Raw genomic sequence first — 72,089 nt, 5'->3', positions numbered from 1 at the left:
TTTCCACTCTCCTGGACTAGAGTTCCCTGGTTTTCTTAGTGCAGCTTGTAAAGCCAACCAGTGAAAAATGACATCTTTTGGAGATAAACACAATGGATGGGGGAAATTGACAAGAGTTTGCCATTTTCCCCTTTCAGCTCAAATGACAGCAAAAGCCATGCAAGGGGATGATGTGGCTTCTTTTCCAATGTGTTCACTGTGAGCGAGGAGGAGGTTGGATTTCCTGATGAGTTCTAAGATCCTTTCAACTACCTGATTCTGATTCTATGCCCACTGGATGTTGTTTGCTCATATAAATGAAAATCACACATCTTCAAAGGCACAGTCAGTGAAAGGAAAGCAGCTGGAGGTTGCTTTCCCAGCCTAAGTGGAATGGATAGAGAAGCAGCAGAATCCACCATCAAGATAGAACATCTGACCTGCACTGATGCCAAAGCTTGAAATCTAGCAATGGTTTCTTAAGCAGGTTTCCAGCAAGTATCAGCTTAAGGCTGTCATGTGGAATTGCTCTTAGATAAATCAAACTTATTGATATGAAGCTATTAGCAGATATTGATGATGGCGTGGGGAGCCTAGGCCTGGATCTATAGGATTTTTCAATTCTAGCATTTGGTTCCTTCATTTACAGTAGATGGGAGAGAGCAACGCACGCCTCTATAGATAAATAAGTCGCACCAAGAGTTGTCTGCACGGTTCCTGTCCCCCAAAAAACTCAACAAACGGTCAGTAGATTTATGATGTTATAAAAGCAACACTCCTCAGGAGTAACATTCCTTTTCCCGATGATTTCATTCATCTAACTACAAAGTGAATTGTGATAAACATGGTATGGAGTAGTGGGGAAGGGGAGAGAGCATTCACTTAGCGGGGATTTAGGCACGTCCCGCAAGCACACTGCCACTGGGGCTCTTCTCCCACATCCTCAGGCTCACACATGCTGCTCCAAACTCTCCACCGTGCTGCTCAGAACAAACACTGGACATGATGGACAAACATGGCAAGGCCAGATGTATCCATTATAACCAGCACGAGGCCCACCCCCCTCAACCCCCCCTCCTCCTCCCTATACGTTTGATCATAAGGAGTGTTGTCGCTTCTGAGAATCCAAGTGTCTCCGACAGAGACACAGCAGTGGGATGCAAGTACAAAAGGAAGAGATGCTGTGAGATGGGCCAGGGCCAAAGGTTCATTAACCATGGCCAAGGCCCTTGCTTGGACTACTTAAAAACTGAGCATATATTTCAGAAATTAGACTGGTTTTGTTCTCCTTTCTTCTGTTTCTCTTTCTCTTCCGACAAAGGCTTCCATTTTCTTTTGTTTCTTTTCACACTCAGAGACAATAAATGGCAACATGGGAATAAGGGGCTGACCTTGGGTTTACACCTTACGACATTCTGCTGCTTCCTCTGTTTTTTAGGAAACATTCTTAAATAGGCAGGGAGTCCATGAAAATCATAAGGTCATTTTACCATTGCTCTTTTTTCCCCTCGTTCACAAACATTCCCTTCGCAAATGGTTTAGAACCTTCCAGAGTATTTACACAGCTTTGGGGAAAATGTTTTATTAATACATTTTTGCAGTCATTGTTGTTTTTAAATTTAGATTGGTAGGTTCATAATCCTACCTTCCAACTGTCCCAGATACCCCAGGCTCTTAGTGACTCTCTGTTGACAATCTGGATCCTTTTCGGGACAACAGAATTCCCTTTTTTTTCTCTCTAATTACTGGACAGAGGAGTAGTAATAATAGTGGAGGCATTGGTCATTGTCATCCTAACGTGACGATGATGATGATGGTTCACTTCAGTTAAACATCAAGCAAAGCCCTCATGAGCTAAAGCAGCTGCTACTTCTAAAAAGTGGAGTACAGCCACCAGCTTGCTTCATTTTGCTCACAGAAATTTGCTTCTATGCATCTTTATTCATAGATAATATATTTTTTTAAAAAACACAACTTTGTTTTAAACAAAATAAAAGGATTATAATAAGACTAAAACTAATAATAGAAAACAAGCACAGAGTAATGCTGCGGTACTTCTTGAAAAGAGGGGAATTAATATATACCTCTATCCATCTCTCTCTCTCTCTTTGTCTCTCTGTATACACTGCATCATTGTCAAATAAAGTTATTTTTAACATTTTCTCAGAGGCAAGGCATGATTATGATTGATTATGATTGGTATTATGATTATTTCCCAACAAGGAAATGAGGAGAGCTCCATGCAATTGTCCCAACCTTTCCAAAGGATTAGATTTATCCTGGAAATCAGTAGAGAGGAAAATAAAGAATTTATTTAAAGGGGGGGGGTCCTTTTAGGAAATCTGTGAAGGGTCCTACTGGGAGCCTACAATGTGGCAGCTGTTCTCAGTTGCTGGGTATTGATGCTAGCCCTCAGAAAGTGGCCTGTACATCTCCCTAGTATTTCATATTTATTGCTCTCGTATTTCATGAAAAAAGTCAAAATTAATAGAGTTTATGTTAGGGGGGGAACGCTATAGGAAAATATGTTTATGTGGTTTGTGGCCCAACCAAAAAATAGAGATAATGATCACATGGCCATGTAAAAAAGAAGGGTAGAAAAGCAGAAATCCCCCAGAAGGATTAAAATAAATGTTGCCGATTTTATGTTTGGCAAATGCTTAGGAAAAATGCTCTCAATGGGAACAATCTTTTTCACGGTTGCCTATTTGCTGTCTCCTTCTGGGACAAGTTCCCCCAGTAGTTGCTTCCAGTCCTTTAGAGCAGTGTTGTCCAAACCTGGCCACTTTAAGATGAGTGGACTTCAACTCCCAGAATTCCCCCGCCAGCCATGCTGGCTGGGGGATTCTGGGAGTTGAAGTCCACTCATCTTAAAGTGGCCAAGTTTGGACAACACTGCTTTAGAGTCAAGAGCACTGTGAAACCAGGGAAAGTGCCAGAAGATGGAAATGGAACCATCCTGGTTGTTGGAACCTACCCATATGTCAGAATAGTACTTGATAATGAAATGAAATGAAATGAAATGAAATGTATTATATTTCATTCATCCCTCAACCATGGCACTAGGGAGGATGTAGGATGCTATGGCTGTTCACCCCTGCCCCCCAAACGGAGAAAGTAAATAAATGAGCAAACATAACTACTGCCTTACAAATACCCATCTGTGGGATCTATACCCTTGGATTACAACTCTCTAGCTGGCACACTGAGAGATGCAATTCCTCATGACTGCAAAGTGATAGGTTGGCGAAGGAGAACTTATGTATGCCATGTGCAATATAATAATGGATGTCCACATATGCCTTTAGAAGTTTGCTGTAGTGAAATCTCATATTATTACAGCAACCACCTTTCATTAGGACAGTAACTGTGAGAGGAAGGGTTTACTTCAGCTGATCAGAATTGATTCTAGCCTTCTCAACTGGAATGATGCAAAGAACAGGTTCTTAATTACCGCATCCAATCATACAAATGGGATGATTTATCCATCCTCCAGGATTCTTAGGGGTTTAGGTGCTGCCAGCTCAGTGGATGAACTGACATGGGAAACTACTGCAGATTCCATTTTCCAGTAGGGCTTATGTATTACCAAAGAGCCATGGGCTGGAAAAATTATAACCTACAAATGGAAAATTGAAAAATATTGAAATCTTACCAAGAGGTTGGAGACTAACATGCCTCTTGGAATGACTCCTGTGCTGGCAGTGGCAGAAGCACCTGGGCAATGCTCCCAGTTGCCTATTAATCTCTAGTCAAGAAGCTCATACCAGAGGGCCATTTCTGTATTGGGAAAATAAAACAGCATTTTATAAACTCAAATTTCATATTAATCCTGAAGGGATTAAGCTCTTATTGGGCTTGTTCAGGACTGTCTATCCAATTTACTACAGAAGGAAAGAAATGAGAAGTGAACCAACAGTCCTACTGGAGAGAATGAAAAGAATATGATACGAGTGTACATCGTTCACTCTTCATAGGGCCAACCTTACTCTTAGTCAGAGTTAGGTATCAATCTGAGGCAGCAGATTTTGGAAGAGCTCAGGAAGCTGAAGGAAAGAATTATGAATGAAATGTGGATTGACTTGTACTCTTTGAACTAGCTTTCCCCCCTCGGCTTTGGTGGAGAAACTGTCTTTGGACTATATTTAAGTACAATTCAACATCCAGTCCAGTCAGCGTTTGTACATGGAATGGGAAATTATCCGCATGCACTCCATCGCAGGGAGTAAAATGACTTTAGGTCATAAACTTTGGTTAAACATTGGCTTTTGATATTGTCAACATGGTATCCTTCTGGACTGTCTGCAAGGGATTGAAGTGGAAGGCACTGTTTTGCAGTGGTTCTCCACCTTCCTGAAAATATAGTTCCCATTGAGGGGGGAGAGAGAATTCTGCCCAAAGGCCCCTACTTATCACTTCTTTTTAACACCTACATGAAACCACAGGGACAGTCTTCTACTGGCACAGAGTCTAATATCATCAGTATTCTGATAGTACTCAGCTATACATCTCAGCCTTGGGCCAAACAGGCAATGTGGTAGAAGTATTGTCCCACTGCCTGGAGAATGTCAGGGTCTGGATGGGGAGGAAAGGACTCAGACTAAATTCCTCCAAGATCCAAGGCTTTGTATTTGTGGACCTAACCCCCTGCTCAGAGAGGGTTTGCAATTTGGGGGTCCTCCTAGATTGAGTTCCTGCTCAGTGAATAGATGGCAGCTGGAGATATCTTCACACTATTGCATTTTTACCAATTGCAGCCATTCCTGGATTAAGAAGCCCTACTCAGTTACTCATGCCCTAGTTACAGTAACCCATCTGGATTACAGTAATGCACTCTACAGGGGGTTGCCCTCGAAGAATATTCAGAAGCCACAGCTGATAAAGAATGTGACTGCCCAGACAGTGATGGGTATATCCTGGTATACAGATGGAGAAAACCCAGTGTTTTCTGCTAGAAAGATCTCATGTGTCCCTATGGTATTATCAGCAATCAGCAGTGGAATTATGCAAATAGGCAAAAAGTCTAGCTACCCTGCAAACACTGGAAACCAGCTTCTTTTCTTCATCTGAGAGACAAATGTGCTTCTTAGCAGACTACTCCACAGCTTTGCTTCTTGATTGGAGAGGCTGACTGCCAACTGTCCCCTAGCCTCCTAGCTTGTTCCTCAGCCAGTAGTCACTTTCTCCTGAAAGCGAAGTTCATGAGACCAACAGGGAGGTAAAGTGGGTTGGGTATATGGCATCTTATAAAGCCGTGCAGATCATGTGAATTGTGGTGTGTCATGGTTCCATTTTAGACTGAATAGCATTGGGTCATGGTTTCACATATCCATGGGTGTGACTTAAGAAAAAGCGAAGGAAGGAAGGAAGGAAGGAAGGAAGGAAGGAAGGAAGGAAGGAAGGAAGGAAGGAAGGAAGGAAGGAAGGAAGGATATTATAAAAAGCTGTTATAGCCTGTTTGCTGGTGCTCCCATTACCTACACTCCATGGTAATAATTTGAGCACCACAGTGAAAACTCTGTAAATAGGCCTGATTGAAAGTTACACTTTCAGACCTCAACTGCCCTGAAGTCCATTCTAAACGTTGTGGGAGGTGGGGGAGGGAAAGAAATCCAGCTTGTCATATAAGGACCATGTTGATGTTGGATTTTTTCCCTTCCTTCTCACTGTGCTGCCATGATCAATTTCATCCTGAGCCAGGAGCGACCACATGCCCAGGTGAGTGTATTTATCCACCTGCTTCACTGGCTTCTTTTCTGCTTTGTTTGCATCCATTGTTGTTTGTGCAGCTGTCCAAATTTGCTGCATGGGTTAGCTTCATTCCTTCCAGATCGAGGCAGTTATTGCAAATCTGCTTTTCTCTGGAAGGTTTTAAAACAAATATGAGAAAAGATCATCTTTGAAAGGGGCAGGCACACAATCGCTCCTCCAGTGAAAAAGAAAAAACCTTCAAACCATGGAGAATACATATCACATTAGGTATACACTCTCTTATAAAAGTAGGTGCCTGTTGCCAATTCAGTAGCTGTTCTAAATGAACATAGAGAAAGTTGCTCAAATCTTACTGGTCAATGCTGCATACTTCTAAGCTATAATAAGCTGTGAAAAGAACAAGCTTTGGTTTTCAGACTGAAAAAAAACTAAGAGGTTTATAGTCACTATCTCAACTAAAGTTCAGAATTGAGCAGGAAGGGGGTGCTGTACAAATTCCTCAGGCTAAGAACCAACTTCTCTGAAGTTTGGGCTCAACTCATAATCAGTTCAGGCCTGATGCCCCCCTGGTTCACAAAATTGCCCACTTTCCACTCTTCTTGAAATTTAACTCACAACGGCTGGAGTCATCAGAGTGACTGTTGCTGCGAACTTCAGTAGATGTGGGTTCTTGTCATACACTTTATTGATAAATAACACATGCTTAGTGAGACTAAATAAACATTTTCCTTGATAGTATCGAACTTTTTGCATACAGAGAGTTTTATTTGGGGCAGTGCATTCAATCAAGCAGCTTCTTCTGAAATCTAAAGTCTTCCATTTCTGAAGAGTTGTATGACATGGTAATGTTCTGAGGAGACCAAGTCAAAGATAAGACTTGGAATGGACAGTGGACTTTTCAGAAGGTAAAACAAAAGCCCTGTTTTTAAAAAGAAAAAAAATGTCCTGTTCTGTAGAACTGGAAATCAATCAATCAATCAATCAATCAGGGGAGTTGGGGGAACAGGCCTGGTACTGAACATTTAATTCCCAATTCTTTTCCCACCTCTTTCTGTGTCAGTTTATTTTTGATTTTGAACAAGCCCCAAGAGGGTTGGATGTAAAGATTAGTCTGGAAAGTGTAACACAGATGAATTTTAAAAAGAACATGCTTGTTCCCTATTGAGTGTGTGTATTTTTAACGCTCTACAGTAAATTAGGTTTGTGTCACTTTCAAATCTCAAGCAGCCTTTGTCAAGAGAATAAAATATCCATTAAAAATGCATTTTTAATGCTTATCAGAGAAACGTTTGTGAGCCAAATACACAATATTCTGCAAAGTACAGAAATGCAATGGTAGTCCTTTGATCTCTTCAGTGTTTTCCAGTTTGGTTGGTAGCCAGAGGTCAATGTATACTGTCTCTTTATAGATTACTAGAGAAAGAAAGAAATGAATGAGTCTGAATATTTTACTTTCACATCTCACTTACACCAGCTCTGCATGTTTGGCTCCAAATACATCAGTGATTTACAACTGTTGTAAGTGACATCCAAAGCAGGCTTTTAGGCAGGAACATAAAAGCAGTAGTAAAAAAGGAAATTAAGCATGTCTGTGCTTTAAAAAGGGAATAGATTTGAAGATTCTAATAGTTAACCTAAAGCTGAGGTTTATTTAATTAAAGCATTATGGAAGACCTCAAACTCCTGATCACATGTTAAGATGCTACTCAAGGTGATCAGGAGCTTGTTATTTATTTCTGAATGTTGCAAGACAACAATCTTGTATTACTCTGGCTGAATTATTGATGGGACAACAAACTCAAACTTATTTGAGCAGACAAATGTTCTAGGCCTATGTCTAGGCCTACCCAGGCATAGGATTAGATGCACAATCTGGAACATGAATGGTTGGGAAATTTTAGTTGAAGTATATATAGTATACTTTACATTCTGCCAAATCAGCTGGCCCAGAACTGGCACACTTTAACTGAAACTTGAAGAAGCCCTGAAACATGAGTATCATTAGGACTATCATCACTAGGGTGCAAAAATACAGACACCCAGTAGATGGCAACAAAGAATTTTTTGTATATTTTTGCTGCCAGCCAGTAGTCATCTGGATTTTTGCAGTCATAGTTTGGTAGCTGTAGTATGATTTGATAAGGATAGTGAGTGGCCACATAAAGTACTTCAAGGTGCATGGACTTTCAAAAGTTGAAGTAACTGAATGAGGAAGTTGATTGGAGTAGACTTTGATTAGAGTAGAACAGGAAGAAAGACCCTCAGGAACTATTTCAGATCTTATGGCTGCTGAAATGGCAGGTAGAACTCCTCCGGTTCATGCTTATAGAGGGATTTCAGTGAAAAACAGCATTTCAGTTTCTTCCTGTGAACATTCAGAAGCGTCAAGAAAGGGAAATCCCAGATGCAATGCAGATGGATTGTTGAGCCTTGCATGTTCTGAGTCAGTAACGCTTCTTTACTAGCACTTTAAAAAAAAAAAGTCTTCTAGACTGTCTTTGGAACACTGAAATAGATCATCATTAAGTTTCCCCTCTCTTGTTGTTTCTGCACTGGTGCCCTTCCTCCTTTCCTTCCTTAAACACAATTGAGCCAACATAGTTTGGCACTGACTTCCTAACCACATGAAACACTTTCCCTGAGCTTTTGTGATTTAGGTCAGATTGAATGGATAGAAAGTCCATGTTCCGTGAGTCCTTTTCTTTTTCTTTTTCTTTTCTTTTTTGCAAAACAGCAAGAACCATGAGTCTTTGTTTCCTTTTCTAGCTTTCTCCGTTCAACAGTATGATTGCTTCCAGATTATTTCAGTTTGCTTCATGAAATCCATAAAAATAATTTTCTTTCTCAACTCCTTTTTTATCCAGGGCTGAGATGAAAAGTTAACCTTTTTGCTTCTTTTCTCTGGTTCGAGTGTCTGCAGGGCCAGGACAGTAGTATCAGGCATCTGATAAGCATCATGTTTTTCATCAACCGTCCAAACCTCCTGGTCTCCTTGCTATCACTCCAAGGAGACTCTGCTCCCTCCAGCCATACAAGCAATCTTCTGCAGGGGGCAGAAGGGCATTTTTCATTTGCCTTAGGGACAGTTTCTCAATGGGAGTTCAAACTAGGAATACCAGATCCAGTCTGTAAAAATCTGGATAACCACAAATTGACCCCAAAGAGGAGATGTTCTGTATCTGTTTGCTTCCACTTAGCAGCTGCCTGGATTTCCACAGGCCAGATCTGATTGTCCTAATGATCAGACTGGGTTCAGACAGAAAGGACAATCAGGACAGAAGTGCAAGAGAGGTTGTCCAGTTTATGGAGGGCTGCTACCAATCATAATCTGCTCAGAATCAAAAATCAACACTGAACATAGAATTAATATTTGGATACTCAGGAAATTTCATTTGGAATAGCAATACTACTTCATTGATTCCTTTCAAACATTTCTATAAGTTATTTCCAGATATTTTGTAAACCATTCTAAGTGGTTTACAATGAAAAGAAAATACTCAAAATTCATAAAGTAAAAAGTAGTAAAAGGGAAAGCTTCTGTAAAAGCTAGATAAAACCAGAAAACTAAATCTTATGGAAACTAAACACTAGAGTAGGAAAAATGAGCTTTACCTGCAAATGAAAAGATCAGAATCAGCAGTACAATGATGAAAAACTTTATTTTAGATCATAGACCTACCAAAGTCAGCAGAATAACAGCCCAAGAATTCATGTTCCACAGCCAAGATTCTATATCAGGTCTCAAATTATTTCAACCAGCACACCTCTGACAAGGATCTTGATACCTGGGCATATCTCTGCAAAATAGAACCCTATGTAGAAGATCTTTAATGCCCTTTACTAGTGATTTCAATCAATTGTTCAATATGCTGAATATGGACCAGTGACCATTTTCAGTGGATGAAAATGGAACCTATGCCAGTAATCCAAGTTCCAGCTTGCAGCAGCTTCAGCAGATGACAGTAGATGACAGTAGCTTCAGTAGATGACATTCCAGTTAAGTATAAAGCCAGAACTGAGTGGCCTCTCCACTAAAGGGACTGTGCCAAGGGAAGCAGGAAAGACACTGAAGGTGACGGCAGCTGAATTGCGTCCTTTGCAGAACATCACTAAAGTATGGAATTGGGTAATGAAAGACAGAGTCATGACTGCCAAATTAGCTTCAGAAAAGGATAGATTTATGAACAGTAGCTCTGGCTACAAGTCATGATGGCTATCTATCACACTTTCTGCCTCTGTACTATACCCCCAGTGCCAGGGGCTGGGAGACATAGACAATCAGGAGCTGTTTTGCTCATGACCTTCCATGGGCTTCCCGGAGGCCCACAGAACTTGGAGAAGATTATGGGACCAATTGTCCTTTGGAACTGATCAGTTGTTCCAGTCCCTTTCCATGGCTTTGTGTGCAGCCATTGCCTGGATGCTGCCCCTTAAACCAGAATGTGAAAGTGGTAGATGTTATATTGGTGTGACTTAGAGATTAGGAGTGCCTGCAGGGAAATTGCACGGTCATGGCTGCCATCTTGATTTTTTACCTCCCCACCCCCACCCCACCCCCTGGATGCCCCTGTTGGAAATTCACAGGATGCCTTTTATACTTTAAGTCTCACCACTATGGACTGCAGGGTTTCTGAAAAATTAGCAATCTTCCAAGCTATTCTGATAAATGGGGTTGTCCTGTCGTGTTTTGTCCTGTCACGACTTTGCATAGTGAGATTTTCTTTCTGTTTTTGGGTGGTGGTGGTGAATGGCTGCTTCAGAACCTATGTCAGCAGCCCTGGATGGTTTCTTAAGAGCCTCCAGCTTGTCATCTACACTTATATTTACTGAGTTTCCAGCAAACAATTGATTGCTCCATGCAGGATGATTTCTATGGAAAAGGAAGCATATTCATATTAAAAATATAATGAGGCCCGTGGAACATTATATTTTCTGGCAGGCAACTGGTTTTAAAATAACCCTAGCATTCATGTCTAAAATACCTGTGATTGCTGCCCTAAATTCTTACCCAACCGTTTGAATCACTGAACACAAGACAGAGATCTGTGGAGATCCTTGGCTTTTCCGGGATGTTTTTAAAAAATAAGTCATTTTAGCAGATTCATAGAAACCGATTCTCCTAGGAATGCAGGGTTACTGTAACAAATAAAATGGGGGGGAGGGGAGATAATGTATGAAGGGCAACTATTTGTGCTTGGAAAAAATAAATTTCATTTCAAGGTATTTATATCAGGAAAACATTTTCAGTCTGAACCACATATAAATCAAAACTGGTTACCTATACTTTACTGGAGCCAAAAGATTAGCTCTCTCCTGATGTGATTCTTCCTGCTTGGAATTAAATAGAAGCACAGGAGTGAGGTTATTGCAAAAACAGCCTAGCCTTGGTATTTTGTACTTAACTCCCAACAGTACTTGAATATTCAGTATTTATTAGCCTTTATAAACAGTAATATTTTATATGCAATCTACATACATACACACATACATACATCAGAGATAAGCAACATTATACGGAATGCAGAAAAGAAATGATACCCAAAGAAATTAAAGGCAGGATACAAGAAAAGAAAATAGAGCTAAAACTAGTTTACACCAACACCATTCATGATATTTCATACCTTTCTACCCCCACAAGCACTTCTGCTTCATCACATCCATACATTGTCTTTCATTCTTTAAACTTCTCATCTTCCTCTTTTTCAGGATCTCCTCAGCTTCATTTTTACTTCTTCAGTGCCTCAATCAGAATTTTGTACCTTCCCAGGCATTCTTAGCAAATTAATCCCCAAAGTTTTGCATTCATTCTTGCTATCTTTCCCTTTGATAGGGTAACAATAGTAGCATTCTTCTGATCATCAGGCACTGGTGTAGTCTTCACACACGTTAGGTCATGCAGTCACTTTATAAACATTTCCAGTTACACAACCTACACATGCAGTCTTATTATTCTCACAGTATTTAGGACTTCTTTTTCATCAGTTTTGTCTCAGACACTAACATTTTATAGCATGTTTCAATGCCATCCTTCAATTTATCACTAGAGTTCCCACACAAATACAGGTGAAACTCGAAAAATTAGAATATTGTGCAAATGTTCATTTATGTCAGTAAGGCAACTCAAAAGGTGAAACCAATATATGAGATAGACGCATTACATGCAAAGCGAGATATGTCAAGCCTTACTTTGGTATAATTGTGATGATTATGGCGTACAGCTTATGAAAACCCCAAATTCACAATCTCAGAAAATTAGAATAGTGTGAAAAGGTTCAATATTCTAGGCTCAAAGTGTCCCACTCTAATCAGCTAATGAAACCATAACACCTGCAAAGGGTTCCTGAGTCTTTAAATGGTCTCTCAGGCTGGTTCAGTAGGAATCACAAGCATGAGAAAGACTGCTGACCTGACAGTTGTGCAGAAAACCATCATTGACACCCTCCGTAAGGAGGGAAAGCCCCAAAAGGTAATTGCAAAAGAAGTTGGATGTTCCCAAAGTGCTGTATCAAAGCACATCAATAGAAGGTTATGTGGAAGGGGAAAGTGTGGTAGAAAAAGGTGCACAAGCAGCAGGGATGACCTCAGCCTGGAGAGGATTGTCAGGAAAAGGCCATTCAAAAGTGTTGGGGACTTTCACAAGGAGTGGACTGAGGCTGGAGTTAGTGCATCAAGAGCCACCACACACAGACGGATCCTGGACATGGGCTTCAAATGTCCTATTCCTCTTGTCAAGCCACTCCTGAACAACAAACAATGTCAAAAGCGTCTTAGCTGGGCTACAGAAAAAAAGAACTGGTCTGTTGCCCAGTGGTCCAGAGTCCTCTTTTCTGATGAGAGCAACGTTTGCATCTCATTTGGGAACCAAGGACCCAGAGTCTGGAGGAAGAATGGAGAGGCACACAATGCACGATGCTTGAAGTCCAGTGTGAAGTTTCCACAGTCTGTGTTGATTTGGGGAGCCATGTCATCTGCTGGTGTTGGTCCACTGTGCTTCATTAAGTCCAGGGTCAACGCAGCTGTCTACCAGGAGATTTTGGAGCACTTCATGCTTCCTTCCGCAGATGAGCTTTATGGGGATGCTGACTTCATTTTCCAGCAGGACTTGGCACCTGCCCACACTGCCAAAAGTACCAAAACCTGGTTCAATGACCATGGGATTACTGTGCTTGATTGGCCAGCAAACTCGCCTGACCTGAACCCCATAGAGAATCTATGGGGCATTGCCAAGAGAAAGATGAGGGACATGAGACTGAACAATGCAGCGGAGCTGAAGGCCGCTATTGAAGCATCCTGGTCTTCCATAACACCTCAGCAGTGCCACAGGCTGATAGCATCCATGCCACGTTGCATTGCGGCAGTCATTGGTGCAAAAGGGGCCCAAACCAAGTACTGAGTACATATGCATGCTTATACTTTGCAGAGGTCCGATATTGTTCTATTTCCAATCTTTGTGTTATTGATGTCATGTAATATTCTAATTTTCTGAGATTGTGAATTTGGGGTTTTCATAAGCTGTACGCCATAATCATCACAATTATACCAAAGTAAGGCTTGACATATCTCGCTTTGCATGTAATGCGTCTATCTCATATATTGGTTTCACCTTTTGAGTTGCCTTACTGACATAAATGAACATTTGCACAATATTCTAATTTTTCGAGTTTCACCTGTATTGAAAATACTTTTAGCATTCCCTTACTTCAGTTTCATCCCAATCCTTTCATTGCATGCCATTCACTCTGCCTCTTTTCATATTAACCATTTCTTACTCTTTTTAACCACATTCTTTGTACTTATCTTTTTCTCTATATATGCATCAGGCAGTAACTTTCATCCTTTTTTGCAATCGTTCTTTTATATGTATTATAGCCTTCACTAATTCTCTCATTCTTTCATAATAAACAATTAAATCCTTCATGCTTTTAGATTTCTATTCCTTTACCATATGTGCCTATGGCCCACATTTTCAACCACATACTTGAAATTACCAGATTTTCTAAAGTAGATACCATTCTCACTCATTCTTGGATCTCTGGATGGACGAATCACTTTTTTCTGTATTCCCTTGTCTCATTCTCACCCATCCATTCATGACACCTAGCAGAGTAATTTTTCTCATGGACCTTGTTCATTCAGAATATTTCATAATTCTTCCGCAAATTCATCTCTGATTCCTCCATTATCACCATGCACTGGACCACAGCATGAAACTGTCATCAACCTACAGATTCCTACTTTCATGTGCACCCATAACAACTTAGATGACATCAAATCATACTTTTTCTAATCTAGATTTTAGCCCTCTTATTCATATTTGAACCCATACTTCCCTCCACATATTCATCAGATCCACTTTACAAGATCAGACTACCTTCATTCAGATCTATTATATACTTCTTTTTCTTTTACTTTCACTGACACACAACATATTTATTTTTGTTTCATGCATTTCATTGGTTAATTCATGCTCTTTACCATTTACTCCTTTTACATTCCAAGTTGCAATCTTCCACCTGCCATGGTGATCAACAGATGGACACATAGATTTTGACTTCTGTCATAGCTTGGGTCATTTGAGGCTTTCACATAATGTTTTTTAGTATGAGAGAAAGATGTAGATTAGGTCATGTTATTTCCATTTTTGGCCTTGGTATGATCCCCGATAAGTTGATGCCCTCTCATATTTGACACCATCCTACCTGATGCATCCAACAGAGGACCAAGAAAAAGAAAACTCCACCATTGTATCATTCTACCTGTCACTTGCCTGTAAAGGGAAACTGGCAGAAGTCTTGCCAATTTCACCTGGTTGTTTTTTTAAAAAAAAAACAAACACCTCCTGTTTTATCCTTGGAGGTCCTTCAGAAGGGAGCAGGCAGCCCGGCAGCCCAGGACAAAATAGCCTTCATCATATCTATCACCTACAGCAATCCCTGCTAACAGTAACAGTAGTATCAGTCAGTTTGGGCATAGTTTGTCCAGTATCCTACAAGTGCAACCAAAGTTCATAATTACCCAAAGTATGTTCAACTATTTTATGCAAACAAAGCCCCTTATCTGGAGACTTACAGTACCTTGCCAGCCAGTGTACCATTGCCTTCATCCCAGCAACTGAGGGATAAGCAATGTACCAACCCACACCCAGAATAGTCTTTACCTTATAAAACACTATTTTATCATTTTTATTAAATAGTTTAAATATTCACTGTTTTAGTGTTTGATATCCCAGGACACATTAGGTAAGAAATTAAAGTGCAAGTAAGTTTAGCCTGATATGTTTATTTCCTGACAAAAGACAGCTGTGAAAGTCCTGAGTGGGAGATCAGCAGGCAGAAGGTGCTTCATCATGGACTTTGGGGGCCATTTAACCAGAACTCTATCCCTATAGAGTTTTTTTTTTTCCTTGTGGGGAGAAAATGAAAAACTCCCCATCTGCTCTGATTTTCCATGACCCACATAAAAGAGGAGTTGAGCTTTCATAGGGGGCCTGAAACTAAACACCCAACTTATTTCAGAAGATTTCTTCCTCCTGCAGAGAAATGTTTGTTGCAGGACTGGCATACGTTATTTTTTTTTCTCCTTTATTTTATTTTTAAACTACAAATATTACCCCAAAGAAGAAATAAATCCTCTGAAACATACGATTTGGCACCTTCTATCTTCTCTTTTTTCACTGGTCCTTTCTGAAGCCTTCCTCTGAGATTTCAGTTTTTTGTAGCCCACTGGGAGAATAAAATATTTTTGTGTCTCAGATACTCAGAAACAATAAACATAATTTAGGATAAATGTGGGAGAAACAAAAAAAAGATTACTTCTAACAAATAAAATTCTCTCTGTGAGATTTGCCCCGTTCGACAGAGAAACTCTCGTGACACGTGTGGTTCACAAAGAAGATTTACTCATGCGTAACGTAGTAGTCACAAGCAAAGCCAGGACTGGCTTGGTACAATTGCATCACTTGTTATATTCCCCCCTTCCCGCGCTTTTTCCCGCCTCGTGATCGCGTTGCGGCTGTGGGCTATTAGGCCCCCCAATGTCCCCCCTGATCGTTCATGATGGCAGGGTCGGTCAGAGTCCATTGTCCTTGATTGCCAGTCCCCCTCCGGCTGGGTTGGTCCCTCCCTGCTACGTGCAGACCCGCGGGTTCTGTGCTGCGTTGCGATCTTGTTTCGCTGCCCTGCGGCCCCGTTCCTTGCTTGCTCGCGCCGTTATCAGTTCATAGTTAAAAGCTTCCGCTGCGGTTTTCCTGTTTAGCTGGCCGCAGGTGGCTCGTTAATTAGCGGCGCTTTCGGTTCCTCTTTTCCCCGCTAGCTACCGCCGGTGGATTCCGCGTGGTCTGGTTGCGAGCTTCCCTGCAACCCCGTGCTTCCCTGAAGCCTCGTGCTGACCGAACCTGACATGCCGCCCCCCTGACGACAACTCCCCCCCCTCGGTCCTATTTCGGCTTCCCGGGGTATTTGCTGTAAAAGTCCCGCACTAGGTCCGGCGCCCTTATGTGGGTTTTACTCACCCATTCGCTGTGGGACTTGGGGAAATGTTTCCATTGCACTAGGAGCTGGGTCTGCCCCTTGTGCCTCCGGGCGTCCAGTATCCGGTTGATTTCGAAATGCTGCTCCCCCCCGACCATGATGGGTGGTGGTACTCCCTCCGCCTTGTGCCAGGCATTCCCCGGCTGGTGCAACTTTAGCAGGCTGCAATGGAACACCGGGTGGATCTTCCCGAGGCTTTTCGGGAGCGTCAGCCTGACGGTCACCGGATTGATGACCTCCGAAATGGGGAACGGCCCCACAAACCTCGGGCTGAGTTTTTTCGATGCCTGGTGCGTCTTTAGGTTTTTGGTTGACAGATACACCTGGTCCCCCACTTTCCACTTTTCCTCGGGGAGCCTCTTGCGGTCCGCGTGCTTCTTGTAGTCGGCTTTGGCTCTTTGCAATGCCGTGTGCGCCGCTCGCCGGGTCTCGTCGATTTGGGCGAACCAGGCGTCCAGGGAGTTGATCTGGGATTCCGGCTGAGGCAGCTCCGGCATGGGGACGAAATCTCTCCCGGTGGCTACTTTGAACGGAGAGAACCCGGTGCTCTTGTGGACGGCGTTGTTGTATGCCACCTCCGCGAATGGTAGTAGCTCCGCCCAATCGTCCTGTTGGTGCCCCACGTAGCAGCGCAGGTACTGTTCGAGACCCCCGTTCAGGCGTTCCGTGGCTCCGTCCGTCTGCGGGTGCGCCGCGGAGGATAGGGCTTGTTTCGTCCCCACCCGCTTCAGGAACTCCCGCCAGAACCGCGCGATGAAGTTGCCGCCCCGATCGCTGACGATACGTCGAGGTGCGCCGTGGAGTCGGTAGACATGTTGCACGAACAGTCTCGCCAGCCCCTCGGCCGTGGGGACTCGCCGGCACGCTACAAAGTGCGCTTGTTTGGAGAATAAGTCCGTGACCACCCAAATGGCGGTCTTCCCCTTACTCTCCGGGAGCTCCACTATGAAGTCCATGGCGACCTCTTGCCAAGGGCCGTCGGGTTCCGCTACCGGCTGGAGTAGGCCTCTAGGTTTGCCTTTGGCTCCTTTCGCTGTTGCGCACACCGGGCAACCCCCCGAGTACGCCTCCACGTCCTTCCGGAGCGTGGGCCACCAAAACTGCCGCCGGATTAAGTGGAGTGTCTTTACGAAGCCGTAATGCCCCGCGCTCCGGCTGTCGTGGGCTCTCTCCATGACCTCCCGTCGGCAACCCTCGGGCACGTACAGCTTTCCTTCGTGCCACCACAACCCCTCTTGGCCGGTTAGCGCCTCTCGGTTCTGCTTGAGCCAATCGTCCCGCTCCGCCGCCTCCGCGAACCCTTGCCTTACTTCAGACGCCGCGTCCCGTCGCTCCCCCTTGGTCTGGCTTCGGGTCACCGCCTTTGCAGCCAGCCTGCTGGCGGGGATGACGGAGTCCACGATCTCCTCCCGTAGGCTGGCGTGTTGGGGCATGCGAGACAGTCCATCCGCTAAGAAGTTGCGCTTCCCGGGGATGTGTTTCAGTGTGAACCTGAACCTCCCGAAGTATTGGGACCACCGTGCCTGTTTGGGGGATAGCTTACGCGGGGTCTTCAGGGCCTCGAGGTTCTTATGGTCCGTCCACACCTCGAACGGTTCAGTTGCCCCCTCCAGTAGATGCCTCCACGTGGCCAGCGCCCACTTGACCGCGTACGCCTCTTTCTCCCACACCATCCACCTCCTCTCCGTCTCGGTGAATTTGCGGGAGGCGTAGGCGCACGGGTGGATGGCCCCCTCCGGGCTGGGTTGGAGCAGGACTGCTCCCGTTGCCACGTCTGATGCATCCACTTGGATTAAAAACCGCCGGTCTGGGTCGGGATGGCGCAGGATCGGCTCCGCGGTGAACCGCTGTTTTAGTTCCTCAAACGCCCCCTGGCATTCTGCAGTCCACGCGAGTGCCATGCTGGGCTTGGGGGTTTCCCAGTGCCCTTGGTTTTTAGCAGGTCGGTTAGGGGAAGGGCGATTTGGGCGAAGTTCGGGATGAACTGACGATAGAAGTTCGCAAACCCTAGGAAGCTTTGGAGTTGCCTCCGGGTTCGCGGCGCTTCCCAGCCCAGGACATCCCTTACTTTCGCCGGGTCCATCTCAATTCCCCGGCTGGATATTCGGTAGCCGAGGTAGTCTAGTTGCTCTCGATGGAACTCGCATTTCGAGAGCTTTGCGTACAGCTGTGCCTTCAGCAGTCTCTGGAGCACCGTGCGCACCAGGCTCACGTGCTCCGCCAGGGTCTCGGTGTAGATGAGGATGTCGTCCAGGTAGACCAGGACGCCCCGGTAGAGTAGGTCGTGCAGCACCTCATTTATTAGCTGCATAAATACCCCCGGGGCCCCTTTTAATCCGAACGGCATCACGGAAAACTGGTAGCTTCCGAGCGGGGTGTTGAACGCCGTCTTCCACTCATCTTTTGCGCGGATCCTAACTCTGAAGTAGGCTTCGCGCAAGTCCAGTTTTGTGAACACCCTCCCCTTCGACAGATGCGACATCAAGTCCTTCATCAGGGGGAGGGGGTATTTGTACTCCGTGCTGATTGCGTTCAGCCCCCGGTAGTCTACGCACATACGGAGCGAGCCGTCCTTCTTCTCCCGGAATAACACCGGGGCCGCTAATGGTGACTTCGCGGGTTGGATGAATCCCCGCGCTAGGTTCTTGTCTATGAACTCGTGCAGGGCCCCCATCTCCCTCCTCGACAGGGAGTACATTTTCGGCTTAGGCAGGGTCGCTCCTGGCTCTAGCTCGATGGCGCAATCACTGGGCCGGTGTGGTGGGAGCTGGTCGGACTCCTTCTCCCCGAACGCTGCCGCCAGGTCTCGATACTGCCTCGGGATTCCGCCGCCCGCCGGGGGTTCCCCGGGTCTGGCCCCTCGCTTTGTAGTCGCCTCGCCAGTCGCCGCTGCCTCCCCTCGCCTCGGGATCGTGGCGGGTCTCCGGGGTCCCGGCGCTGCTGCTGCTGTTGCCGCCCGGGTCTCGGGCCCCATCTGCTCTCGCCCCGTCTCCCGGTGTCCCGGACCCTCCGCTTGTCCGCCGGTGGTTGCGGCTGCCTCCGTCTCCACGGCTCGGTCCCCTCTGCTCTCGCCCCTCGCCGGTCTGTCGACCCCGAACCGCACTGCCTCCGCCGTCCAGTCGACTCGTGGGTTCCGCCGCCGCAGCCACGCCAAGCCGAGTACCACCGCGTAGTCGGCCACCGGGACCACCACGAACCTCAGTTCTTCCCGGTGACTCCCGATCGTCATCTGGACCGGCTCGGTGTAATACTGAGCTGGCCCCCCCCCTGCCAGCGTGCCATCTAACTGGCTGAATGAAATGGGCTCCCGGAGGCGCCTCAGCTGTAGCCCGAGCCCCGAGACCACCGCTGGGTGCATCAAGCAGTGGGTGCAGCCCGAGTCCAGTAGCGCCCGTAGCTGCGCCTCCCCTCCGGATCTCACCCCCCGGACGTGTATCCTCACCCGGAACGGTGGGCAGTCCTCGTCTCCTATTGGGTCCGCGCGCCTCGACTCCCCTGCTCGCACTGGGACGCCGTTCAGTGCGAGCGCGCCTCGTTTCCCGCCGGCTCCGAGTCCTCTCCGGAGGATGCTGTCTCCGGGGTCGACCACCCCCCGCGTCCTTTCTCGGTCACCGCCGCCACTGCCCCCTTCCGCGGTCGGTCACCGGTCCTTTTCCCGTTCGCACGCGGGGTTTTGACTTCGGGCCGTGGTGGGGCGCCTTCCTGCTCCGTCGGGCACTGCGCCGCTCGGTGGCCTCTGCCTCCGCATCGGAAGCACAGATTCGGGGCTCTGGTCGCCTCTCGCTTCCCGGTGGACTGCCGTCGACCGCTCCGTCTCTCCTCGGGGGTCCTCTCCCTCGGCCGGTCCCTCGCCTGGTCCCGTCGTCTTGTGCTCTGTTGGATCTGCCGCCACGCCGATTCCGCCGTTCCGGCCAGCCAGATCCAATCCTTCACTGTGGACGGGTCGTCCCGCCCCAGTGCCCGTTCCAGGATCTCTGGGTTGAGTCCCCTCTTAAAATACTTCACCTTCAGGGACTCCGGCCAGTCCGCGAGCTTCTCGGCCAACCTCCGGAACTCCAGGGCATATTCCGATACCGATTTGCCCCGCTGTCTGAACTGTAGGATGTCGTCCTCCGCCCGCTTGGCGCTCAATGTGTCCTCGAATCTGTCCCGGAGCGCCTGCATGAAGTCCGGGAAACTCCGTAGTTCCGCCGCGTTGGCATCGTACAGCCCGATCACCCAGCTGGCTGCTTGGCCATCTAGCAGCTCGGCCACGTAGGATACCCTGTCCTCGTCTCTAGCGAATAGGTGACCACCCCTCTGCATGAACCCCCTGACGTGCGTCAGAAAGTGCGGCAGCTGTTCGGGGTCCCCTGAGAACTTCCCAGTGATACCTCGAAGTCTCAGGGCGTCTGCCACCCGTTGGTCCTCCGACCGGGGCGCCGTGGGTGGTGCCGGCGGGGGTGTCGGACCGCCCCCCCTGTCGCTCGCCTCCTCGTTCACCGCCGGTGGCCCCACTCTCTGTAGTAGGGTCTGGAGCATCGCCTCCACGGCGTCTAGGCGTCGCTCGACTCTCTCCTCTAGTCGGGCGAATTTCTCGCTCCACTCACGGTTCCGGAACCCCGAACCCCGGGTCATCGTAACGCCTGAATCGTCTGGTCCTTGGTTCACGCCCATCGACCACCGCTCGGATGGAGTGCGCCCGGCCCTGGCCGCTGCCCCGTCGCTCCGACCGCCCTTCCGCGAGCCTGGATCCCTCGCGCTCCAGCTGACCCACGGATTCCTCGTCGCTGGTCATGCCTGTATTGAGAAAGAAAACGCTCCTCGGTGGTACCGGGTAGCGCTGGCGGTGAGTCCTGGCTTTATGTGAGATTTGCCCCGTTCGACAGAGAAACTCTCGTGACACGTGTGGTTCACAAAGAAGATTTACTCATGCGTAACGTAGTAGTCACAAGCAAAGCCAGGACTGGCTTGGTACAATTGCATCACTTGTTATATTCCCCCCTTCCCGCGCTTTTTCCCGCCTCGTGATCGCGTTGCGGCTGTGGGCTATTAGGCCCCCCAATGTCCCCCCTGATCGTTCATGATGGCAGGGTCGGTCAGAGTCCATTGTCCTTGATTGCCAGTCCCCCTCCGGCTGGGTTGGTCCCTCCCTGCTACGTGCAGACCCGCGGGTTCTGTGCTGCGTTGCGATCTTGTTTCGCTGCCCTGCGGCCCCGTTCCTTGCTTGCTCGCGCCGTTATCAGTTCATAGTTAAAAGCTTCCGCTGCGGTTTTCCTGTTTAGCTGGCCGCAGGTGGCTCGTTAATTAGCGGCGCTTTCGGTTCCTCTTTTCCCCGCTAGCTACCGCCGGTGGATTCCGCGTGGTCTGGTTGCGAGCTTCCCTGCAACCCCGTGCTTCCCTGAAGCCTCGTGCTGACCGAACCTGACACTCTCTCCCATGCTTCCACTCTGTCTCATGTCACTGATATTAATTATACCCTATTCATACATACAAATTTGGAAAGAAGTTTTGAAACTCGTCCTTGTTTTCCCTTTCATTGGAACAGTGATTAAACATCATTGGAAACAGAATGCCCCATAGAAATGAGTTTAATTTACTTCCATTGGACAGCCTCAAATTAAAAAAGGAAACCTTCAAATGGAAACAACTTTCTACCTGCAAAATTAAAGGGGATTCATATTCGTCCATTTAATTCTCTCTTTGTGCATGTGATCATCATTCCCACATGTGGCTAAAATGTGTTTATGTGTTAGTTGCCCATGACTATAGATATATTAAGGTTATGGCCTTTAAGATTAGGAGATTCTTTTAATTTGATTGATTGACTGATTGCGTGCCATCAACTTGCTTTTGATTCCTAGAAACCACATAGCTAGATGTTTTCCATGACGATCTAACCCTAACCTGCTCTTTCATGTCTCCCAATGGTGCACCAATTGCCATTGTAAAAGAGTCTTCTTTTACACCTTGCTGCTAGTTGTCTTCTTCTTTCCTTTCCTTCTACCTTTCCCAATATTAGAGCCTTTTTCAGAGAGCTGGGTCTTCACACAATGTGTCCGAAGTAGGAATAATTTGAGCCTGATCATTTGTGCCTTGAGTGAGAACTCTGGGTTAAGTTCTTGAATGATCCATTGGTTTGCTTTCTTGGCTGTCCATGGTATTCTGGTTAGCCATAACCTGTCATGGTTAGCCTTCTCCAAAGTTCAAAAGTGTCAATACTCTTCTTATCTTGCTTCTTCAAAGTCCAAATTTCTCTTCCATAGAGTGACACAGGGCATATCATGGCTTGCACGATTCTGATCTTTGTAGGTATAGACACATCATGGCATTTGAATATCTTTTCCAAGGCCTTCATGGCTGCTCTATCAAGTGCTAGTCTGTGGTCTTTTGATTTGCTTTCATGATGTAACATTTGAAATGATAGAATGTGATAACCTAGGGCCTTGGCATATATTGATCCTATGAAATTAGGATGATTGGGCCTCATGGTTTTTACAGTTGGCTTAATAAAGCTCTGTAATAGATTGCAGCATTATTCTGTGATAACAGTGGGATGAATCTTATGCAATATAATTTGTCCTCATAAAATGTGTCCATTATTGCCACAATTATATATCTGCCAAATTGCATCCTATTCAAAGGGTGTTTCCTGTTAAACATGGGAGTTCTCTTTGGTGCCCAAGAAAATAAAATTCTCCAAGGCAAGCTTGTACAGGTAGTCCTTGCCTAACGACCATTCATTTAGTGACCATTTGATGTTATGATGGCACTGAAAAAATGGACTTACAACCCGTGCCCAAAGATATGGCCATTGCAGCACCTCTGCGGTCACCCCCTTTTGGCTGCCCTGCACAGCAGCATTCATTGGTGGCAGCGCCAGGGCTGGGGCTGACATAGAGGGCTGGGGTTGACATAGAGGCCTGAGGCCTTCAGCAATCTCAGTCAGCTGTCACCACTCCCCAGGCCTCGACTTCAGCCCCAGCCCCACCGCTGCCACTGAGAAATGTTCTGCACAGCCCTTTTACTATTAATATACTAGAAGTAAGGAAGAAGGTTCCCTATCAAAGGGTGCCTTTCTTCTCACTGTCTTCTCTCTTCTTGAAGCAGTTGGTGGAGGCCAGTGATGGAATGTTGTGCATACAGATGTGGAACAGCTTAAGCTAAAATTCAGCTTAGCCATGACATCACTTCATCCACAACATGTGTCAATGCTGGCAAATAAGACATGTTCAGCTCTATGCTACTGTATACTGAGTAAGTTCGTGATGAGTTATCAAGTGATACATCTCCCATTTCTTAAATGCCAGGTGAAGAATCAATCATTCCTCCTTCTACCTCTGGCAGATGATAGTTTTCTTTAAAACTTATCCTGGGAAACATCCTGGTATGTTCTGAGGGCACCAAAAATACAGTTAGACTCTAGTGGTCATTTAGTTAAACTTATTTCTGACACTATTACTGAAGATTCCTTTTTAGAAACTTTATATGAAAATTCTTTAGAATATTAACCATATAATCATCACTAGAGATGTCTTTTAGCCAGAAGGTATAAACCTTCAGATTCAAGTTAAAATGTTCCTTCTTGGTTCCATGAAATTAGACCTCAGTCTAAAACAAAACTGAAGAACTAACAGAATATACATGTTGGTTATCCCCAAAAATATTGTATGCAAATAATAGTTTTTACAGATGAATAGATAAATAAAATATGGAATTTTCATCTTATGGTAAAATTAATTTCAGAAAAGAGACAAAAACATTTGCAGAAAACTGGGTATGCTTTGTTGATTTTTGTAGAATTTATATAATAAACCCAAATTGTCCATTCTGTTTGAATTGTTTATAAAGATTGAACAGGGAAGATTTGTAAGGAAGTTGCAATTGTATAAACATATGGGCATGAGTGTACAGATGGAAATGTTTTCAGGCGTGAATGTAAGGCAGGGATGGGCAATGTGTTTCTCTCCAGATGTCTTTGGAACTTCAAATCCCTTATGCCCTAACCAGCATAGCTGATGGTAAATGATGATGATAATTTCAATCCAGCAACACTGAAAGGGCTGCTGATTGCCAATCCCTGAGAAAGGGTGAAACAAAAATGAAAAGGATAAACTATGGAAAGAATGCAATGTAGCAACAAGTTTTACTCTTACCTATTTGTATTCATTAGAATACCTGCAGACAACCCAAAGCATCTTTTTCCAACATGACGGAATGTTGGGGGTTGAGACACTGTCTGTCTGTCTGTCTGTCCGTCAACAGGATGACTCTCTGGAAGCTGAATAGAACTGGATCAAATCTGGTGCTGGAGGGGAGAAATCAACCAAAGAAAGTTTGAGTTCGAAAATGGGCTAGATCTGTCCAGAGGCTGCAAAGAAAAAAAACAACCAGAAAAAATTCCCCCAGTACATCCCTGAGAGGAAATGCTGCTGACTGCTCCATTCCAAGCCGCCTCCTTCCAGAATGGAGCTTTGATTTAGAGATGGGGTGGAGGTGAAATCCTGCAAAGCTCTTAGACTTTTATTGGAAATAAGGTAGCCTTTCCCTACCTTATTTCCAATAAAAGTGTGTAGGCTGGGGTGGTGCGTTTTGCTGTGACCACACTCCTCTTTCCCAATTCCCATCCATTTTACCTACATCGAATTTTGAAAAGAGCCTTGTTTTTGTTGATTCCAGAGACATTCCTTAATAACTGAAAAGCCTGGAGCCTCCTGTCTTGTCTTGTCTTGTCAACAGGTGAAATTAACAAGAGTTCTGCCAGTTTCTCCTGCCAGCTCAAATGACCGGGGGAAGGGGGGAAATGGTAAATTATGGTGCTTTTCTTTTCTTTTCTTTTCTTTTCTTTTCTTTTCTTTTCTTTTCTTTTCTTTTTACTGATGGAACAATGAAAAGTGGATCTTTCTTTCCTTTTAAAACTAACTGAAAATATTTTTTTCCAGTTGCTCCTCACAGTCCAAGAAACAGGAAGAACACTGTTTTCTTCTGTTTTAATCACTGCATCAGCAGACATATCAGATAGGAAAGTACTAAGTACAAAGGAGAGACAAAGAAGGGGATCTCATACAAAACCTCTGTCAGTGGAAAACACATGTCCTTCAAAACCTACCCATGAAAAGGAAGGGAAGTGGTGCTTGCTTTCCTGGCATGGATAGGTGGAGGACAGAAGCAGGAAAATCTACCAATCAGAGGCCATGATAAATGTGATATCTGGACAGAACACCAGGCTTTCATCCTGGACAAAGTGGAGGAAGGGGCTGGAAAGGGATTTCTTCAATTCCAGAAGGTTTATGCCCAAGAGTCAAGCAGCTTAAAGCTGCAGTGTGGAAAAGCCCTAGATAGGGCAATAGTCTGGAAATAATCCTTATTAGAGAAAATGGATAAGAGGCAATTGCAGAAAAGAATTAGAAGTTGCTGAAAGGATGCTGGATGTTTCTTCTCCACATTGCCTTAGTCCATTTGGCTCTCCAGATTTTCAGATCGGTGTTTTTTTCTAGCTCAACTCAGATTTTAACTCTCTGTTACTATCCTTCCCACATTAACTTGCAAGCACAAATTTGGGAAGATACGTTTGCCAACACAATGCATTTCTGATGGCTTGGTGGAAAATGTATTAGCTTCAGTAACTGTAGATAATATTGACTGCTTTTTCTCTTCCCCACTTGTCAGACATGAGAATCAATGGTTCCCAGTTGCGTACAAACATATATTTCATAGCTTACTTGTGGAAGAATGTTCCCAACCACTCAAGGGAAAGGCTTTCTCCCCATCTTTAAATTATACTCATCAAACTTTTAACTGCAGCTCCCCTTGTCCCCTTATTTCCACTTCAGCAGCATTTCATAACCACATTATTAATCTATGGAGGAGAGTAAACAGCTGGAAGTCAACATTCCCCAAATGTTGGACCAAAGCTGCATGCATCCTGCCCCAGATGTCATCTGCACTCAAGCAGAAGGCAAAGCTATTCCTCTGCCTGGGCCTCTGCCTGGGCCATTGCCTGGGCTCATGAAGAGTTCAACAAATGAACCCAGTCTGAATCATCCTCTTCATGCTGTCTGGCCAAATTGATAGCTCAACTAAGACAAACTATCTCGAAGGATGTATGGGCTAAGTGCTTCTGGAGTCCCAGCATTGAGGCAGGAACAGAGCTCCCTTCTGAGCTGAGCCACGGCTGCACTTCCAGCAGGGCAGACAGGAATGCCTGCAAGGAGGCCCTAGACAGGAAGCAAAAAGTGGCCTTGTCTGGTCTCCTCACATCACCCATGGCCTCTGCTCCTCTGGGCGTCTTAAAGCTCACAGGCAGCCAAGCTGGGTGAAATGGTCAGTGTAAATCTGTTCTCTGGATATGGAAAGTGGTTCTTTTCTTAAGCCTTGGCTTGATCTCAGTCTGCCCTTCAGATAAGAAAAAAAAACTTCTTCAGGTGGATGCAAAAAGTGAGGGAAGGCTGAAATCCATGAAGGCATTTTTTGTTAAAAAACTGCTCTAAGTGGCCCAGGGATGGGGACAGTATTTAGATTCTGCTCCAAACAGCCCATGCTAAGGAAAACACAGTCATCTCTAAGCTTTTCAAGAGGCTGTTTTAGTCATGGGGAAGGGATTCATGCTTTAGGGATGTGGCCATAGGCTGCTTACCGAATATCAGTGCCTGCCTGTGTCTTTAGCTTGTTTTCCCCTTGCTTCCAGAGCAAATGCACTTATACTCCAAGAATATCAGATGTCGCCAGTACTCATTCCCCTCCCAAACCTTCTCACCTTGCAGATGGATACAAGAACTAAGACATTTGAGGAAGGGGTGATAAAAAACACTGATATTGGATTTCCCTAGCATTCTCTCCCTTAACCATCTCCAGAGGTTGGTGTGATTAAGACTGCAATTCTCTACGCACTGCCTGGAAATAAACCCCCACTATATCAGTGGGTTTACTTTTGAGTAAGTCTGCCTAAGATTATGTTACCAACTGCACTGGTTTGTTTGGGTCTGAACTTAGCGCTCAGTCATATTTTTATATAACCTTCTGTCTCTGTCTCTGACAAGAGAAATTATCAGCTCAAATAGACTACAGCATATTGGTGCTATAGGACTTCCGATACACCTGTTGAGGAACAAAAGCAGAAGGATGCTAGCGCTGTCATGTCCTGCTTGTAAATATTTAGTAGACATCTGATTGACTACTGGTGAAACATAATGCTGGCCTAGATTATCCTTTTGGTATGAACTAGCAAGGTGCTACTCTCATTCTGACTGCAGGAACTTTAATGTACTATTGTGCATACCTAGGCATTTGTGCCAGGGATACATTGCCTGTTTTGATAATTCAGGATAGCCAGAGAATTCACACATGCAAAAAAACAACAACAAAAAACCCTGTTGCCAATTGTTCATCTGTGTCTAAGAATCTGTAGCTTGCTTGCTTGCTTGCTTCCAAGAAAGAAAGAAAGAAAGAAAGAAAGAAAGAAAGAAAGAAAGAAAGAAAGAAAGAAAGAAAGAAAGAAAGAAAGAAAGAAAGAAAGAAAGAAAGAAAGAAAGAAAGAAAGAAAGAAAGAGTATTTCTTTCCTGAACCATCAAAGATAGGCATGATTGAAGAGGAGACAGTATGAACTGTTCCAAAAGTGTGTATTTTAAAAACTCGGCAGACAAATTTATCTGGTAACTAAATCTGAAACTGGAAGAGAACCTTCTCAAAAATCAAATTAGCAGTTATTTGGGGACAGGATTTGGCCTTTCACTGAAGCTGAACTGGCTTGTTAGAACCTAATATTTCTTTCCATTTGGCATACTGAATCTTGCTTTTTGTAGCACATGAGTAGGGAACATTCCTTCACTTCCACAGGCTCATCTACTAGGAGTATTTATAGAATTTTGCCTCTGGGCCAAACAAGACAATTTGACTTGCTGATGCTCATATACATAAAAGACTGTGAAAGCATTATAATATAGGAAGCATGAGAGAAGAATTAATCAATTCCTTCCCCCCCCTTTTTTTTTGATGAAGAAGGTCTACATCAAGAGTAGGCAACTTCTGACCTTCCAGATGTTGCAGAACTACAACTCCCAGCACCCCTTACCATTGGCCAGGCTGGCTGAGATACTGGGAGTTGAAGTTAGCAATATCTAGAGGGCCACATGGAAGATGTAATACAATTACAATCCTTCACAGGATCAGAAACCTTGATTATGATGGGTTTCCAGTCCCTTGGAGAATTATTACTGCTTTCAAAAGGAACAGCTTGCAGACCTTCACTCATGACATAAGGGAGACTGAGTTAGAGGAGTGAGGCTGGTATGTGCATCCAATGTCCATTCAGGCTGTAAATTCTGGGATTTATATTGTCAGTGTGAGAGATTATGAGATTGAAAAAGAAACAGGAGGAACTTTAAACAATCAACAGACTAGATGAGAAGTTTATCACATAAATGGCACTCAGTCCAGTTTGCAAAAAGCCCAGGAAGAATAAATTCAAAGCATTCAAAGATACTTCACCTTACGGACTTATTCATAAAAGAGGGTTGGAAGTTCCTACTGTGGTTTCTAAGGTACTGTACCTTACCCATAATTCTTGCATTAAAACTCCTTATTCACGCCTGTGAGATTTTTGTTTCCTTGAACATGCCTTATGATATGGGGCATGGTACCCAACCTATCTGGGGAACACCAAGTTGGGGAACCCTAATATGAAATACGATGTACTATTATTCCATCCATAAATATGTCTCTTCTTCTTCTTGTGATTATTATGACATGACATGATGCGTTTAGCATTGCTCTCTGTCTTTGGAAGCATCTCCAATCTCTTATTCCATTTCACTTTTTTCCAACATCTCTCAAGTCTGATTCTTTAGCAACATTTCTCCCAAGTCATCATAATCTTAGTTTACCTGCTCCTTCATCCAATTATCCCATCCCATCAGCACCCTCAGCTTCTCCTGAATCTGGCCTTTCTCTTCACTGTTCTTTGTATAAAGGTCTTCCCCAACCACATGAGGTTACCACACAGAAGGATGGTTCAGATAAAAACCACCACCAAACAAATCTATATATATTAATTAAGTTCTATATACACATGAGGGAAAAGTAAAACTGCAGTTACCTTCCCAGTTTGTATGCACATGAATATAATAAAGACACATGCCTTTATTAGACATGAGGAATTACACACTATAATCCTTTCATTACCAACATGGAAGTGAGTTTCCAAACAATTTTATCTTCTATTCAGAAATTCTCATTTAGAAAGATCTAGGAATATAAGAGCCTCAACTGGTGGCAGCACCTAACAAACTAGGCTGATTTTGAAAAAAACTAAGCAGGGTCAGACTTGGTTAGTACTTGAATGGAAGACTGCTGGAAAGTCCAGGGTTGGAGGCTAGATTGAGAAGTTGGAAAAACATCCTAGAAGAAAGTGTTTCTCTTACCATTGCCAGGAAAACTTTACAGATGTGTTGATGTAGTCAACAGCAGTCAAACTCAACCCGAAAAAATCTTTAGCAATAATAATAGAAGAACAATCACGTTCCTTCTAGAAAGAATAATCACTTCGAAAACCAGTTGATGGAGTCATTAGCAACACAGAGAAAAAGTTAAGGCAGTGTGAATTACGGCTGGGTCAAAATTTTCAAAACTATTTTTTCAGCTGTTCTTTGGATTAGGAATGAAACAAACTCAGGCAACCCAAAGATTGAGGGAGCAAAAAATAATTTTCTCTAAAACTTCACGTGAGGCGTTACCATCACTCTTCTTGAAGCTTCAAATGCAGTGAAAGTTTCTTTTTTTCATTTTCTTTTTTGCTTTTCAGGAAAGCATTCTAGGAAATGAAGCAGGGAAGAGGCTGCAAAGGCAACAGGGGGCATAAGACTTGAAATGAGAAAGCCAGAGAGCAAGATTTTTTAAAGCAAGAAAAGATGGAAATTCCTCAATTACCTTGTAAAATTAAATAAATGGCAACTTCCACCCTCCACCATTCATCCACAGTAATGAGTAAAAATTGTGTTCTTTTCAGAGGGATAATTTGTTCAGGAAATTGAGAAAGCATGCAAAGGATCAGTGATGGAATTGGACCCTTTTCCTTCATGATATTTTAGAACAACCTTCTCCCAATCCTGCGCTGCTAAGATACGTTAAACTCCCACCATCCCCAGCCTTCTGACCAAAGGTTTCTTAAGATAGTCAGAATTTTAATCTAACACATCCAGAAGGCACATCACGATCTTGCACACTGAGGGCACATTCCAAACTCTCCAACATCTCACCATGATTGCAATGGGACAAAATGAAGCAAATGTACAACTTCACTTTTACTACAATTTCAAATGACTTAGTCAGCATGGGCAGGCATGCCAGAGACTTCTTACTTGTCTTTGTGAAGATAACATTGCTAGATTTTTTCAGGAGGAAAAAATTCACAAATGTCCAAAAATTCTCAGCTTGCTATTGTTATTATAGTATATTCCATCACGGGCTCTGGACACTGATAAATCTTGCTCTCCCAAGTGAAATATGTTCTCCTCCATCTAAAACTCAAAGTGCTATGCCTGTAAATTGATAGAACTAAAAGGTAGGTTGGGCTTTTGAAGACTGGGAGGATATGGAGATTGATCTTCCTGTGGAGGAAGCCAAGGGAAAATTTACAAGGCAGGATTGATGAGTGCCGAGTCAGAATATTTCCCCTCTTTTTTACTCTTTCCTCCTCCTCCTCCGTAGGAATGACTTTTAAGACAAAACTGAAATGAAGCCAGACAGAAATTTAAGGCCAAAGAAGTGTTGCTATTTAAAAGCCTGGGAGCAAAGCAAAGCAACAAGGAACACTCACAGATAATGGCTGGGGTCTGAAGTTAGAAAAATTGAAACTGGAAAAGGGACAAAAACTGTCTGGACCGCAAGAATAAGTAACTGCTGGAGCAGCCCACCAAAGGAAATAGTAAATTCATCATTGCTTGCAATCTTGAAATTGAGACTGGATGGCTTTCTGAAAGATACGCTCTACTTCAAGCACCAGCGTTGGAGTCGATAGTATTAATTTGCTTTTGAGAAAGAAGAGTGATTCTTTCCAATGGAAGACTGCCTGGAGAAAATTCAGCCACCTATGTTAAAGACTATGTTAAAGACTAGGCGCCTTTGGTGCTGTGAGATGGCTCAAGAAATTATATAAATGAACCATCATTGTTCATTTGCCTTCAATAACACTTCAGGTATTGAATGTATTATATGTAGGTGCAGGGCCCTTTTCAGAGAGAAACAATGTTCCCAGACCCCACAGATAAGTAGAGCTTCATCTAATGGGCCAAATTTTTTTCATTCAAAGCAGCAAATGGAACACATAGCTCCTGTTACTTTAGCCAAACAGTGGGGGCAAATGACATTGATATAGGGGGCAGTGAAAAGGAAGGGAGGCCAGATGAACATTCTGCCCTGGGTTATCAGAGTCTTTGAAAGAATCAGGGTGGGTGCAGACCATGGGAGTTAAGGACAATTCCCAGGAGAAGAGAGTTCTCTCTTATGAGGATTAGAGAGTTCCTCACATAAACTATGTGCAATCTGGAGCATTTCTATGCAGAAGTAAGCTTTCTTGAATTTCGAGGAAAGTATGTTTAAGATTGTGGCTCTAATCACATACCTTGAAAGGCTGGACCAATTAATGGAAGTAATGGAGATCCATGGCTAATAGCCTTGATGGCAATGAGACTACCTTTGAAGGCCATCTCCTGGGAGAGTAGTGGGCTTCCTTGCACAGTTGGCTGGCCACTGTGAGAACAGACTGCTGGACTTGATGGGCAGGGGTCTGATCCAGCAGGTCACTATTTCCTTTTTTATGTTAGATTCTTACCCCTTTCTTTATCCCTCATTTTGGCAGAGGAGAAGTGGGAGTGCTTTCTGACTGACAGGAGAGGCTATCAAAATACAGAATTGCTGATGTAGATCAGTGATAAACAAACTAATGTCCTGTATAATTAGAACATGAGAAGACTTCAACTGGATCAAGCCAAAGGCTTATCTAGACCAACATTCTATGTCATACAGTGGCCTGTCATGTGCATCTAGGAAGACCACACAAGCAGGACAATAGAAAATACAGATGAACTAAGCAGTGAGCCCTCTCTCTCTCTCTCTCTCTCTGCATCAACATTCGATTCTCAATAATCAGTAGTATAAATGTTCACACATTTTATTTAAAATATCTAAAAACATAATATAAGAGAATGGCTCAAAGTTATAGATTTTCTTCATTTCCTCCACCACCCCAATTCCTAAGATAGCAAAGTTTAAATTCCTGTTCATCCATGAAGCTTGATCCAGTTCCTGGCTCTCACTTAAGTCAATCTTGCAAAGCTGCTGCAAAGATAAAAGAGAAAGGGAGAGAGGATGCCAAACTCCTTACTAGAATGGTAGGATATAAATGATAAGGATCCAGGGCCATGCCTCACTGAGAAATATATTTGCTTTCAAATATCTTGAGAATATCCCTGCTACAAATGAATTAATTAGTCATGACATTTGGATTCAGGCCTATTAATGGCTTGATCAGAAGATTCAATGCTTTGCCAGATGCTATGTTGCACTAGTCTTCCAAAAATATCGGCCCAGATCCATCAGGTCAAATGATTAGAATTGGAATGTAAATCCTGTTGTCAGATTAAATTGGCTGAAACCCAAATCATGTTTAGGTTTAACAGTTTTATGGATCTCAGCCAATGCAAGAAGAAATATCATCCTACAGATGTCAGATATAAGACTCTGGATTCACTTGTGTGTCTTTTATCTGGCCTCACTCTAAAGGAACTTCAACTGGAGAACAGAGAAAACTTTAAAACAATTTTAATCTCTCTTCAAATTGAGGAGTTCTTCCACATCAACCTCACTCAGAGAAATTTTTCATATGAAAAAAGACTATCTTCGTTTTAACAGCAAGCCAAATAAACAAGTGAAAGCAGCAAACATTTGCCTAAAGTGAGCCAATTGACTTCAATACAAAACTTCCTGCAGAAACTATTGAGATGAATCAGGTTTCTCCAGGGGCGAATTTGACCCACAATGCTCAATCCATTTATAACCACAGTACATTTGGTTATGACACAAAAGTATACTATGCTTCAAATCTGAGTTGAATTCCATATTGACCAAGATCTCCTAATACTGACTTAGATTAGAAACCAATGTTATACAGATTTGTATTTCGGATGCTGCTAAACCCTCCAATTTTGAACCTGCTGGCATAATCACTTACCCATACATACTCACTTACACAGATACACACATAGGGAACACCTCTCATAAATCAACAATCCTGATCAAGCAGGATTGTGGAGTTAATGTGTGAGAAGTAAATAAAAGAGAATTCAGATGACTTTAAACTTTAACATCGCTCCTGACTTTCCCCAAGGGACTTTAAAGCCACAGTCCATTTGGACAGATATAGATCACTATAAAGCAAAATCCTTTCTGATTCTGTGTGTGTGCTTGTGCGTACATCCTATGCGAATCTTCAGCAAACAGGAAAACTACTTAAAGATAGAGTTGGAATAAGCAACAGTGCCTTTCAACTCTTTCCTATAATTGAACTCAACCTGGCCAGTGGGAAGGAATTATGGGAAGCAGAATCAAAACATTGAGAGGCCATCAGTTTGCATATATCTGGCATAACAACATCTGGGTCTCTATGGAACAGACTAGTCATAAATGCTATTTTTCTTGTGTCAAAGTAGACTCCATGCTCAACAAGTGAATCTCTTTGTGGAAGGAACAAATGACCTCCCATTCATTACAATGGGCAAGAACAATGCCCAGCTGCAGCCCAAATAATGGGAATCAAAAGGGTGATGATTTAGTGAAGGAGATTAGTCATGCCCTGTAAGACCACAATTTCTTTTCTATTAGAATACCATATAAAAATACAATGCTTGGTCTCTGAAAATTGGTGGTTATTATCCAAAGATAAACTTTTACCATCCCACTGACTATGGCAGGAGAGTGTTAATAGTACATTTATCTCCCCTCTCCCCCCCCCCCACTGCAACAGACACACACTTGACATTATTTGTCCTTACAGTCCTGTTTGATCTAAGCAGGGCCTTTTTTCCTATTACTCACTTCAGGCTCCATTCCTTCCTTTGCCTCTGTGAGTCTGATGGCCTTCAAAATGAGGTTAAAGGCTTTGTTATTTGGCTAGCGGGCTAGTGCTGGAGCTAGTTATCCTGTCCTACTCTCCTAGGTTAATATCTGTTTTCTTTTATTTATTAATGTATGAGCACTCAGTCATATTGCAGGGCATTGTTTTAAATACAAAAGGTTGGGTTGGTTTTCCTTTGTTGCAAATAGCTGTTTACAAGTTTGGCGGTTAAGCTGTGAACTAATTTTATTGGATGGAAGTATGTAATACTGGTCCTGATTTGGACCATACCTTGGTAAAGTCATGTTGTTGTTAAACATAAGTTAAAATAGATTAACTTTAATTGTGTCCCTCAAGAAAGTTACATTTATTAAAAAAAACTCAAAGGAAGGCTACAGGGATGATGGATGATAGATAGATAGACAGACAGACAGACAGATATTTCTTAGTATTTGACTCTGTGCAAAACATCTTGAAGCTGCCTTGGTGGGAACAGAGTTCTATCAAGATATTTCTGAAGCAACATTGAGCTCAGAAAGCAAAACATCTAAAAATAAATGGCTATTATACCATAAATACTCATTTCCCCACAATGAAGATAGATGACTCAAGAAAATGTTCTAGTTCCTGCTATGTTTGTGAAAAATGTTTTGTATTTTAAGGACTTTTACTTTTACATAGTATACTTTCTCCAACCAGGTGTCTCCGGATATGCTACCCATGCTGATTCAGAGAAGCATTTGGGAAATATGTTGACTTGCAATCTTAGGTCTTCTATCCTAACACACAGAGCTGTTAAATGCATACATTCTTCCTTAGGTTCAGTGTCTTGTCTTCTTCATTTTTACCTATCATTGCCAGTTTCTGGCACAAATCCTCAAACTATTCATACCAAAAATGGAGACTCTGCAGACCCCCAAATATTGCTGAATTCCACCTCCCTGCATTCATCATCATTGGCCATGCTAGCAAACGCTCCTGGGAACTGTAATTCAGGAATACCCACAAGGCCACAGGTAACTCAACTCTGAGTTACACATATGGATATTGTGAGAGAACATTGGTCCATCTAACCCCATATTATCTTCTTTGACTAAGAACCACCACCAAGGTACGTCTAGAGATGCCCAAGACTGAATCTAAAACATTCAGACCATGTTCTCTAACTGTGAGCTGTGAGTAACTCAATTAAACCTTGCTTTAAAAGTCCATATAAGAAACTGACTGAACATGGACAGCCCACAAACAAATGAGGAATAGTTCCAAAATGAACAAGTTAGAAATGATTCTCCAGCACTGTTACAGAATCTCTATCATTATATGTTTGTGTGTGTATATATGGGCATGTGCATACGCATGTGTGTGTGTGTGTAGTTATTATCAACTCAAATCAATCCATGGCAGGATGAAGACCTCTTTATGGATGGTTATCTATACAGTATGCTGGGTTGGTTGATAGATGCTTTTTGACTTTCCAATCTCAGGGAAACCCAGGTTCTAGCCCTCCCTTAGGCCTGGAGTGATAGATGATGGTTCATAGCCTTCAATGAAGAGCCTTTATTTTGCCATGGATTGATCTGGGCTGATAGAACTTTAAATAAAAACAAATACTTAATCCTGAAGTTAATTGTTTTTCTTTCGTCATAGCATATAAAAATGCATTCACAGAGAAATTCTTGGCAGCACCAACTGTTCAGTCAAACAATTCAGCTCAGGATTTTCAATTTCTACATTTTGCTTCTGCAAAGTTTATTCTGCTCTGCATTCATTGCCCTCCCCCTCAGTTGCATCATTCCCATCATTTGCCTTGCTCACCCCACCCCCCACAACATCCCTTGGTGGATCCATAAACAACAGATTTCTTAGCTTGCACTGAAATCTGTTTTCAAACTAAGAGTCCTAATCATTGCTGAGAAGACCATGAGGCAGTGATTTTGCAGAAGCTGGATCTGACTGATCACCTCCTTGGACTTGAATCAGAAAAATTTCTTTTATTTATTACTAAGATAAAAAGATGACAGAACACTGGGAGATATCTTGTTTTCTTGTTTGGCCCCCACCAGGTGTGAACTGTAGGGGAGACCTTCCCACTCATATATTTCCCTTTGGTAATGACTAGAAAAAAACCAGAACATAGTTAGGTGTGTATTCCTGTCTTTTCATGACACTTCTGAAATTTGTAACTCTTCCTTCCTTTCATAGAGTTAGATATATAGAACACAGCCCACAGTTTTTGAATGTAATCCACTCCCAGATGCTTGGCATACTTTCTTGAAGGTAGAAATATCTACTTGGTCTCCCTATTTTTAAATGCTTTCAGGCATACAGATAGTTTGTGGGCTTCCTCCCAATTCATATTTTTCCCTTCATAGTTCTATAAGTAGACCCTATAATAAAAAAGTTGCCACATAAATTTCTAGAATTCCACCCCCTGCACCATTTTCCAGGGTTTCTTTCTCCTTCTTTGTTTTGTATTGTACCCAACTATCCGCATTCCACAGCTATCCATCATCCATTGTCCTCATTTGGCCCATCAGTAAAGCAGGCTGAAGTTGTCCTCAGCTGTAGAGTGGCTAGGGTAGTTTTTCACTCTGGTTCTGACATCATTCAATGGCAGCCTCAGCATATATAAAATCTGTTAGGCTTTGCGACTCACCACCTTGGCTAGCAGTGACTGGGAACAGAAACAATGAAGCAAGACAAGGACCAGCAATTTCATGCTTATATACTGTTTTGTTGGGTCAGAGGGCAAAGCTACTTACCCCACCACAAGCTGACTCAAGGGTGGGTGGATAAACTTATACACCTACAACAGAGAAAGGCCCATAATGTGTGGCCAAATAATATTTGTTTCTCTGAATATTTCTCACCTTTTGCATACTATGAAATTCCTCCAAAACTGATGATACCTCCATTTTGAGAATATAAGCAATGGTATTCACAGTCCGACTCTTAGAAGCAGAGAGTATGATAGTCATTTTAGTCTGTTCTTATGACACTTTTGTAGAGGAAGCTATTAAATAGTAATTTTGCAGGCTGGATATGGAGAGGATATGTCAAAATCATCCATGAGTAGAAAGATTAACTCAGTGCCCAGATCCTTCAGTCATCAGTGTTGTAAGACTGGATAACTGAGCATACAAAGAAAATCATAGGATTAGGCCCAGGAAATTTTCAGAGAACCAATTTTCCAAGGGTTGATTTAAGAGTTTGGGATATCTATTTATCAATCCTTTGCAAACGGCTGCAAAGCAACTGCCAGAGAAATTGAGCTCTAAGTTCCATATAAAAAGCAAAGGCTACATTCAAATTATAGAAAAACCACGTGTTAGTTATTTTAGCTGGAAATCCTCAGAATGCTACCTGTGAGCTACAGTTTGTCCACAGTGACTACTTTTGGTGGTTACCAAGCTACCTGACTTAAAAAAAAAAAAGATTAAATTAAAATGTAAAACAAATTAGGAAGCATAGAATTGCAGAATTGTGGTGTTGGAAGGGACCACTAAGATCATGCAGTCCAACCCTCTGCAATATGTAGAGCAGTGTTTCTCAGCCTTGGCAACTTGAAGATGTGCGTACTTCCACTCCCAGAATTCCTGTGTAATAAAAAAGAGAAACCAGAGTATAGTCATATAACTGTATTAGAAATATATACAGTACTGTGCAAAAGTTTTAGGCAGGTGTGAAAAAATGCTGTAAAGTAAGAATGCTTTCAAAAATATATATTGTAATTGTTTATGTTCATCAATTTACAAAATGCAGTGAGTGAACAGAAGAGAAATCCAAACCAAATCAATATTTGGTGTGACCACCCTTTGCCTTCAAAACAGCATCAATTCTTCTAGGTACGCTTGCACTCAGTTTTTGAAGGAACTCGGCAGGTAGGTTGTTCCAAACATCTTGGAGAACTAACCACAGATCTCCTGTGGATGTAGGCTGCCTCAAATCCTTCTGTCTCTTCATGTAATCCCAGACAGACTCGATGATATTGAGATCAGGGCTCTGTGGGGGCCAAACCATCACTTCCAGGACTCCTTGTTCTTCTTTACGCTGAAGATAGTTCTTAATGAACTTGGCTGTATGATTGGGGTCGTTGTCCTGCTGCAGAATAAATTTGGGGCCAATCACACGCCTCCCTGATGGTATGGCACGATGGATAAGGATCTGCCTGTATTTCTCAGCATTGAGGAGACCATTGATCCTGACCAAATCTCCAACTCCATTTGCAGAAATGCAGCCCCAAACTTGCAAGGAACCTCCACCAGGCTTCACTGTTGCCTGCAGACACTCATGTAGTACCACTCTCCAGCCCTTTGGCAAACAAACTGCCTCCTGCTACAGCCAAATATTTCAAATCTGGACTCATCAGTCCAGAGCACTTGCTGCCATTTTTCTGCACCCCAGTTCCTATGTTTTCGTGCATAGTTGAGTCACTTAGCCTTGTTTCCATGTCGGAGGTATGGTTTTTTGGCCACTATTCTTCCATGAAGACCACTTTTGGCCAGACTTCTCTGGACAGTAGATGGGTATACCTGGGTCCCACTGGTTTCTGCCAGTTCTGTGCTGATGGCACTGCTGGACATCTTCCGATGTCAAAGGGGAGTAAGCATGATGTGTCTTTCATCTGCTGCATTAAGTTTCCTTGGCCGACACTGTGTCTACGATCCTCAACGTTGCCCGTTTCTTTGTGCTTCTTCTGACTCTGATCCTACAAGATCCCTGACTTTGTGCAAGTGTACAAAATGTGCAAGTGTAAGAATTGATGCTGGTTTGAAGCCAAAGGGTAGTCACACCAAATATTGATTTGATTTAGATTTTTCTTCTGTTCACTCACTTTGCATTTTGTAAATTGATAAACATAAACAATTACAATATATAGTTTTGAAAGCATTCTTACTTTACAGCATTTTTTCGCACCTGTCTAAAACTTTTGCATAGTACTGTACGTAATTGAATATTTGCATTAGATAAGTATATATAGAATTGTAATTGTTTACTGTTACAATGACATATCAACATTTTTTTCTTTGTTACATTTCTTTCATTTTTTGTTAAAGCACTTCGTGTGTGTGTGTGTGTTTTCTTTCTACTTCTCAATAATAAAAATTAATATTAAAAAAACCCTCCCAGAACTCCCACGCTGGCTGGGGAATTCTGGGAGTTGAAGTCCACACATCTTCAAGTTGCCAAGGTTGAGAAACACGGGTGTAGAGAAACCATTCTCCAGAGTTAGCTGTTCAGCTTCTTCTTAAAAACTTTCAAAGACAGAGAATCTCCAACCTCCTTAAGTAAACTGTTCCACTGTAGTACAGATCTTATTCTCAACATTTTCCTTATATTTAAGCAATATTTTGGTAGCTGCAAATTTGCAGCCATTATTTCTTGTTCTAGTTTCTGTAGCAGGGGAAATAGTTCCTGACCATCTTCTCTATGTCACCCTTTAATGTCCCAGAACACTGATATTATTTCTCCTCTCTTCTTTTTTTCTGATAGAACATCCCAGGTTCTTTCAGCTGTACTCATAGAGCATGTTCTCAAGTCCCTGTATCATCTTTGTTGTCCTCCTATTGACCTGTTCTAACCTATCAAGGTCCTTCTGGAAATGCAGTGCACAGTCAGACACAGTAATTCAGGTGTGGCCTAATCAGTACCTAGTAGCGAGGAATAAGGACTTCACATGTCTTTGATACAATGCTTCTTCTAACACAGTCCAGAATTGTTTTTGCTGTCCTGGCAGTTGTCTCACATTGCTGAATCATGTTCAGCTCATTGCCAGTGGCCATACCCAAGTTCTTCTCCAATAGAATGTTTCCAAGCCATGAATCCCCTATCTTGCACGTATGCCCTATATTTTTCCTCGCTAAATGTAATGTCCTGCTGAACAATATCTTGTTCCTCTCAGCCCAGTCTTCCAATCTGTCTAGATTAGATTGGAATCTCATTCTGTCATCCTGGGTGTTGGCCAGAATTTCCAATGTTGTGTCATTTGATAAGCAGCCCATCAATCCTATTATCCAGCTCATTAATAAAAATGTTGGATAAAGCTGGCCCCAAGACAAATCCCTGGGGGACCTCACTGGTTACTTCTCTCCAACTTTATGTAGAGCCATTAATATTTACTTTCTGGGTGTAGCTAGTTAGTTGAGGACCCACATTACTGTAGTGTCATCCAAACTGTATTTTAACAGCTTATCAGTGAGATTATTAGAATTAACCTTGCCAAAGGTTTTGCTGAAATCAAGGTAGATTATATCCACAGCATTCTCCTTTTCCACTAAAGTAGCTGGCTTGTCAAAAAAGGAAATGAGATTTGTCTCACTATTTTTGACAAAGCCAGTGCTGACTTTTAGCAATCACAGTACTGGATTTAAGATGCTTACACATAGTCTGTTTTAGTATCTGCTCTAGCATCTTTCCAGGTATCGATATTAGGCCCACTGGTTGATCATTACAGTACTGGGATCCTCTGTTTTTCCTTTCTTAAAGAGAGGGACCACATTTGTTCTTCTCCTGTCTTCTAGCACCTCTCAAATTTTCCAGGACTTCTCAAAGATCATTGACAGACATCATTACAACTCTTCAGCCAATTCCTTCAATATTCCAGGGTGTATTTCATCAGGCTCTTGGGATGTGAAGATATACGAATTATCCAGAAGATCCTTTACCACATCCTTACAGACCTGCACCTTCCCCTGTTGTATTCATTCCTAAACAGTGCTACTCAAATCACCCCTTTTCAGGTAAAGACAGAGGCAAAATAGAAGCTGAGTCCTCTGCTTTCTTTTGACCACCTGCTCAGATATCTCACTTTGGAGTAAGTAGTGAGCTCATGACTTCTTTTGTCTTCCTCTTCCTATTGACATATAGAAATAGCCCTCCTTTCAACACTCGTGTTACCAGGAGTTCAATGGACCTTATAAATCCAATCCTGATATGCAACGCTACACCACCTCCTCTCTTGTGGCCTGTTCCTCTGCAAAAAGGCACACTCATCAAGCCCAATGGTCCACTGGTGGGATTCATCCCACCTTGTTCCCATAATCCCTATTATATCAGACTTGCCTTTATGTCACACGAATTCAGCTCATCTTACCTGTTACTCACACTTTGTATATTACCTCTGAGCCTGAGAGGGGCTGAAAAATATTCTCAGAAAAACAAAATGGCAATTTGTTTGGAGGTATGGCCTGAAGTCCAAAAAAAAAAAAAAAAAGTGGGAGAGATAAAGGTAAGCTGAAACAATAGCAAGACCCTGCAGGAGTTCAGGAGAATAAATAGGTGGGTGTGTGGGAATAGACAATGCTATATAAATTGTCCAAATGATAACCATTGATGAGAGCAACCATAATTTGTTTCCAAATTGCCAAAAATTCCCATATAGACGTAAAAATCTATAGTATAAATGAAAAGTGTTATGACAAACAAAAGTTCAGAAAAGATTAGTCAGACCTTCTTATTGAATATACATTTGGAAGGAAACCCCAAACTTCTGCTGACTGGCATATAAACAAGCTGTTTGATTATCATTTCCCTGCATATTAACACAAATATACAAGAAAACCTGGGGGCAGGTATTTATCTAAACAGAATGCACACCTCTAATATCCTTGGGGAGCTGGGTCAATCCAGACTCCAGTGCCCCTCAGTGTGAGGATGAGTCTGTTCCCCTCTTCAATGACATGGGGACACAAATTGGTAAGCTTCTAGAATTGTATCAGTTCATCAGAAGGCTCTCTCTGTAAGAGGGTAACCCCAGCAAATCCAATGCAAAAATAACAAAAAGTGAAAAATCCAAAATGGTGTAAATTAGTATATATTAGGAGAAAACCCTGCTGCATTTAAAGCACAGCGCTCTTGTTTAAAATCATAATGCTTTCTTAACCCTGTCCTGAATGTTCATCTACATACAGCCATCTCTGAACAAGTAACATGCACTGAATGTTGTTATGATCTCTAGAAGCAACACAGCTATTTGAAATGCTTTTCAAAAATATTTGATTACAGGATACCTTAATCTGTTGCTAAAAATGCCCTGAGATTTAGACACATAAGAAACACTGACTTGCACTGTTTAGAGTGACTTACCTCTCTTTCTGTTTGTTGTTGTTGCACTGGGCCAGATGCAGCAGATTTTAATACTGATCTGGTCCAGGGTACGGGAGCAGATAAATGCCATGTTCCTTCACAATGCACTGCTGCTGCCATACCAAATGCAGTGAGCCACATCCGTGAATGTCAATCAGCCTTGCCTTCCAAACCCCAGCTCTACCAACTATTCAGGTAGAAGATTCATATAGCCTTACTTGCCTGTCCTGCCCCCACCCATGAAAGGTGCATGTTACATATCCAGCTGCACAAAACTAGCAAACTTTAGATGGAATTAATTACAATAGTAATAGTAAACCTACTACTAGGGAGCAGTGGCACTGTCAGAGCCAGACCATGCACCCAGGTTTAGAAGCTTGCAATCTTCCAAATTCAGAAATCTAGTAATCAGCAGGTTGGCCTCACTCCTCCTGGGGAAAGAGAGAATGGTGGAATATCAGAAGAATGTGTAAACCGATGGCAATATTTACAGCTACAACATTTGTTAACAACTTTGTTTGGACCAGCAGCATTTTCAGCATTTGAGACACCTGAGATACTGGAACAAATTGTTAAATCCTTTAAAACTAAAAAATCTACTGTTAGTTTTTCTACATATTTGTTATCAATAAATCAATTTGATATGGAGATGTCAAGACTTGAGAGGAATAAAGATTTAGAGGTTCCCATATTGCCTAGACAATGGGAGAGCATCTTAACTTCTATAGCAAGAATGTCAATGAAACTTGAACTACAACTTATACAACAACACCAAAAAAATATTTAGAAGTTATTAGACTCCACTATGTTAGTATAGGAAAGGACTGACTAAGACAGCATTCTGTTGGAGATGTAATAAAGATAATGCTTCCTTAAAACACATATTTTTACAATGTCCTCTACTTACTAACTTTTGGGAGAAAGTAGTGAAGTATATAAATATGACTGTGTGACAAAAGCTAACATTTTCAGAGGATAATATTCTCCTGAATTACGTACTTATTACATGGAATTTGATAACTAGACAATGTAAATGGATTCTCAGTGCCCTTACTATGGCCAAAAGACTAATATTGCAGCATTGGAAAGATAAGTGTATGACCCCATTTACTTAATGGATTGAAGACCTGACTACACTTGCCACCTATGAGTGGATTGCCTATAGAAGTAGATTTTGTATGGACAAGTATAATGAAATATGGAGCTCAGTAGGTAAAAAAGGAATGATAGTTATATAAGTGTATTAGAAATAAATATATATGCATTTGAATAATGTTTACATTAGATAACTATATATAGAATTGTAACTGTTAACTATTATAATCATATATATTCAATTTTTAAAGCACTTTTTATGAATTGTTTAAAGGAAGGAAGGAAGGAAGGAAGGGAGGGAGGGAGGGAAGGGAAGGGAAGGGAAGGGAAAGGAAAAGAAAAGAAAAGAAAAGAAAAGAAAAGAAAAGAAAAGAAAAGAAAAGAAAAGAAAAGAAAAGAAAAGAAAAGAAAAGAAAAGACACTAAGAAAAACTGAAAGCTGAGGGGGAACCTGTCAATGTTTTGCTTTTCACTGTAGGGATTTCTAAAAGTATAATATCAGGGCCAGTTCATTCAGGCCATGTTCAAACAGCCCAACTAATTTATCCATTTTAGAATTTGTGCATCAAAAAAATGTGACTAACGTTTAACATCAACCAGGCTTCTAACAAGCTAGCTAGACAACCACCCTTGGACCTTCTTCCCCAAGTTTGTGTATTGGAGCATTTGCAAATGAGCTTTCCTCTAATCTGTCCCCCCCCCCCCCCCGACAAAGAACTGTAATCTGACCAAACTTTTGTTTTGTTGGGCTGTTTCTGTGAAAATCTAATCCTCATCTTCAAATAAGGGGAAATGTTCCCAGTCTGGGAGCATTCAGAACTTCTGAGCCAAGAACAAACTTCTTGGGGACAAAGTTTGTGTACCAACTTACTCAACAGGTACAGCAAGTGAGGCATTCTTGTTTATATGAATAGTACTTGGTTTGGGTTTAGAAATATTCCTTCTGTGGAAGTTTTTCAAACTTCTGATCAAATAATTCCAGTCATGTATAGATGTCTGTATTTTACTGACAGGTATCTGAATGATACACTACTTAATGTATATAACCAGGCCTTCATTATGGTAAACTAATTGTCCAGCTGTTTTCCCATCTGTCCTCAAGTACCTCCATCCCATATTAAAGGAGGTAGCCTGAAAATGAGTCCTAGAATAATTTAAAGGCTGAACAAAATTATTATTGAATAATGTTTATCTGGAAAACAAAATCAATCCATTGATCTTTAAGGTATTACAAGATTCTTTGCTGTTTATTTCGTTAGTGGTCTTGGAAGTACTTGGTGTGTTGTTTTATTCTTTATTTCACTTCAAAACAAATAAAGCATTATGTGGAAAGAAGGACAATTTGTTACTGCTATTAGACCTATTAATGTTACTTACTAGTTAAAGATGATTACAGCACTATTTTATATATTCATAAGTCTCCGTGGCCTACATCCAAGGTTAAGGCTTGCTAAACAAAAGCTGGCCGTGCCGTCCACGGGCTATCCCATCCGAGGTGGCTAAAAAGCGAGCGGTTTTAGGTATTATTTATTCATGCACTTTAGGAGTTCTCGGGTCAGGGGCAGATTTCTTCCCTCATCCACGCCCGCCACCACTTCCGCCCTTGCCGACTTTTTGAAGAGCTGACTTTTCTCCTCTGCGCACCCCGGGCGCGCGGCGTGCCCGGGACCCTGGCTTCGGGAGATGCTGCTCTCGACAGGCCCCGGCTCCGATGCGGTCCTCTCTATACCTCGGAGCGAAGCTTTCGGAAGGCGGCCAGGTTGGCTTCCTAGTAAGCGAGCACCCGGGCGCGCTGCCACAGCGTCCCTTTTTGCACCCAGGACGGGAGTGGGGGGACGCGTCCCTTCGCAGGCTCAAGCTCTCTCGCTCCTCTCATTCCCTTGCGCTTTGGGAAACTTGCGCTTTCCACCCTTCCTTCACCCGGCGGCCTTTTCCCGCGCCTCTCTCTGAGCGCCAGGCTCGCGTAAATAAGTCCCCCTTGTTAAATTCATTTTCATCGAGGAGGAAATCTTGAATCGCTTTTCTTTTTTAAAAAAGCATTTTTGCTCTGCTCTTGGCTGGGGCACCACAGAGCTGCACAGCAGAGCAGTTTGGTTGCAAAAGGGAGCGCAGATAAAAGGCTAGTCCGGTGCAAGGGCTGGTGTAAGAGTCGCGTCCGCCGAATTCGGTGGGATCGGTTTGGGAGTCAAAGGAGATGCGGGCGGCCACGCTCAGCGGGAAATAAGCGCTATTGAATTATCATTTACTTCCTTCTGAGTAAATAGCAATAGACACTCTGAAATGGCAGGAATTTAAGCATCCCTGCATTACATCAAACATGTATGAATTAGCAACATTGTGGAGAGGAGTGAGAAATGGGGGCCAAGCACGGCAAGCGAGAAGAAGATTTAAACGCGACCTAGAAAGCCGCCCCAGTGGCTCATGGCTTGGGCCCTGTGATCGCTTCCCACGTTGTTGAAATACGTGCCTCAGCCGGCCCAATCAGCGGTGTCCAAGGCGAGGAAGGAATTATGGGACTTGTGGTTCATCTCCATCTGGAGAGTTACAGCTTCCGGACTAACTACTGTCACTCTAAATTAACTTTCCTTTTGTTCAAGGAAGCTAACTCTGAGATATAAAATTTTCAGGAGTGTTGGGGAAGTGGCCTTTTTGGTTTGTTCTGAGAAAAATAAAATGGGGGGAAATTGAAAGCCTTTTTTGTTTAAGAGGCACCTTTTACTAATCTAAATGTCACTTTATTTCTTTAAGAACAACCGAAAAACCTAATACGTAACTTGGTTTGCTTATTAATTATTACATTTTATCATATATTAAATTTAAAAGTATAGTTGATTCTTATAAAAATTTGCTTAAGTAATTGATTTTGTCATAATAGATGAGTAAGAATGTGAAAATATGTACCACTGAGTGTCTTTTTGTTTGTGGTGAGTACAAATCTGACAAATAAATGTAGGTAAAATAAGAGTTTAATATACTGAATTCAGAATTTTCAGTAGAGAATTATGGAATCCTTTCAGTTCCTTTCAGCTGGTCTAGCCTTTTATAGATTTGGAGGCTGGAGGCTGTGGAGACAAGCCTCAACAACAGTCTTGACATTGTCTATCACAAACCACTTCCTTGTTTCTAATCTCTACAGCTATTTTGGCCAAAGCAATCTCAAATTTTGAAAGCATGTTGTGAATGCTTTCAAAAAGTGTAGTCATGATCATTCATCTAGTGCAGTGTTTTTCAGACTTGATAACTTTAAGATGTGTGGACTTCCAACTCCCAGAATTCCCCAGCCAGCATGCTGGCTGGGGAATTCTGGGAGTTGAAGTCCACACATCTTAAAGTTGCCAAGGTTGAAAAAGACTGATCTAGTGGTTGTCTGGGTGGAAAGCCAGTCACAAAATGTCTCTTAGAAGGCAAACAGGCACAAACACCAGTTTGTGGGCAGCTGGCACTTGAGCATAGCAACATTTCTACCTTCCATTTATTTTTAGTTAAAAACATGTAAAAGGGAGCTGGACTGTTGCAGAGCCAAGATCCTGGTAGGCACAAGGGAGATATTGGTGGATACATTGGTGTTGTGAGCTCATGATAGAGACTGGCTGTATAGCATATATATGTGTATTGTACCTACTCCGTTTCCCTCTTGGTCTTTTAATACCTAGTCAGCTGACAAGGAAAAAGGAGGCAGTCCACCGCTCCCTACAAAGGTGAACAAAACAGCCCAGAAACACAGAATCATTTTCTATCTCATGTAAAAATGGCAGTGCCTCTTGGAGACAGAAATACCTATTGTTCTTGCAAGTGTAGCTCGTCCTCTGTGTAGCAGGTATAATAATTATGCATACAAATGACTTCCTCCTGCATATTTTCTAATAATTGTAGGGGGGGGTAACAATTTCAACCTCCTTGTAAATATTTTATTCATTATTCTGAAACAAAATATTTTTCATGGCAATGTTTTAAAAGTCGAGCTGTTCAGGTAAAAGGTACAGAAAGGACTCTCTGGGCAGGCTAGGGGGGATGTTATTTAAACCAAAAAAAAACCCTCCCTTCTCTCCTAGTCTTCACAGCCGTACTTACCAAGTAAAGATATTATCTTTTATTATCTTAATCACTTTCTTCTCACCAATCCACAGCCTGTATAAGAACTAAAATTGTTGTACTCCTACAAATTACATGGAGTTAAACCTAAAAATAGAAGTTGTAGCAACTATTCATATATGTTTACCAGATATTAAAAATAAAGCTGGAATTAAGAATTAATATCTCCCTTGACCATAAGTTGCTTGGAATAAGGTAGGATTTAAGTATTATAAACAACATCATCTCAGTTCTGTAAGATGCCAACCATATCACACTGAGTCTTTTGACATAAATATCCAGTACTTGAAGTTGCAGTCGTATGTACAGTATGCACTGAGAATTAAAGTTAATTAAACACAATGCCCCTGTTTCTACAACACACTTAACCCAGTCTATCACTAACCCATTAAACATAGTACAACAGAGTTATTTGTAGTCCGGCAGCCCACAATCACACTAACTGGGTCAAAAAGTCACAATTCTGGGAATATCCTCTTTTTCCTAGAAGTGCCTGGCATGTTCTGAGTTGTCATGCTAGGTGGACAGCAAAGCTTCATGACATAACTAGTCCCCCTCAGGCAGCCCTGGATCGTTCACCACCATAATCAATTATGTTTGGGAACTGTGTTCTGAACTAGCAACAGTCTTAATATTAATTATTATCTTGGCAATAAGTTTTGTACATTTCACCCATTCTTTCTCTCCATCTCTTTTTCTTGGAGGACTAGGTGGGCAAAATGGCTCAGTTGACTGGGTTTAGTTGGTCCCAAAGCACAACTGACTGGGTGGAATGAGTTTAACTCTGTGCATGAGAGTCTGTTTAAGGCTAAATTTAATTCACTGGGGGCAGGTGATTGGATCAACTGGCACATTCTTGGTGTTCCCACAAACACATTAACTGTCCATTAACCCAGTTAAACATATTGTGAGAACAGGGCCACTGAGTTTTTGTTTTCAAACCAGCCTGCATAGGAAATGCTTCAATGTTCCCTCCTTCCATAAGTCAAATAACCTGAAAGTTCTGGTTTTGAATTGATAAGCTGTGCAATCCAGCCAGTGGACCTACTCACTTCACTGGTGCTTTTAGAGACAAAGCACCTGGTGTTGCTATTCAAAAGACAATGCACCATTTTCCTATCTTCCTTCATCATTATTTTGTGTGAAAAGAGATGGAAGGCCTGGTGGGGAAAAAAAAATTAAACCTAGGACAAGATAGCTGGTCTTCCGGTAAAATTCCTTTAAGGAGACAGAATGATGGCATGACAAATTCCTCATCTGGAAATACCTTTTTCATAGATCAGTGTATATATAATTACAGCCAGAATGCTTAATTTGGTGAGGTGGGAATATTACATATCCTCCAACTGCTAGCTAACAATGTCCGATTTGGCACCAGTTGACTTTGTTTTACCAATTAGTCCACTTAAAATTCTTCTCCAAATGTGTAAAGAAATGTACTCTTTAATTAAATGTGGCTGAAAGGAAAACTAGAGTATATTCGCAAATAATGCATATTTAAAATTGAGGAACTGTCTTAGATTCACTGAGAGTATGATAAAAAACAGGAAAAAAAATCTGGTAGCATCTGTCATAGACTAACATGGTTCTTGGCCTCCAATGAGAATATGATAATAAAAGCAAATATGACTTTCTATCTAATCTTGGGGGGAGGTCTCCCTCCTTCCATGTACATTTTCTTAATTCTTTTTTTTTAAAGGAGTAGGACTGTTATTGTTTCTTTGACGTTATTCACCTGCTGGATGAAATCTGTTTTATATTCAGTAAGGTCTATCTCATTTGGGCTGCTTGATACCTCTTGCATACCATCTTGAGAATCTTCCAAGTACAAGTGTTTGCACGTCAACATCTGGCCCATTTTTTTTTTCCTCTCACCTTTCCTATTTGCTTTCACATTCAGCCTGAAGAATGCAACATTATTTATTTTTATGACATTTTTGTTGGCCCAGTGTCTGTAGCTTCACAAGTACATGTGTGATTCTCCGAAGCATTAAGGGATAGTTGTTCCTATATGAACTCAACACAGTTTTGTTAAAAACCTAAAATGGAAGAATGGGCTTGAACACTTCAGGGCACCATTTTCCAGCTGAGCCCTCTCCATACATACACTGAGATTACAACTCCAAGTGTTCCCAGCCAACATAATCCGGGGGAAGGCAGTCCCAGCCTGTATGGAAAACAACTGGCAAAGGCTGCTTCACACTTTAGGTCAAGAGGGGGAAATCTGCAGCCCAATTTTTCAACACAACGCCTAGCAGCCCCGTCACTCCGGCCATTGGCCAGGGATGCTCCAAGTTGTCCTTCAACGGCCGGTTGTAGGTTACCCACCTCTGCTGAAAGCAAAGATACAGATATTGTAGAAATTTAATCACTTCATATACTAAAACAAACTCACCTAATCCACCCTACTTTTTATGAGACTGGTCCTTATTCCTACTTTATTTAACAATGGAAGTATTTTTTTTTCCTCTCATTTCCTAGATACATTTTCAGAAAAACTTCACTGAGTATTTTTGTGAGTGAGTTCCATCTTGTTCCTGCAGAAGGTGTTTTCAGCACAATCCTATGAGTACTTATTCAAAAGTCAATTCCTTGCATTCACTTTAAAAATTCCAGTCAGGTCTAGAATTATGGACTCGGGCTCCAACCATCAGTTCTAGCCTTGCTGAAATCAGTGAGATTTATACTTCTCAATAGATACACAGGACTGTAGTGGTAATTAATAAATCAATTAATTGTTAAACGACGTTATTTAAAATATTGCTGCATTTTTCTAACTTATCATTGATTATTAATTCATTCTATTTCTGGAAAATAAAACCATCTAGTAATGATATAAGAACATGATCGGTAGCACAGAGTTTTGCTAAAGCAGATTTGACCAAGAGATTTAAATGTCACTCAGGAACATTTGCCTGTAAAATACCAATTTATTTTAATACTTAAAAAAAATAATAAATCCAGTGATAAATGTTCATTATCAAGAATCAGCATAAAGTGCCAAATAGCAATAACTTTAAACCAAAAACATATTGGAATGTCTCGCCTTTTTTTTTTCTTTTTACACTGCTTAGAAAAAAAAAATAAAGATGATTCTAGATAAAATGCTCATGTTGAGATTTGTCAGCAAACTCTCCTGCCCCCCTTTTATAAAACTCAGTTCACTCTCATCTGGACACATGCTAACTTGAAAGTACCACTGAGACCACACTGTGCACAGCAGTCACTTTGATTTATTGTTATCAAGTTTCCCTTTTGTCACCTTGGTTGTTTTTTGCTGGTTGGCTGATTTTGTTTGCTTGGTTTTCCTTCCAATTTTTCTTTCAAATTACAAACTACCTCCTAAGGCACCAGACCACAAATAAACAGAAACTGCAGGATGCTCACCAGAGCATGCAGAAGAGATCCCCACAACCCCCGTCCACCAAAGACAGAAGTGTTAAAATCTGGAGAAGATGGCAGGGCCTCCTTCATGACATGAATCTCCTCAGACTGTTTCCTCTTTTCAACACAGTTTATCAGTGATCTTCTCTCCCGTGTCAGCTGTGGCCCAAATGTGGAGTTAGTGATAATGATCTTCTAGATTTTCTTTTCCAAAGGATATAAAGGAGACACTTTTAAACAAGTCACTAAACTTAATTAGGGAGGTAGAAAGCTATTTGTTGTTTGTATTTAAGCTGAGGACAAAGCTCCCTCTCCAATCCTTGAGCACCACCTTTTGACGTAAAGTTTAGTGAAGTCATGCAGGATTTACACTTGGAAGTACCCAGGTTTTGGAAAGACTGACTGCATTTTTTGTGCATATTGGGTTGTGGTTTTCTTGATTTTTTTTTAAGTATTAAATTAATTATGTTCAGTGTTCCCCATTGTCTCTGTCAAGAATTTGATCTAAAATGTAGAGTGAAGTGGAGAGATGAAGTTCATGGGGGCTAGAATCTTTAGCATTTCATTTTGGAAGGTTTAAGTTCCTTTACTTGTGTGTGCAGTGTCTTGTGAACAGCTAGAGTCCTGGACTGGCAAAATCCTTTTCCACATTCTTGACACTTAAAAGGCTTTTCTTTTGAGTGGATATATCTGGGAAGAGAAAATAAGAGAAAGAGAGAAAGAGAGATGTTTAATGTACAGTTAACCTTTCCAGCGATATATAGTTCTGTTTCAACTTGCTGGAATTCAAACATTTGATGAAAAAAAAAAAATTAAAGGGAGCTTTGTTATACTGAAGAAAACTATAATCACTCTGGATTTGGATGCAGAATTAATTTTGATTCCATTATGCTTTACTGCTTAGACAGTGGCATCTTTAGCTAGCTTTATGCCATATATACAATACATACATGATTATGTAATGATGCAACTGCCATGATCATGTGCTTGTATCAGAACGCACATTTGCAGCATTTTTGTGATTGTCATCACACACGTCACCATTTGCTGTAACCTTGCCCACCCTGCAAAATGGTCAATTACACAGAGCTTTATGTCATGCAATTTTTCTGTTAATATCAGCATGAAGTTCTGTCCCAAAATGAACACAAAGAGATACATTTTTCCTTCTTGCAACTGGATGAGAAAATTCAATAAGCAAAGAACCAACACACCCAGAAAATAATTGGATTGGAAAGTTTGATTTAACTGCAATATCCAGTTCCATGTTAGTAACATCAGTAGAATTTATATAGCAGTTATATATCAGTAGGTCCCACTGTTTTCAGACAATTCTGAAATCATGTTTTCAACTCCCATTATGTTTAATAGTGCTTACTCTTAGTGAAAGGTGGAAAGGATTAAATCGTAAAAGCACTGTACATTAGGATGACCATATCTGGGCTGAAAAAAACCCAAATAGCAAGGAGTTAAGAGTATCTTGGCAGTCATCTAGCAGTCTTCTGAACGTCAGCAGATTACACAGAGTAGCCTTAATTTATACACGGATTTTTTGGATAGCTAAAGGAGAAGGATCCAAAAAAACATACTTTTTTCAGTTGTTTAAAATCAGTGATCCAGGAAGGTCTCCAACTTTAATCAGAACAGTCCTGGAGGAGGAATTTTTAACACTTCTGCTATCTTTAAATCTGCCTCCCAGAACTGCTATTAGTCCTGCAGTAGACAACATAGAAGCCTTTCTTATTTCCCATCTCTAAAATTGGAAATCATTCTAAAGTTACATTGTCATGGTAGTATGACAGTCTATAAATGAAATAACCAAAAGATCCTAATTATTTATAGGTTCCTAATTGTTTTTCTAAACTCCATTAACATTCACTTGGCTTTCCCTGCTCAAATATAAAAGAGGGGCAGAAACAATCAATTGATCGAAAAGTCCAGAAATGTTAAAACTAGAACGAACAATGGAAAAAGAGAATTCCCAAAGGAGCTTCACCCAATTAACAAGCATGTGTGCCACAACTTTAAACTTGTTTGAAAGCAGCTTAACTATATTGGTTTATTTATAAAGCACATTTCTTATTTTGTTAGGGTGCTGAGAATTGTCTATTAGATTTCAGTATAAGTGTTCATAATCCTTATATTAATGCTACATTTTGAAACTGGTTTAAATGTGTAGAGTAGGCATACATTTATCATACCAGTAAAAATATGGAAATCCATACCAAATGAAGCATTATTATAAGTAAGATTTAATGTGTTTTCCTTTGTGTACATGTCATGAAAAGAGTGCACGAAAAGCTACATAAAATCTCTTTGGAAAAATGTTGATTTTGTAATCAGAGATTGAATCTAGTTCTGGCATTAGATTACTAAAGTTTCTGGATGTATTTAGTGGTTTAAAGCAGAGTTCATTGATTGGACTGTTGGGAACTATTATTTAGAGCAGACCATAATGTAACATTTAAAAGAAAGGGGGGAGGGGGGAGAATAGTGATGCATTCTCTGAACAAGAGTTTAAAAACTAAGCAAAGAAAAGTCCTGATCTGCAATGTCGTGATACCAATATGTCTATTCTTAGTTGTTGTTTTTTTCCTGCCTTTTCTGGAGTTAAATGGAACCAAGACTGTAGCCCAATAATTAATTAGCCTCTCCTCATTAAATTCTTGGAACTTATCTCTAAGAAAACAGGTTCAGTAGGATATATTCAAAGGGGCTTTATATGAAATTTCCAGTTACACTTTGAATTGGTAATACATGCTTACTTAAGGGAGGACACAGTTCAAAGAGACCTGTACACTCTTTACATACAGAAGATTCAGGTTTGAGAAGTTATACCATTGCTGTTCACATGGTATCTGTTCTGCCTGGCATAAGCTACTATCTGTACGCCCAGCTAGTAAGTTAAAGTTGCCAGAGGTAAAGCTCTGAAACCTAACTTGTCTGTAATCTAAATGCCATTCCAGGATGGGCAACTAAAGGACCTCCAGATGTTGCTGAACTTCAGCTACCCGGGCCAATAGGGAATACTGAGAGTGGTAGTTCAGTAAAACCTAAAGAAGCACAGGTTTTCCACCCAAACAATGATAAAAGTATAGTATAATATGATTTTTTCCAATAAAATAGTTTTTGTTGTGGTTCTAACTTGCTGTTAAACAAGATCATCTGCACATTTACTCCATAAGCTTAAGTAGCTTAAAGTTGAATGAGGTTTACTCTGAGATGGTATCCTCCAGATATGTTCGACTACAATCCTTAAAATCCTCAACTAGCATAACATTTTGAAGTAAACGGGGTTATCTAGTGGGCATCACTTTGGAGAAAGCTGGTATATAAGACTGAAATGGTCATCAGTGCTGCTCAAACTAAGGAGCATAGGCAATCAGCCATGAGTTAGGGGTGGAAGGGGAAGCACGCAGATTCAATCCCTGGGCACCTACTCAAAGGAGAACCTGGCCTTTGGATTCATGGGGTTACACACCATTAATGTGAGAGACCTGTAACAAAAATTATTACCACCTTCTGCATGGTAATAACAAGGAGGGTGGAACGGGAGAGGATGGGACATATCAGGTTATCAGTGATGCCATCAGAGAAGGATATGAATGTCCATAGGCCCACTCAGGAAAATGAGGAACATCCCAAAGTACCAATCTAGTTGACCCTATTTTGAATTAAATGAAATAATATTTCTTTCACAGGAATGGGAACATAAGACCATGAAAGGCAATCTCTGGAACTACGTAACTGCATCAGTGCTTACAAGAAATCTTATCATCATTTTTCCTAGCTTTCATTTAAGAACTGTTTGCAAATGTTCAAGCCTTACATTGTTAACGTAAAATTATCTGCAAAAAAACCATATCCATCACTTAAGTGGGATGTATTATGCTTAAACCAAAGCAGTACCATGTATAACATGTATTTATGATACAACCTGAACAAGCAATATTATGACAAATTTCCTGAACGATACACCCTAAAATCCTTTATAATAAACCTGGGCTTCACTAAATAAACATATTCAATTAATGGGCATACCTGTGATCCCTCAGGTGATCTTGCCTTCTGAAGGCCTTATGACAAATGTCACAGGTATATGGCCTTTCATCTGTATGGGTTCTTTCATGAATCAAAAGGTTGTATGACTTGGTGAAGTGTCTGCCACAGAATTTGCACACAAACTCCTTCTTGGTTTTGGAGGGTAACCTCCCACGGGTGGGTTTCTTCTCAGGGGAAAGTTTGGTCACTTCAAGCAATGAGCCCAGGCCTGCAGAAGAGCCTTGGTTGTCTATCTGTCCCAGTTTTGAATGATCTTCTTGGGTGGCAGCCACAGCAAGGTTTGCAAAATCAAATCTAGGCTTGGCTTTGAGTGGCACATTTGCCGCTTCATGCTTGGGATGGATGACGTGTGGGAACAATGGGAAGGCAGGCAACTGGAATCTGGCATCCATTAGGCTGGTCACACCAGGCACTTTGGAGAAAGATGAGCGGGGCAAATGCATGGCAGGATAGCCCAAAGTCCATTGGTGAAGGTGAACAGCATGGAGGGCACTGAAACCATAGAGGTTGGGCAGGTGGTCCGAAGGCACTGCAGGCAGGCCATTGAAGGCTTGGAGAAAGGAGTAATTGGTAAGCTGCAGGGAAGGGTGGATGGGTACTGGGGCAGGCAAAGTCTTACTCCCCATGTTGGCAGAGAAGTCTGAAAGAGAAGGCAAGTGCCTGCAAGAAAGGAGGGGAGAAACATAAAACGGGCTGAATAAATGAATTATGGAACAAGGCAGCTATTTCCTTTAATTTCACATAATTATCATGAATAGAAATAAGATGACACAGAAAAGCAGGTATAGCATAATGCTCAAAGAACATAACACTAAGATACTGAGTGGTGAAGTCCTAAGTTCAAATTCTTTCTCTGCCATGACATCAATCTCATTTTGTAATACGACTTCCCTGACAGATTATTTTAAATTATATCTTCATAATAGATGTGAAACTGGATAACCCAACCACTAGGAAGCCTTAAGCTGCTAACGAAAATAGAAGTGCTAAAGGGCAGTGGCAAAAGCCCCTCTTACTTTTTCTCCTGAGGCCTGTTCATTGTCCCTAGTAGCTAGTCTTCTACCTGGTGACAGTGCAGACCTGGTCACAGTACTGAAATAAGATTCAGCTATCACTTCTGAGGGCTTCTGTCCACATCATGTTCTTCACTTCATACAACAAAACATCTCTGGGCAATCGTGTGTGAAGCTTTTCCAGCTGGCCCAGTGGGACAGACCTTGGTGTCCTGGAGACATCAAGTGAGGGGAGGCTATGTTATACCAAAGTCATTTTGATTCACTGTTATAAAAACACAGCCATTCATTTAAAGAAATAGAATGCAATACCTGCAGGGCTGTACAGAAAAGGAACTTAAATTATATCTACCCAGACAGAGAATAAGGATTCAGGGCAGAAACTAAGCCAAGGAAGGACAAAGTTGTGAACTAGTGAAGAAGGTCAAAGATGTTTCAGGACATTTGCTATTAGCTATGAACTATTAGTTAAGTCCTTCTACCCCACAATGTGAGAGCCAGTTTGGTGTAATGGTTAAGACACCAGGCTAGGAACGTGAGTTCTAGTCCCACCTTGGGCACAAAGCCAGCTGAGTGACCTTGGCCCAGTCCCTCTCTCTCGGCCCTAGGAAGAATGAGGCCATGGCAAACCACTTCTGAAATCTTGCCAAGAAAACTGCAGGGACTAGTCCAGGCAGCTACCAGGAGTCAACACTGACTCAAGGGCACATGCGTGCGCGCACACACGCACACACACACAATGTGTGAAGGCTAGAGGCTGGGATAGTCATATCACTGACTTTTATAAATGTTGAGAAAGGGTCGCAGGGGTGAAAGCAAGCAAACTGCCTGGAAGGACATATTCTGCCTGTACAGCAGAGATGCATCTTCCATCTCAGAGCTTCCTTTACTGCTTCTGCTGCAAGAATGGACAGACATTGAGTTTTATGGAGGAAGCAACACTTGTGCAGTATGTCTTTGGGATATTTAATAATAAGCTTATCTTTGGCACATTTCTACTGGCAGACACCTGGTGAATCGGCTCAGGGTGAGCAGATTAGGCACATCCCTTATTCGTTTTTTCAGAAAAGGGGGCTTGGTGTTCCCCAAACATCACCCCATCCCAGATTTATTTCCCTCATGTCACATAACAGGAGCCTACTTCACAGCCAAGAGTGCCCATTTACCCAACAGTAGGAGAACAAAGAGAGATCCGGATATGAGCCACGCTGAACCACGAAGCCACTTTTACTTTCAGCCCCACCTAGACAATGCAGAGCCACGCAGAGCCTCTTTTCCATTGGCGCGCAGCTCTTCGGAAGGAGCCAATGAAAGTTGTCTCGCGCTCTGAATCCGTAAGCAAACCTCTCGCGTTCTAAGCAATGCCGCAGAGTTCCCGCGCGTTTTTTTTGTTTTGTTTTTTTGGAGATCAAGGAAGGCGGGCCGTGCGCGGTCTGGCATCCTGGGAATCAAGGAAGACTGGGGTCCCGCAAACGCCGTTCGCCTTCTTTTTTAAGTGAGGTCCTTGCCTCTTCTCTCTCCCTCCCCCCACCCTGCCGCCCTTTCAACTTTGACCTCCAATTTGCTTTAGAAAGAATTTAACATAGCTAATTTCGAAGCGCTGGTTCTCTGTTGGAAAAAAGTCAGAGGCAGCGACACTGCTCATTTCCCGTATGCTTTCCTCTGATATGAGACACCCACTCCATGAACGGGAAACTGACCAAGTCGATAATATCCTTTGCCGGTCTGCTCCGAAATAAGGCCTTGGAATTTAATGAGACCTACCGTCAGCTATTTCTGCTCTGAGCCACTAACTTAATCCATAGCGAACGACTAGTGATCGAAAATAAGTAAGATCCAGCCTCTCCCACTCCGCCCCACTTTTCTTTCCTGCATATGGAAAGATCCAATGTCCTCTCTCTTCTCACAGTCAATTATAAAAGAAGTGGTTCTGGTTAAAACTTGGATGAGACACCACTAGGAAATCCCAAAGTTGTAATCCTGACTGCAAAATTAAAAACAAAAACGGAAGGCGGCAATAGCAAATCATTTCCTATTGTTCAAGAAAAATTATACAGAAAACTACACGGGCCTGAAGTCTCCAGGAGTTGAACCCGACTTGAGGCTTTTTACTGGTGGGGTGGGGGGTTGTTTTTATTGGATTGGGCTAGGGCTCAGACCAAGCCCGTGGTTTTTCAACCGCATTTCCAAACTGAGGCGGAGAATGGGACCTCAAGCCTAAAACTCGGGAGGGCTGAGCAAGTTCTGAAGCCTCGAGTGCCAGGAATGACTTTCAACATCTCAAGAAGGAAAGGAACTGTAACTCTTTTTGCCAAAGTCAGCGACAAAACTGGCATGGGTTTGAATGGCGCTAACTTACCATTCCCTTCAAGAGGAAATAGGAGATAGAAACACCAGCCGCCTCCAACGGGGAGCCTTCCTTGATGGGAGTACAGTGTTCAACATGCTCACCAGCAATTCTGGGAGTTGTAGTCCATCAGCTACCTGCGGGGCACCCGGAGAGGAAGTTAATTCTAGGCTGAGAATAAAGCGACCAGCCTGGAACCGTTCGTGCCTTCAGGTTAAACAGGCAGAGTAAAATGCGGGCACAGACAGCGGGGAGCGAGGAGGGTTGAACATGGTCTCCCCCTGTTCGAATAACCCTCGTGGCAAAAAAGGACAGAGTCGCTTTATCCAGTTACCCCCAAGGGTCCGTTCAGAAGACCACGAAATCTAAGCCAACCAAGGCGAACGCACTTTGAAGTTCTACCTGAGTCGGATGCCTACCAGTTACGGATGTCCGTACGGATGACCGCCTGCCAAGGTCCAAGACGGTCCTTTGGAACCAAGTGTGCGGTGGCGGCGGCAGCAAGTGAGATTTCAATCTCTGCTCACAATTTGGGCAGTGGGTCCTGAGTTCGCTTCTTGCGTTGCGTATGGCGGGCTATAAGCTCAGTTATTAGGTGTACCTTTTAGGTAAGAAGGTATAAACATAGCTTCTGCCTGATTAGGGGCTGAGGGAGAGTAGGCGGGTGTCTGTTGCCTGAAGATAAATTAAACTATGGGGACGTTTTCTTGGGAAGATTTCCCCTCCTTTCTTTTTAATGTCTCCGTTTTCCCAACGGGGCTCAAGGAGATCACATAGGCAGCCAAGATACACAGGCAAAGTTTCAAAAGAAGAACGAGGAGGAAAGCTTAGTAAAAAAAAAAAAAAAAAAAGTAAACTTGGAGAGGGTAGGGGACCCTGTGGCACAGGCTGGCCCAAGGAAACCACCGCCCAGCTCGATGAAAAATCGGTGACCTGTTCGGCAGTTGCGGGGTTGGCAGAGGGGTCCTGCGGAGGACCACTTTTCACGCCGTTTTACGTAGAACAGCCTCAAAAACCAGTCGTGAATCCTAGAATTCCATCGCGTTGACCCAGAATAAGCGAATGTGACATTTCCCCAAGATCTGCTTTTTCTAATTGGATAAATTCAGTGTAGTCGTCGATTAAAGCACATGCACACACATTACTAAGCCAGATTCCTCCCCAACCTCCGCCTCTGTTAACTGTTTGAGAGCCGGCCAGCTGTGGCTGTTCTCTCTCCTTCACCTGCTTAGTCTCTTTTCAGACAGTCTTTATGAAACTCCTTCTTTTAGAGAGTCCCTGGGCAGATCTGAGTGAGAAAAAAGTGGGGGGACGTGATCTGGTGGTTCCCTGAATTTTTGCACTCCAGATCTGGTAGCCCTGGGAGACAGGGGAGCCAAAGCCAGGCCACCGATAGTCAGAAGACCCATTGCTTTTAAGAGTGGCCTGATGTAACAATATCCTCTAGGAATTCCTGAACATTATTTAAGAACTCATATAGGTCGCATTCCTATGCTTATTTGGTTCGAGAATAAACACTATTGGACTCAAGGGGACTATCCATGGAGTACTTAGGATTACATTTGGCAACTGGAATCACAGCAATAGGGCGTCTTTTAGGGGAAAAAATGTCCTAAAGCATGATGCTAGGCATATCCTGAAAGCGTTAATCCCAGAGGAGAATAAATCTCAGCAAAAAAGCAGGCACATTACGGTATGCTCCCGTTTACTTTAATCGTCCTGGAATCAAAGCATATATCGCATGATTATTTACACACCCAATTCACCTCCCCTAAAAGTCGTTCGGTTGTCTAAACACGTGTATAATAAATCCGGGCTCTTTTTAAAAAGGAATTCAGATTGCCACTCTACGGAAAATGCCCCTCAATAACGCGCTACACTACCATCAAATTAATCCGATGTTAGGACAGCTGACAAGGTGCTTATGAAGTACGCTCGGGTTGCGAAGTCGGAGAAACGATTTCGGATTCAATCCAAGGGTCGCGGTTTTATCGCATTGTTCCGAATGACCCCACTTTTTGAAACATAAGGACGCGCAGAATGATTTTTTTTAGAGAGACTCCTTTCACCGAGTCTTCAAGCCGAAAGGAGGGAAAGTTCCGGTGTTCCAAGAAGGATTTTGTGTGCTAAAAGCAGTTTAGCTTGAAAGAAAAGCGAAGAGGGGACGAGAAAGAGCTTGTTCGGGCGTCGCTACAGATTTGCTGGCTGTGGTCCAAATCGGTAGGTTCCCCTTTTCCTCTGTTGTACCCCGAGGTAGAGGCAGCGTCAGGGACCCTTTTAGGACATCAAAGCCACGGGGGACAATCAACACTCGTTCCTCATCCCCGCACTCTTCTGACACAGAGCCAGCTGTTTCTTTTATTTCGGTGTCACCTCCACCTTTAAATTCTGTTTCATGTCAACAGATCTTTATCAGCAAGATCTTTATCTGTCTCTCTTTTTTTAAGGAAAGGAGTGTGGGAGTTTGCAGCCGCTTACCTCTCCCACATTTCCCATTCCCCTCAAAGGCAATAAACCAGAATCCTATTTGAAAATAAAATCAAACAAAAAGAGGACCAACAAATCTAAACAAACTGAACAGGCTACTCTGGAATGCGTAAACTAGATTGACTGAATAAATGAATAAATAAATAAATGGAGGACATTCAGACCACAGGCTGCTCTGGAATGGGTAATGCAGAGCAAACGAAATTGAAAAGAAGAATAAAAGGAAGGCTGAGGTTGTAGCTCCTCCCCTAAACATTCTTAATATTAGAAGTAAGTCCCATTGGGCACAACTGAACTTATTTTGAAGTAAACACGCATGAAGCCGTCCACCCTGACTTGGCTTTAAGCCCCATTTAAGCCCCAACTCTGCAAAATTTACTTCAGAGTAAACACCTAGATTCTTGCTGGAAATTTTCCATCTAAGTATTTTTGGACTTTTAAAGATACAGCTTCACGGTTGTACTGATGTCTCAGGAATGAAGATAGAATTATATCGCTATAGCCATACTTTGCTTGTAGTTAGGACTAATTTTGTCCTGCCCCCCCCCTTTCACTTTCCAATTTTAAGGTTGCAATCCTATGTCTCGCATGTATTATATTTTCTGTGTGACCCAGTCCAGCAGAAGGTGACTTGGAATTTTTTGGAGATTGCCAAAAGATAATTCTCAACAGCCTCAGCCTGGATGGCCATTTGTGGGCATACTGGGACTTGTCCTTTGGTGACATCTGAAGTGCCTATCCCCAGAAATGGAGATAGAGAAGCTTGAGAGAGAAGTCGAATCACTTTATTTATTTGTACTTTATTTTGAAATACAGTAAATTACCCTTTCACTAGGATTGGTGGAGATTCAGGTTCAAAATGTCATTTAGTTACTAAGTTTGGTGGGTGATTTTAGACAACTTACACTCTGGGTTTGATCATGTTTTTGTCTAAGATATGGTGGAAATCCATGTACGGTGATTAACTGACAGTTCTCTGTCAACCCAAAACATTGATGTAATTGAAGAAATCATGGTTAATTTCATGATAGATAAAAAATAGCATGCCAACGCAGATATACTCTCAATTTAACTTACTTGACAATGTTGTCATGAGAACACAGGTGAGAATGAATATTTATTTAATATAAATATTTATTTCCCAATTGGTATCTTTCTGCAAAAAGGCATAAACCTCCCAAACTGAATGAATATAGTTCTGCTAATGGATTACAAAGTAGAATGGGAAAAGGAATCCACCTTTAAAAAGCTGTTAAGGGGTTGTGCCAATCTAGCTACATCAGTGCTGGGTTACAGCCTGTTTACATCTTCCTCCTAGGCACACTCAAGCATACCCCCCCCCCACTTTCCATAGAATATACTGCCAAGAAAGGACTTGCCTACATTTGGGGTTTAGCCCAGGTCAGAGCCGAGTTGCAGTTGATTTAGCCAACAGCTGTGTTATAACATCTGTGCTGAAAGCATCTGGAAATGGGACTATTTCTTTCCCCCTTCCCACATTGCTTTTTGCCTGGGTCAAGTTCCATCACTTTGAGAATAGGACAAAGGCTGCTGAAACAACTTAAGATTGGGGGAGGGGGGAGAGAGAGAGGCACAGAGGCATCTACTTTACCGATGTTCCAAATCCTGACCTAGTCTGCAGCTTTCACGTTTAAATACCTCACGTTCTTTTGGGGGGGGGGCGGGGGGAGATGGAGAGAAAACATTCAGAGGGACCATTAGCTAATTACTCAGCAAGTGGTTCCCTCCTTCTAGTGTTCTGGTTGGCCCATAGATGCAGTTCCATGAGCATTTTGTCCCATTGACCCACTTTCTGCTTCTCCTGCTAGGCAGCACCACCACAATATTGCCCACAAGCTTGAAAAATGCCTGGAGGAAATGAATGTGGCTGGCACATAGATGTCCCTTCCTGTGAGCTAGAAGTTGGTTCCTCTTAGTTTGTTTTGCAGAATAACTACCCCTCCACCTGCTGGGCTTGGAAGCTTACTCCAAAGTCATACCTCCTTCTGGTTTTGCTTTAAGGGAATGAGCTTAACAGGCTGACTGCATTCCCATGACATGCCATATCCATGGTTAACTGACCCATAAAGGTTTGCTCAATTAACCCAATTTTCTGGAAGGACAGCCTGAATCATAAACTCATCACATGAGCTGGGCTGGCACAACAGACGGAGCTGCAATGCAAGTGGCTAATTTGTGCCTTCCTTGTATTGTCAGCCATGGAGAGGCAAACTAGCACCAGGAAAAGCTAAAGCACAGACTAGCAAGACTCTCTGAGTATCAGCCAGCAGTGCTGAAAAAATATTATCATAGCCCAAGAGTTAGGGAAGAGGAGATTTGCAGCCCTTCAAATGTCGCTGAACTACAACTCCCAGCAATGCAAAATGGATGCTGGGAGTTATGAAGAACTAGGAGCTCCCCTCTCCCCCACCGCCTGGCAGGGGGCTTCACCTCCAGCTCCCTGGAGCACTGCAATCTTTATTAGACTGCCGTTAGAATAAGGCTATGCTTCCTAAATTATGCATCCTGAATGCCAGACAGTCTGACCCTACTGAAGGCAGTTTTGCAGCTTTCAGCCAGTGGGGCTTACTTCTCAGTGCAGGAACTAGATTCACACAGCATGCTAAGCCCAAACTCAGCAAACCACATCATGACTTCGGGAGGGGCTGTGCACCCAGTCACTGAGCTAGTCACCCAAAGAGGAATTCCCGAAGCAGCCTTTACTCTGCTCTGGGGAGACCCCCGGAGGAGTTAAGCTGCCCGCAAAAACCACTGGGCAGAAAGTAAAAGAGGCCCGCCCGGGCACGAAAGGTCTTCAAGATGCAAGGAATTTGGGAGAAACGGAGGAAGCGCCCACGACATCCACGAAGCACTCCTGGCCTGCCCTCCCCACCAGATCCGCTCTCCCATCGCAGCTCCCGCGAACTGTCTCCGAGGTGCAAGTCTGCCGGGAAAACACGCCGGTTGTCGAAGGGGAATCCGAGGGCAGCCCTGCGATTTCGCTGGATCCTTCAGGAAAATGGTGCTCGCCATCTCCTAACTAATCATCACTCCGCGGCGGCGAGAGAGGGGCTTCTCTTCAGGCTCCCCTCTGCCCCACCGTTTCGGCCGCTATTCCTGTGGGACGATCTCTTTCTTCTCTAGGGTTCCACCAATCCATGCGCCTGGGTTGCCTGCCGTGCACTCGAAGGGGGAGGCAGCTTTCGCCGATGCAAACCTGACCCCAAAGAACCACGAATAAATCCCCCCCTTCCTCAATTGGTTCCACCTGCTGACCCGTCCATTGAAAGAGGAGCAACCGCGTAAAGCGCGCGCAGTTCACCTTTGGATGCGGAGGTGGGAAATGCAGGGCAGAGTAGAAAGCCCCCCTTCCCCGCTTCCCTATGTGTATCTTCGCGTGCCTATCCACTCGCGCTCATGACTTACACAACTGAAATGTTGGCGGGGGGGGGGGGGGGCGGAGGCAGGGCGGGTTACTTTATTCATTCTTGCTGTCGTCGAATCACTTTGATATATTGGTAGCCAGAGCCCGACCACGTCTTTTTCAAAAATCTGAAGTGGGGGCAGGAGACTCCTACACACCCCAGATCCTAGGAACGAGTGGGATTACGTTCAGCTCCATACTTACCTGTCAGTAAATGCGGCCGGGGATTTACTGTTAAACCCCTTTAAGCGAGCCATTCGGTTGTACCAGCGCTGTTTCGATCGCAACTGTGTTGGCGCCGATTTCCGGAAGCAGACCTAGCCAGCGATCGATATCGAACTTTTTATTCACGTTGTCAGATGGAATAATTACAATTGCGGGTGTTTAAGCTACTACCCGTTGTTTCCCTTCCTTACGCTGCTTTCCCTTCTGGGCATCCGCCAGCTTCAACTGCAAGCGTAAGCTCCTCGGGGCAGGGTATCCGCCCCTTTCCTGGCAACAGCGCTTCACTGAGGACACCGCTTTTAAGCAACCCGAGCGCGGCCACCTCCCGCAGGATCCGAAGCGCAGCAGCTAAACAGGCTGCTCCCGTCGCGCCCGGGGCTACCTGACTTTCCAGCGGGCCTGGAAAAGTAGTGGTGCCTTTTCTCTCCCGAGCTGCAGGCTGCCCAGGAGGAAGTCGAGCGGAGCCCCTACCTGCATTTAGGAAACCAAACAGGAACGGGAATTGGTGTGGCCGGCCCCGGAGCGGGCGGCTTTCAGGGAAGGGGAGGAAGAGGATCGCCTCAGAGGGAGTTAGGGGTGGCTCTAATTGAGCATGGACGAGTCAATTGAGCGCCTTAAGGAGCGACTGGAAGGGCTCCAGCGGTTCCGTGCCTCATCTCCCCGGAGCTCGGCTGGGAAGGGGCAAGGCTGGCCCCCTCGCTGGAGTCGGACGAGCCTTCCGCGCGCCGTCCTGGCTTGCTCGCGCAGCCCGGCAGCGCCCTCACCTTGCCCCGCTCCGGGTGCAGATTGCCAGGCCCCAGCGTTCCCGGCCACTCTGGAGATGGGTCTCGACGGGTACAGTAGCTGCGAAGCGGAGAGGATGGCACGCTCTTTCCCCCGTACACATCCCAAACATGCCGAGGGAGGTATCCCCGACGCGGGATATTTCAAGGGCCTCTAAAATCTGAAGGCCTCCTTTTGGGGAGTTGCCAATAGGGACAGGAGAGGAAAGCCAAGAGAGCCATTAGAAACCTGGCCTAGAATTGTTCGTGCGTGGGTGTGTGCGCGCGTGTGTGTGTGTGTGCGAAAGAAAGAAAGAAAGAAAGAAAGAAAGAAAGAAAGAAAGAAAGAAAGAAAGAAAGAAGTTTTTCTCAAGTTGATGACGTTTCTGAAAATCCATTTTCAGTAAAAATCAACAGCCGAAGTGGAAGGCGAACGCGGACCTAGAAATGGTGGGGGTTGTTGGGGGGCAGCGTCACTTGTACAAACATTCCTCCCCACTACCACGCACACACACGTTGTTTAAGCGCCTAAAATTCCTCGCTGACTACGCGATTTTGCTGGCCTTCCTTCCAAATCCCGTCCAGCAACGCAAAATGGCCCGAAAAGTAAACGAGTGGGGGGGACAAATTGCACCCCATATTCTGAGCAGCGCCGCTCCTGAACATGCCTTTACTTTTTTTCCTTTTTCCTTTCGTTCTCTCGGGGCCCTGAGGGAAGGTTGCTGCCGGGCAGAAGTGGGACAGAGTGCTGTAGCTCGTCTTTCTTTTCTCTGTTCGCCTGTTAGCTGAAAAATCCTGGCGTTTTACTGAAAGCCGTTTTGCAGCAGTGTTGCAGCAGCAGAGAGATCTGGACCGAGGAGAGGAAGCCCAAGTTCCGGATCGGTTTAGATCTACCTTTGAGTAAACCTGGTGAGGAGCAGACTGGGTAGAAACCTCACACTAACACCGCCGCGGCCAGATCTCAAAAAAAGCTACTTATTTGGGAAAGAATTCCACGCGGAATCAATGGCAGCATCTCCTGACAAATGGGCCTTTTTCCTCCAAAGAAGAGGCACGCTGCCTCAGTGCTCCACTCCCCCGGTCCCATCCCGTCCCGTCAACCCCCCCCCCCCCCCCCCGTCTACCCGAAACCTGCTCCCTTTCCTCAGAAAGGAAAGGGCGCTGACCTTAGTCTCCAAGGCGAGCCGAGCTGCTGCTCCAAAAGTCCGCACGCTGGGAAGGCAATCGGCGCGGGCAGCGCTATGGGTTCCGACCGCAAGAGTCGCCGCCTGGCTTCCCAAGAGCCACCAGGGGCTTGCAAAGAGGCCAAGGAAAGAGAATAAAGATGGGACAAGCTTCCCAAGGCCTTCCCATGTTTCGACTCAAAATACCCCAATCCCATTCTCTTCGGAATCGAGATGGGAGCGAATTTACACAGATGTTAGAAATCAAGGGCCAACTTGTTTTTATCTTACACATGCGGTGGAATATATTCCGCCAAAGAAATCACATGTTTTCCACCAATAGCTCCCCCTCCTGCATATTTAGATGTGTGGTCACTTTTACCACTCTTGACCCAGAGACGTTGGAAGAAACAACTGAACAATTCGAACTCACACCACACAAGCATTTCAGATTGATAGGGAGGTAATGGATGGGGCAATCCGAGGGAAAAATAGTTCTAAACTGAAGGAAGGAAGGAAAATCTCTTGAGCCAACCTGCGGATGCACCCACCCATCCTTTTCCTAAAGTGCCCATGCAAGTTTTTGTTCCCCCACGAAGCCACAGACATTCCCAAGGTCCCTCACCTGAGAGCCCTCACCGGCATTAAATCTCTTTCGCAAATGGAGACCAGACCGGATCCTTTCCAAACTAAGGGAGACACCAAGAGCATGGGGAGTGGCAGGACGAAGATTTAAGGCGGACCAAGGATGCACCTGCTTGGATTTGGGCCTATGAAGGGCTAAGAGAGCTGTCGGAAAAGCCCAAAGTCGGAACCCTGCAAGCGACTCGAACTGACCCATTTGATCATGCAATCGGCTAAACGAAAGGCCTAGCTTTGGAGATCTGTAGATCTGACACTGTCATCCCTGGTTTGTTCAGGCCTAGCAAAATCGAGCCCTTGCTAGGCAAACAGACTGGAAAGCAAAATAATAATAATAATAATAATAATAATAATAATAATAATAATAATAATGATGATGATGATGATGATGATGATGATGATTAGTTTCAGGGATAGCAAAATGCTCTGAATACCAGAACTCCAGCCCCCTCAGAGAAGACCAACTATAGAGAAGTTAAATCAAGAACTGGCCTTGTTTACTTGAGAATAATCTCAGTAGACTCCCCATTCTCCCGCCAGAAAACAGGACCAGGATAGATCTGTAGGTGGACTTAAAACTTAGAACTCTAAGTAAGTGGGCCAAAATCCGAGCAATTTCTATTTTAACCCCTTGCGCCCAGCATCGCAAATGAGACACACACACACACACACACACACACACCACCACCACCACCACCATCCTGCCACAAAACCCCTGCTTCGTTCGCATTTGGAAGACCCTCGCAGTTATTTTGAAGCAGCTCGCTTCCAGATTTTTAGGATCCAGCCATTCTCTCCTGCTTCACCCCCTCACAGACCACTGGGCAGAGTTTGAGTGCCTGGGTAGAAAATCGGCAAGCCCTTTGGCCTGGGAAGGGACAACTCCCGCCTTCTCCCCCTGGGCACTCGGCTGGCATTCAGCAGTTCCAAGGAAACCTGGAAAGGTCTTCCCGTTCGCTGCCTGGGGCGCGTTTAACATCAGAGCGGCAGGCGGGCAACTCAGGAGCAAACCTTATGGAGGTCTGGCTCCGCGTGACTGTAGATCTGCCAACCAGGAAAGCCACCCAGAGAGACCTAAGTACGCCAGACTCTCTCAAGGGACAAACTTTTGGCAAGGGGCGCTTTCCAGAGAGAGCGCCCGGCTTGGGTCAGCGCTCAGTCGTTGCGCCTCTTGCCTGCTGGTGAACGGCAAAGGCCAAGCCTCGCGCGCTCCGCGGAACTTGCTTTGCAAGTTGCCCTTGGGTTTCCCACCCCCGGCACTTTTGGAGAACAAGCCCCATCTCAAGAGGTGAGGAGGCTTGGGAGGAGAGCGCGGATCCGAGCCGGGCAGAAGGAACCGGTCTCCCGGGGAAAGGGATGGGACGCCTGCTACATCGGTAGCCACTCGGCCGCTCAACGCGGAGCCACTGTCCTCCCAACAAGATCAGAGCATCCCGACATCGGGGAGGGGAGGGGAGGGGAGGGGAGGGGAGACTCAACCGCGAAGTGGCCGGCCAGAGATGCGCTGCGCCCATTTCCCGGACAGGTTGGCCGGGGGGCGAGGGGGGCTCTTTGGAGGGCGTCTGGATGTATATTTACCTAATCCTGATTTTTGCTCCCCGGTCGGCAGACAGTACAAGATCCTCCTGGAACTCAACTGTGGAGCGGCCCCGGCCCCCGGCAAACTGGGCCCCGAGCTCGCCCGCTCTTCGGCCGGGCAGAAGATCCTACGGAGGACGGGCGGGAAGGGAGGGAGGGAGGGTCGGGGCCAGCGAGGAAGCGAGCGCGCCAGGTGCCGAAGAGATCGCGTTTCCCCGCCCGGGCCAGGCGAGACTGAAGGCGAAGGCGCCTCCGAGCAGGCGAGCGCCGACTGAACGGATCCCTTCCCTCTGCCGCCTCCTTATTTCAATCCCCTGCCTCCCTCCCTCCCTCCCTCGTCCCCCAGCTCGCCTTCCCCACCCTTGGGCATGCGCACTGAGGGGAGGAAAAAGTTTCTCTCACTTTGGCCGCTCAGATCCCGGTGGCGGCCCGCCCCGCCTGACCTCGCTCGGATGGCAGCGCTCCCAGCCCCTCCTCCGCCGAGGCCCCAAGGGATCAAAGGCCGCGGGGGCGGCGAGTCAAGAGCACCTTCTCCGACAAGCAGGGTGTCCTATCCCCGAGAGGATCCCGGAAGCTATCCTCACTCTTCCCGTATCTCCTGGAAATGGACTCCGATTCCTTCTCATCGCCCACCTTTTCCTTGCCTCTTGCTCCCAGATCAGTCCGGCTTGAACTCCCCCTCCAAAGGATCGTGGTTGCACTCTCTCCAGGGCGGCAGGATCCCTTCGGCCATTCATTCTCAGCAAGCGAAGCAGCACGTTGGAGTCTGACCTTTCTAGAATAAACTGGGGGCGCTTCTGCCCTTCGAAAAGCTAAATCCCGGGAGAAAACTTTCTCTTTCACTCTGCTTTTGACGTCTTCGGGATCTCCCGTGCAATCGAGTGGGTCACATTTCCTTTGAGCAAGATGCATCCAATCCCAGCTAGAGCAGTTCTCTTAGCTAAGATTTAGGGTGAATCGAGAGAAAGTGATCCCAATCCGGATACACCTTGTGAGGTGCGATTCTATCCCCTCTCCCACTAAATTCTAACCCAGCTGTGCTTGCTCTTACCCGCAGTCGGCCCGGATTCGCCGTTCCGCTGCTCTTTCGGCTCTGAATCTGGATTTTCCCAAGACTGCAGACCTGGATATATTCCAGTATCTCAGCCACACGTCCTCTCCCCGACCGCCGCTGAAATCCCCAGTTGCCCGATGTTCTCTTTTCAGGTGAAACTAAGCGAGATGGAGCGAGCCACGTACCTCTCCCGTCGGTCTGCTCCCCACCGAGCCCTCTGTCAAGAGCGGGCGAAAGGCGCTCTTTCTCTGCCTTGATTGTACCGCTCGGAACAAGGGAGCGTCTACTAACCGGGAGGTGACGACAGATCGCTCCTGATAACAGCGGCCGGGGCTCCAGCCTCAACAGGTTCTCTGGTTATTGTTTGCAAGTCCTTGTCGCCGTTTGACAACTGCCCTGAAATGACACATTCCGACGTTGGAGAGGGGGAAAGCGAGGGGGTGGGAGACTCGCGAAACCCTTCCCACCCTCACCCTGTCCGGAACATCGAACGCAAGCGACTAGGGTCGGGAGAAGCGCCCGTTTCTGTTCTGGAGAGACGCGCAGACGCCGCGGTCTTAACTCCCACCCAGGAAACCTGCAATCCATCTCTGTGGGAACGTACTGCCGAGGGTCTTACCTGCGATTGGGCTCGCAATTGCCTATTTACTTTGGAGTAAGCCGTATTGACAAAAGCAGGGAGCGAATCATCGGCTGGTTTCAAAAGTCCGCTCTCTAAGAGGTTTCTCTGGGCTACCCTCGAAAGACGGGCCGCGGGAGAATCCAAAACTGGTGGGAATCCTAACGCAGCATCTCCTTCCTCTGCTTGAAAGCTATCCGTGGTTGGCCGTCTCTTGAGGTTTTTTTTTTAGATTTTTTTTTATCCTGCCTTTATTATTTTTATAAATAACTCAAGGCAGCGAACATACCTACTCCTCCTTCCGCCTCCTATTTTCCCCACAACAACAACCCTGTGAGGTGAGTTGGGCTGAGAGAGAGCAACTGGCCCAAAGTCACCCAGCCGGCCTTCGTGCCTAAGGCGGGACTAGAACTCACCGTCTCCTGCTTTCTAGCCTGGTGCCACTAGACCAAACTGGTTCTCCATTGCCCACGAGTTGGCACTGATTTGGAGCGAGCGAGCCTTTTCAAAGGAAAAGCGTCAAGTCTTTGCTTTGATTTCGCGGCGGGGTGGGAGTGGGGGTGGGGAGATAGGAGACTCGAAAGCGTTTCATGCAACTTGGATCTGACCGGGGATTGTCAATATATGGCAATATATTGTAACAGAGATGGGTGGGGAGTTTTACTTCCAGCTTCCCCCAGTTTTGGCCTGTGCGTAATCACCCCACTTGAAACAACACTTTTAATCCCCCTTCCATTCCAGAGCAAGTCCGAAACGTAACACCAAAGAAGGAAACGCAACACTTTGCAGGGTCTGTGCACCAGGAAGACATTTGGAGATCCTGCAACCTGCTGGCGTTCATTTCCTTGTTTCGTCCTGGATTCCTCCCTAAAAGTATTTTAGAATAATCGACGAGTTTTAAATACAAACAAATAATTCCGCTGTTTGTTTTTTTTAACCGCAGATTAGATGATGCTTTATGAGGCTGATTTATAGTGAGATCCTACGATATAGATAAAAAGAAGGTATATTGTTTTGGAAGAAAGGGCCACTAAAACTGATTTAGCCAATCTAATATCTCTTACTTCTGAGATCTGCACAGGATTGCGCTGTTAGATTGTAACCCTAACATACATTTAAAAGAAAGTAAATTGCACTGAACTCTATAGGTCCCATTGAATTCAAGGGTGCTTACTCTTCAGTATGGGAATATTGGTTTGAAGTCTACTCAATTAAATTTATTTCTTAGTAAAGGGTCCTTATAGATGCAGCCTAAAGACACCTCCCAAAGACCATGGATACAGAAAGTAAGCCCCATTGAATCGAGGGGAACTAATTTTTGAATAAATCTGGATAAGATTGCACTGCGAGTCTGGTGAAGCGCGTTTAGGATTGGAAGCATGTTTGAACTTCCTGCCCTACCTATATAGACGCCGATCCTAAAACGCATCTATTTGGAGCCCGTTGTTGTCCACGGAATTTAACTTCCCTTTTTAAAAAGGCAAAATCTTCAGAAAATTGGCGAAAACCCAGACTGAATCAAGAGCTGTGTTTTTCGTTCCTTCGCGGCTGAACTAATCAGCCCCCGGTTCCGAGAACGAGAGCGGAAGAATATGCCCAGCATGTTACGTGCATGTCCAACTAGTAAGTCGGGGATACAAGAGACTTGCCAAATTGTTTAAAAATACTGTAAGTCGTTGTCTCCCACTGGTTCTTCGGATTACCTGCATATGTAACTGGAGCGTGCAGGGTAACTAGCAATAACTAACTAAAT

The 72,089-nt window shown here is 43.8% G+C and overlaps 1 protein-coding gene across 3 annotated transcripts; it reads right to left on the bottom strand.

Moving 5' to 3' along the window:
- Positions 1 to 50,468: 50,468 nt before the first annotated feature.
- Positions 50,469 to 68,948, bottom strand: OSR1 (odd-skipped related transcription factor 1). 3 transcript variants are annotated; one of them, XM_088135766.1, is made up of 4 exons: positions 68,664 to 68,948; positions 58,396 to 58,520; positions 55,003 to 55,683; positions 50,469 to 51,651 (listed from the first exon to the last, which is right to left on the bottom strand). In XM_088135766.1, the coding sequence occupies exons 3-4, from the start codon at positions 55,647 to 55,649 to the stop codon at positions 51,516 to 51,518; spliced, it is 783 nt and encodes a 260-aa protein (XP_087991892.1). In that variant the 5' UTR covers positions 55,650 to 55,683; positions 58,396 to 58,520; positions 68,664 to 68,948; the 3' UTR covers positions 50,469 to 51,515. The 3 variants fall into 3 exon arrangements, with proteins under 3 accessions (XP_087991892.1, XP_087991888.1, XP_025031911.2); XM_088135762.1 differs by lacking the exon at positions 58,396 to 58,520 and having other exon boundaries at positions 68,664 to 68,947; XM_025176143.2 differs by lacking the exons at positions 58,396 to 58,520; positions 68,664 to 68,948 and adding an exon at positions 56,040 to 56,248.
- Positions 68,949 to 72,089: the final 3,141 nt, after the last annotated feature.

This window comes from Python bivittatus, unplaced genomic scaffold (assembly GCF_059951505.1).
Source record: "Python bivittatus isolate LINGU-HERP-01145 unplaced genomic scaffold, Pbiv_v1 ctg000020_np1212, whole genome shotgun sequence".
Lineage (NCBI taxonomy): Eukaryota > Metazoa > Chordata > Lepidosauria > Squamata > Pythonidae > Python > Python bivittatus.
This window is presented reverse-complemented; position numbering and strand designations above follow the sequence as displayed.

Excerpts from the sequence above, each read along its gene's own strand:
- OSR1 (XM_025176143.2), bottom strand. The coding sequence starts at position 56,062 with ATGAACAGGCCTCAGGAGAAAAA. Across the intron at positions 55,684-56,039 it reads AACAGGCCTCAGGAGAAAAA|GCACTTGCCTTCTCTTTCAG; the intron begins GTAAGAGGGGCT and ends CCTTTCTTGCAG. Across the intron at positions 51,652-55,002 it reads GATCACCTGAGGGATCACAG|ATATATCCACTCAAAAGAAA; the intron begins GTATGCCCATTA and ends TTCTCTTCCCAG.